Source organism: Elaeis guineensis, chromosome 4, assembly GCF_000442705.2.
Source record: "Elaeis guineensis isolate ETL-2024a chromosome 4, EG11, whole genome shotgun sequence".
NCBI classification, from domain to species: Eukaryota; Viridiplantae; Streptophyta; class Magnoliopsida; order Arecales; family Arecaceae; genus Elaeis; species Elaeis guineensis.
In genome coordinates this window covers 139,428,551-139,500,639 of record NC_025996.2, presented here as the reverse complement: position 1 = coordinate 139,500,639, position 72,089 = coordinate 139,428,551, and the positions used below count along the sequence as shown (strand labels likewise).

At 34.6% G+C, this 72,089-nt stretch overlaps 2 protein-coding genes across 2 annotated transcripts; both read right to left on the bottom strand.

Moving 5' to 3' along the window:
• Positions 1-4,486: 4,486 nt before the first annotated feature.
• Positions 4,487-8,524, bottom strand: LOC105060816 (3-dehydrosphinganine reductase TSC10A). The gene is made up of 3 exons (XM_010944648.4): positions 7,783-8,524; positions 6,701-6,848; positions 4,487-4,932 (listed from the first exon to the last, which is right to left on the bottom strand). The coding sequence occupies exons 1-3, from the start codon at positions 8,317-8,319 to the stop codon at positions 4,634-4,636; spliced, it is 984 nt and encodes a 327-aa protein (XP_010942950.2). The 5' UTR covers positions 8,320-8,524; the 3' UTR covers positions 4,487-4,633.
• Positions 8,525-16,627: 8,103 nt separating this feature from the next.
• Positions 16,628-65,048, bottom strand: LOC105060815 (multiple organellar RNA editing factor 2, chloroplastic). The gene is given in 5 exon segments (XM_010944646.4): positions 16,628-16,962; positions 62,795-62,860; positions 63,502-63,599; positions 64,324-64,742; positions 64,745-65,048. Coding segments are annotated over 5 exon segments (939 nt in total). The 5' UTR covers positions 64,958-65,048; the 3' UTR covers positions 16,628-16,819.
• Positions 65,049-72,089: the final 7,041 nt, after the last annotated feature.

Below are 72,089 nucleotides of genomic sequence, written 5' to 3'. Positions count from 1 at the left end.
GATCAGAGGTCTAATTGGATTAGATCATATTTGCAAAGTAGACATGCTAGCACATGTTGCAAATCCTAGCTCCTTGTTTCAAATCGGATTCAAAATTAATTCCAGATTGGGCTAATTAAAGCCAAATTAATTCAAACCAATTTTGGGTTTGAGTTGGGTTAGCCCTTGGCTGCATATACCAGAAATTTGGAGCCAAGAAACCTAGTGCCCATGCATCAAGAATTTTTCTTGCGCGTGGGATGTAGTCTTTGTGCGCAAAACAGGTTTCACGTCCCATGAGATGGGATGCCCCTTCCTCAAGTTTTTCCAATGTTCCATGATGAGAAAAGATTCTCAGTGATTTCTGACTTAATTTTGAGCACTGAGGATCCTTCTTTGGATTAATCACCTTCTGGTTTAATCATAGAAATTGGTTGAAGTTTGAAATCCTGCTAATCTGATCCATGCGCCTAACCAAGAGTCCAACTTGTGAAGGACTTTAATCTATGTGTCACGCCTCATCTTATTTTCATATTTTTTTCACACCATCAGTAAGTTAGCGCCTCAATTTTGGGCTATTGGATGGACAAAAATCATTGATGGGTGGTGGAGAAAAATTACGCCATTGGAAGCTGCGCGATGCATCGGAGAAACATCAAGAAAAATGTTCCGAAGAGTCCTTCTACGTGAAACATCTCTCGGATTTTTTTTTAGATTCTTGCCATGTGTCATGAGGCTCCTGATGGGCATGGAAAATTGGCTGAGGGTGTGATAATTTTTTTGGGGTGCGAGATGGTGCGTAGAGAGGGTGCGAATTATTTCCGAAGGCAACCTTTCGCTAAGTATTTAAATGGGGTGTGCCGGGGGGATTTGATTCATTCAGATTTTTAATTCTTCTTTTCTTTCTAACATTCTCTCCCTATTGTCCAATTAGTTTCTTCCTTCTTTTGTTAGGATAAGTCCAAAAATAGTAAGAACATGTCTGATTTTAGGACAAGAGCCTAGAAAGAGAATTAAAGAAGATAAGGAGAGAAGAAAGGTAGGGATAGGAAGGCTAGGAGGAGAAGAAGAGGGTCTTGAGGTCCTGGTGCCCAAGAAAATTCTCATAGTGAGAATTTTGAAGGAGAAATCATCTTAAAGAGTTGGTATCCTGATCATAGCCCTATGTGGATCTCCGTTGGAGGGTGAATACTTGGGTGCCTGATGGAAGTTCTGTCGGAATTTGGATTAAGCGCTGCAGGTATTCTTCTATAGCTTGAATTTTATTATGTATATATGTTATATGATTGTTCATCATCAAAGAGATGCTGGTTTAAGGGTTTAAATACTTAAGATTTTTTAATTTAAATTTTTGAAATTCGTTATGTTTTTGCTGTGCATTTCCATCCTGAAACCCTACACTATTTGTATTGACATAGAACTTCAAAAATATTTTGATATGATACTGAAAATATAAGGATTAAATCATAAATATGAAAGATTTTAGGGATTGATATGCTGAAAATTTATTAGAAAATATGTTTTCCTTGCGTGTCATTGGAATATAATCTGTCAAGTTTGTAGTTTCTTCCAAATGCATTTGTTTTGCTTCACATTGCATGAAACAATTAGGAATGGCAAAATCGATCCAACCTGATGGGTATGCACCAAATCTAGTCAAATCTGAAAAATAAGTTTTGACCGGATTTGGATAAAATCCGAAAACTGTAGCATGGATATCGGTAGGGGTATGGGTAGTGCTGTTTTCTATCTGAACCCGAATTCGAACCCGAACTTGATCCAAACCTACGGGTATGGGTAATATCTGAACCCATACCCGAATATATATATTTATACTTCAATTTTGATAATTCTGTTTTGGTTGATAATATATATAAAATTATTTTAATTATTTATATGTTCTATGTTGAATTGTAATTCTATTTTTATGTTTAATTTTTATAAATCTGGACTTATAAATTATGTTCTATATTGAATTGGTAATTTTATTTTGATTGATAATATACATAAAATTATTTTGATTATTTTTTTTTTGAGATATGGGATAGGCATGGAGTTGGTATGTGTTGGGTATGGAAAAATAGATTACCCATAGGTATTTCCAAACTCATTGAGTATGGAAATGGATATCTCTTTTCTTACCCGATCGGATATTGGATAGGATTTGGGGATAATCCGACCCAAATCCTACCCATTGCCATCCCTAGAAACAATCAATCCATTTTCAAAACTCAAGATAGCCCTTGCATCTTCTTTAATTTATTAGAGTGGCTCTCAAATTCAATATGACTTTTTGGTGATATTGTTTTTGTAAGAAGACTTTTGAGTCAGTTTACAAAAACATTTACCAGGATTACTAAATTCACTCTTTATTTTTTTTCCTCTTTTCTAAGTATCATTGAGATTAAGATGTTGGGTTTAGATTTGAAAGGATTAATTATATACTAATATGTGCTCATAGTCAATCTCTATTTTTATTTAGAGATTGGACTTTCATTTCGTCAATTCACAAAGTCATGTTTTCGTTAAGATAGGCAATAATGTGTCATTATGATGATCAAAATGTATCAATGGCTTTTAGCTTAATATCGACAGATTGCTTACCAAACCCACCATGTATTTTGGGCCAAGTTGGTCGATGGGTACATAATGGGATTGGAATTGGGTGGAAAAATGTTTACTAAAGTCCAAGTTGGATTAAAATCAGAAAGTAAATCTTAGGCTACCAACCCAAGTTTTTTCCTTTTTAACCTAACATGGGTTTTATCTCCATCTGAGCACAACTGACTGGCAGTAGGAGTTCCATATAAAACCTAACCTATGTTTTCTCGTAAGCTAATCCAATTCAAATCTTTCTTAAATCAACCTTGCATATCTTTTCCTGACCAAACATTTTTTGACCCTAACTTGAGCTGATCCATTTATCAAACTTGTGTTTGGGTTCAAAGTTTTTGAGTCACATGAGGATCATGTATGTATATTTCTATGAATTCTTGAGATTAGTTAGTCCAATTTATTTAACTTGACTAATTTGCCAATCCATTGACCCAATTTAATAGCCTATATGATCCAACTTCTTTCTCCAAAAGATTCTTAGCCAACTTGAACTAAATCTAATTGCATTCAATGATTCCAACTCAACTCATTTTTACAATGGAACCTCTAACCACACCCAATTGAAACTTGATTAAATCAATGTCAGTTGACTGCCACACCATCATGGTTTGTAGATCAAACATTTCAATGATGCGGAGCACACCATTAGATGGTTAAGCATGCGCCCTATGATTGCACCATCTATAGGAAAATCTGGAAACTTTTCATGTGCTGTTTTCCTCAAAGAGAGCAGGCTTCTCTCTCGTCCATAGTAATGGTGTTCCACACCTTTATTCAAGCCAAAATCTGAAAATTAGGGGTATCTTAAGGTATATTACTTCAGCTGGGAAAGTCTTTGAGATGGCTTTGTACCAAGAAAGGCAGCATTTGCAATGTGTTGCTTCTGCTCAAAAAGCATTGGGTTTATAGTAACCTAGCACTTGGTTTGTCTACTCCCCACACTTGGTTTGTTGGAGACTAATCCAAGTAGAGAGAAGGAAGAAGCTCTTTCAATCTACCCAGCTCAAATCTTTAGAAAAGAAGTAGGAGACATTGGCGAAAGCAAGGTCTAGAAACTCTTTTCTTTCATTGATCAATAAGACAACTAAATTATAAAGCCTCTGTATGTAACAATAAGGTCCACTTTACTCAAATTGGATTGAATTTTTCTTCTAGTTAAAAGAGGATATAGCTTTGAATGTTCATGACAAAGCTAAAACCTTACAAAAGATAGATTTCGATTTTTACATTAACTCTATTTTTAATTATCTTGCTTAGTTCTTTCCAAATTAGGAGATACATTTAATCAAATTTTTCTTTAAAAAAAAATATTTTGACCGGCCTATTTTGAGACCAAAATATAAAATTTGGACCTAATAACTCATGCATTGTACCCTTGTAGGAGGCCATTGAAAAACAACCTGATTTTTTCTTTAAAAACAAACACCACAATCGATGTCGTATGGCAAATTTGGATGTCAGAATTTTAGTACATGATTCAGTTTCTCGATATAGTAGATTTTACTCTTAAACCATATTCAGCTTCCATCATAGTGACCAGAGTAGCCTATATTGAGTCTGATGATCTTCCTCGATTAGACACTCCATATTGTGTTTCTTTATGTTGGACTTTGATGGTGCTCAAGTCATTTGATGTAGTAGTAATAGACTATGTAATTCATTCTAGTTAAAACAAACAACACGATAGCTCCAGGATGCTGAATTTGTGGCTTTAATATCTAAGCAAAATTTTTGTGACAAATTAAAACAAACAGAATTTTATATCCAACTTTGATGGAAATCACAATTGTTCAACCCATAAATGCTATTTTATTCTACTCGCTTCAAGGACACCAAATTTAGATCTTCCAAGTTCTTTTAATTTGGACATTGGTGCTATAAAGAAGCCTGGTTGAATACATAAAATTTTTCATTCATGTTGTCATGAATAAGACAAGAAACTTTGGGAAAGAACCAATTTATTGTCATTATTGAATACATGCAAGAAAACAGCATATAAACAACAGAACGTTGGACACATTTTGAAAATTGTTGTTTTTTACATGCTTTTCTTTTTGGCATGCCAATTTTCTATGGTGCTAAACCAATTCCATTGGAAACAAAGACCCATAAAGCGCATGAAACCGGCACCAAACACCTCGACAAATGCCATCCGATATGACCTTTGTGGGGACAAACCAGCTGTCGCGATTGATAGCATAGTTCCCTCAAAGTTGCATGGAACAATAAATGTTCCAGTTTTGATACCATCCATAGCTTTTTGAGCAACATCATCAGCCTTCATTCCACCAGAAGATCCAGCTATAATATTGGTGAGCTCTGGTCTTCTCTTGTGCTCTGTATTCGGTAAGCTTGTCATTGCAATGCAACATGAAAACCATCTTTCTATTCACAGCTATAAAAATTAATCAGACATAATGCACTACACATTTTGTAAAAAATGGCATTAAGCTTTCATGCAAAATGAAAGTTACTAGCATTAAAGACAGCTTGCAAAAGTACATAAATTTAGCAAGCTGGTTAATGCTGACTCATAGTCTACCAACATCAGAGGACAACTCTTGCTTAAAAATGACATCTGATTGTTGAGCAGAATTTAGAAGGAACAGAGATAAGCAGAACTTAACCATTAGAAACAATTCTTATCCCATCTAATCATAGAATACCTTTATCAGACTTTCATTAATACTATCAATCACCTCCACCAACTGATGCTTTAAACCTCTCTGCAAAGTGGGTTAAGCTTTCAATTCAAGGCTTGGCCTTCTTATACAGCTATTTACAACTAGATATGTATTGTCTCCTTCTTTTTCAAGGTGTAAGATAGTAAATTATGCATTTGCCATTTTGTACAACATACTAATTCTCAAGAAGCACAGAAGATGTTTGTTGACCGCAATTTCTAAACATATAGTCACAAACTCCTAATGTCTCTATAAATGAAGCTAAAAAATTAAAAATTAAAAATGAGAACATAGGCTTAGAATAGCAATCATGACTGAAGTGCATTAGACAGGCAACAAGTTAGCCATACCAAACCGAATCGGACAGCATGATGCTCAGTAAGTGAAATATCTCCTGTATCAGGTGTATCGACAGAGTAACAAGATGGTCCTAGTATGGGGCCTGATATCAAGATAGCTTACCTTGACTAGCAAGGTAAGTCATTAATAGAGCTCCTATCACTTTTTGAACTTTTTATTCCTCCTGATAAATTCCTTTACCATGAATTCCTAAGCCGAACTTAGATATAGAAAACTAAAGAGGCCCTACTTGTATTCCCCTTGGATACCTACCTAAACTTGAAGAATAAACGAAAAAAATTGGAATTTAGGATTTCTAGAGAATGTCTAATGAACATAGCTGGAACAATATTCTAGAGTGAAATATGTAATTATGCCAATGAATTAAAACACAATTGAGTCAGATGACATGCAGAGATGTCTATATAACAAATATAGATAACAGAAGATAAATAATTGGCATTAGTGATTATAAATGATACAACAAAGAAAAATAGCCTGAAGAACTGCATGTGAATATTATAATGAGGCAATGCAGAAAAGTATTGACTAGGAAATTTTCTTTTGGCATTTATAACAATAACTACATGTTTGAGGAGAATAATAGCTACACTGCTATTAAAAAAGCACCAGCAGAAATTATAGTGAGCTCATCTACATTTTTCGGCACATTAAATCTTTAGAAAAATGCAGCAACCTCGTAAGAGAAACATGCTTAGTTTTCAGGTGGGAGGGTTAATAGGAATAATACCTAGGATAAAGTAGTTGCAAGTTATGAGAAGGTATTTCAAACTACACTTTAGGTAGCCCTTAATAGGAATAATTGGCGAAGAGGGATTTATAATTCTAGCAAAAAGAGGGATATATAAATCAGATGGGGAGTTGGGACTTGGGATAAAACCCGATGGTTATAATTATGTTTCTTCATAGTTTACCAAATGAACTCCAAACTCTTATAGCAGATTCAAAGGAATAATTGGAAATGTAGTTCTAGTTCAATTAGCAAAGTAAGTTTCAGTATGCCTTTCTCCAGCAGCAAGGAACCACTGAAGATAGCAACAGACTCGAGGCATATTACATACCTTCAGCAAAACCTGGGGTCTCTGTATCAGGAGGAAATATCAGTGACACATGGATGTTGTCACCTATAACTTCATGCTGCAGAGCTTCACCTAAGCCACGGAGAGCAAATTTGCTTGCAGAGTAAGCTGTGTAACCATAAACCCCCACCTAAAAACAAAAAATTCCAATCAAGTCACAGTTCATTACAAATTTACAACTTTAAGCTATATGTACTAACATTCCTGATGAGTAGTTTTCACAACTAAGTTGATTTAATCCTATGTCAAATTTTGTTGCCCCAATCACCATAATAGTCACACTAAAATTTCAGGAAATTTCAAATTTTGATCAATTTCAAGGAAATAAATATTCCCAAACACTTTATGAATTACCAGAAACAATAGCAAGTATGGGATAAAAAGTCATACTTTTCATGAAATCTTCAATGTCAAGTACTTGGATTCATGCCAAGAAGGGAAAAGTTGATAAAAACATTTGGAAGCCTAGTTCATTTATCAAATACATAACTACACTGGAAGATTGAAGAAAAGAAAACTGACAAACATAATACATGAAAGCATGTACAAAATCATTTTAGAGACCAGATATACCAATCGACGATAGCAATCAATCACTGACAGCATACAAATCACATATAGTCATAATCAAATATTTAGAGACCAGATACCAATCAATGGTAGTAATCAATGACAAAATGCATGCCAATCACATATAGTGACAATCAAATTTATGGGAAGAAAAATGCAAACTTCATGAGAGACTATGTACCAGTGAAATACGTAGTTAGAATCGAACGCTAAACAAAATTTTCAATATGAGAAAACCCAAACAAGAAATTTCAGGGAAAAGAAATCCATTAAAATATCAAGAGATGCATAAAAACGGGGGAAGATTCGAACTTTCTGAGAAACTACAACCAAACCAGTGATAGCAGCCAATGACATGGTAGATACCAATCAAATATGTTCACAACCAAAAATATTGAGAAAAAATGTGAATCTTTCACAAGAATAATCCATGAAGTAAACATGAAAAGCATAAAAAGGGTGAATAAATTCGAACTTTATAAGAGACTCTATACCTGGCCGGCCTGGGAGGACATGATGGAAATGGAGGCAGGAAGCTTGGTGGCCCTTGCCCTCTGCTTCATGGCTGGGAGAGCAGCCTTAATGAGGTGAAAAGTCCCCATGAGGTTAACGTCCACCATGAACCGCACATCCTCGAGGTCCTGGTGCTCCAGCTCCTGGGGCGTGAACACGCCGTGGTTGCACACCAGCAAATCAATAGGCCCCGCGGCCTCCACTGCCCGGGCGACGGCCTCGGCGTCGCGGACATCGGCGCTGAAGACAGCGACGTCGACCCCGGTTGCGAGGCGGATGGCCTCGCGGGCCTCATTGAGGCGGGCGGCGCTGCGGGCGAGGATGGAGACGCGGGCGCCCTCCGCGGCGGCCCGGCGGGCAAGGGCGAGCCCGATGCCACTCGATCCGCCGGTGATGAAGACATGCCGCCCCTTGACGGGGATCCGGACAGGCCGGGGCCGGACGAGGAAGGCCAGGGCGACGGCGATGGCGGATAGAGAGAAGAATGGGACCGATAGGAGGAGGAGAGTGGCGGCCATGGGAAGAATTAGGGTTCCGGCTAGGAGATCTAGGTTTCCCGTGAAAGTGGAATAGGAGAGAGGAAGGGAGCATCTATTTATAGGAGGAGCAGAGCAGGCGTCGGAGTGGACCGCTCCGCCGGTCTCGCTCGATGACCGTTGAACTAACAGGTCAGATACGCTACCAGGAGGAGCAACTCGGCGATGACGACGCAAAGAATGACGCGTGGACTCTAAATCTCGTGTAGATGGAGAGAAAAGGACGTGGCAGGCGTCGAGTGGAGGCTCGATTGATTTTAGTGTTGGCCAAGGGAGAGCGAGAAGTGGTAGGTGCAGATGCCGGCCTGGGAAGTGGGAATCATGGTCCTAACGGTTTAAAGTTAGTCGGGTCAAAAATGGAGGAGGGGGGACTAAGAACCCCACTCACATTAGTTTGAGTATGAATCACGGACAAATGACCGCCGGTTCTTCTGAATATAGACTTTGTTTTTTGTTTTTAATTGGAGTGTGGACTAGGGAGAAGGTCAGGGAGAATGGAATGGGTCATGAAGTAATAGCTACGGCTGCTAACGGGTCGGATCCTTAATGGGTTTATAGCGTGCTGCATGCGCATCCACTTGTGCTTCTTGCATGGACCACAGGATCCACCCTCTGCAAAAGGACCATCACGCAAACCCCACATACAAAAGTCCGCTACATGCAATTTAAAACATACCGTCCCTCCCTCAATACGTGAAATGAATCCACCTGATAATTACACCGTAGGATGAAATGAATTGACCTAGAGTGATTTTACCTTAGGATCAACCTAATAATTTCTCCAAATGTGGAAGCAAGGCCCAAGCAAGTGGCGTTGGTGACTTTGGAAGGTCTGCCGTGCACATTGGCATGGTTAATGTTTAGCACACCATGATTTGTTATATTATTTTCTCAAGCATGTAAAGGGGGATTGGTTACATGCTGAGAAGATTTTGACTATTTATAAAAGATCCATGAATCTAAATAATATCTTATGATAGCTTTTTCTCATCATATTTTTGCTCTTGTTATAATGGGCATGACAGCACACTATAAGTTATTATTGTTGTTCTTATTGTTGGGGTCTCCGCCGCCTAGAATTTTTGTTGAGAATGAAATTTCATTGGTCGGGACTCATTTTTACCAAATGTTGGCATGTAACGTGATCTAGTCACAAAAAATAATAAAAAATTATAAATTTATTTTACTTCTATTATTTACTTTAGCATGGGGCTTCTTTTAATTATTTTCAATTTTTTTCTTTTCTGTTTGCCAACATGAATAAACTAGGCACAGTAGACCAAAAAATTGATCTATTCCTACTGAATATGCAGATGAACATGGGAAGTCATGCTATAGGAATATATGTTGGTGCGAGAATCCATCTTGCACCGGGATGTTGGAGTGGACGGTGAAGTGAGCCTCTCGGAATTGTGACCTATCTAGAAAAGATGGGACTTAGGTGTATGATAAATTGGCTTTAGTGCAAGTGAAAAATTATTAGATATATATCCTAGAAGCCAATCTTGACTGATGCATATCATATTTTTAGGACATGATTTTATGCTTGACAGACAGTTGATTTCCATTCATATTGTATATATATCCATGAGTCGTCCAAGAGATTAATAAGATGATGATACACATTTTCAAAGAGTTAAGAATTTGAGGCATGTATCATTGATGGTTAATTCCTAAATTGCTCCCGATCATAGGATCATCATGGAGATAGTGATTGATTCGGATAGACTGGTGCACAAATCGCTTCTTTCGGGTAGATGAGTCTTGAATCTGCAGTATAAGGATATTAGAGCGAGAGTGCAAGTGGTTGTTAGAGAACAACCAATACTAATTGTGACCAACACGAGAAGACACATGGATGTCTGCTCACTCATTAGTGACTTTCTCGATGCTGCAGCAGTGTAACTGATCCTTTGATCTACGGTGCCATAGCTGCTCACAGTGAGACTGCTGGAGTTTAACTACACAAAAATATGATTTCAATGAGTCCTTATAGTGGATGTTGGTGATAATTGATCTACTGTAGGAGTAGGATGTGTATTTAAATGGGATCTATCGATCTTAGCAGAAGGAAGTAGTCCTATGAGATTTAAGAGGCTGAGCTCTTAAGTCTATGGCCATAGTAGTATGATTGATGAAAAAAAATTTTCATGAGAATCACAGTCGGACTCGAGCTAATTAAATCTATCATATGACCGATGAGGTTTGATGATTTATCCATGATCTGCCATCTGATCGAAACTTGTGATAGAAGGACTGAATCACACGATAACTACACCTAGAGGTTCATCATTTTTATTCTACTGGATTGTCACTACATACTGCTAGATGTCACTGATGGATTGTGAGAGCTCACTAAGATTGTTCTGAATCGATAATCCTTGTTGAGTGAGAGTGAAATCGTTCTGATCTATTGAAAAGAGTTTCAACGATACTATGATAGAGATCATGATATGTCTCACTACCAGACAGAATAGAACCTATGAGATCACATACAATAGAGATTTCTGATTGATCAGATAGTTGAGTTATGATTATAAATTATAATAGGATTTAATTATCAATATGATTGATACTTAATCTAATGTAAAAGTTATAATTGAAAGATTTACTAAGTATTAGTGAATTATAGGAGGATCAATTAGTAATTAGATTATTGTTTGGCTCAATCTGATTGAGCTATGGGATTCAAATCAAATCAAATTGAATTAGATTTAATTTAGATCAGTTTAAGTTTGATTAGATCAAACTTAATTGGTTTATGAGATAACCCAATTGCATAAGGAGAATAATTTCTACTTTGACTAGGATTTGATTGAATAAATTTTTTAATTAGATTAGGATTTAATGCAAATTTAATTGAGTTCCTAATTAGACTAAAAATTAACTTAATTTAGTTACTAACTAATTCTAAATTGATTAAGATTAAATCAAATTTAAATTAGATTTAAATCAACAAACAAATGAATCCTAGTTGGATTATGATTTTTCCTTGGTGCCACCTCTCTTTTTGCACCACCTAAGCCCAACGCCAAATCTAATTTGGTATGTGGTTGGACTGATCCAAGCATCTCCACACCACCTCTCTCATCTGAAAACCTTCTTTTGGGTGTGGGTTCTCTTTGGGGGCATGGAAAAATTCTAGAAAGAAAGAAAGCAAGGTTCTCTTTTCTCCAAGTCTTCTTCCTCCCACGCTTTATGTTCTTCCTTCTTGAGATTGTCTTGAAGATTGAAGAAGATCTTGTTCAACCATCAAAGAAGCATTCTCTGTAAGGGAGCTAGTATCCTAAGAAAAACATAGAGCCTATGATCAGATCAGACCTCGTATAGATCCCCATAGAGGCCGAGCAGTGTGCGACTACATCAGAACCTGAAGGTATCCACAGATCCAGATTTGAGGAGTTCTACGATTTAGGTATGTGATTTGATTATAAATAAATTTTTAATCTGTGAAATCAAATACTTTATATTTTATTTATCATAATATGAACTAGATCAATAGGTATAAGATTTTGATCTATGCATATATAGGATTAAAACTGTTTTAATCTTGACTTCCGCTGCTTAAATTCAAAATTATTTTGAAATTTGCATGCAAAATATCTAAAATCCATCACTGTGATGCCTTGTAACTCTTGATGTATTCAAGATGAATTTGATCAGAGTGAGCGACGACCGTGGGGAATGACGGTCATTGCTCCTTTCGGTGGAATGAAGTATGAAAAAGGGTATCAGGCTTATAGGAGTGCACCATGTGGCGGTATTTCGATCCGTGGAGCACTGTCTGAACTGACTTTCAGGGTTGGGAAAGTGCGGCATTTATTATCCTGGGGGTGGCTGCACCTTCAAGGCTGGCAATTGGCGGTTGGTATAGGTGTTCGTGCCTATAAAAAGGGTTGATGGCTAGTAAAACTTCATCTTCCACCTTTTTCATAACTCTTGTGAAAACTCTCCCTCTCCTTTGTCACCTTGATGCCCTCCAAAAAAGCTGTTAAGGACTTGGTTAAGGAAAGGAGGGCTGCTGAGAAAAAGACGAAGAGTGGAGGGTCTAGCAAGCCTCCTTCACTCAGAATGCCGTTTGCCCCGCTGTCGTCACCGCCTGCCAAGGGCAAGGGGGGTCCCTCCATAGAGCAGATTCCTCATGCGGTCCACGAGCACCATGTCCACGATTACAAGGCCTCAACGGTGTTCGAGGAGGATGTCACCGACATTGCCGCCATCGCCTATGTCTTCGATTTTGAAGACTGTAAGGCAGTTGGACGTCCACTATCTCCTCCCGAGCAATAGTGATAAGGAGGTGGGGGTCCTCTCTTCAGATGAGGAGTGAGCTCGTCATCCTTTCTTCTACTTCTTTCTTCTTCTTCTTCTTCTTTTTTATGGGGCAATGCTTCAAACACCGCTCTTTGTAAATATTTTAATGAAAAATTAGTTTGGCTTTCCCGTGTGTTGTAGTTGTGTGTTTTGCTCTCAATCGATATTGTTCTTCCTTTAGGCCGATTATAGACCGTTTCATTCAAATTTATAGCCGATCAAAGGCTTCTTCTATTGACTGACCGATCAAAGATCATTTTTTATCTTTAAAGTCGATCAAAGGCTCTTTCAACTGACTGACCGATCAAAGATCATTTTTTATCTCTAAAGTCAATCAAAAGCTCTTTTAACTGACTGGCTGATCAAAAATCATCTTTTATCTTTAAAGTCGATCAAAGACTCCTTCAATTACCTAAGCCGATTAAAGGCCGTCTTTCATCTTTAAACTCGATCAAAGGCTTCTTTAACTAACTGATCAATCAAAGGCCATCTTTCATCTTTAAAACTGATTAAACGTTCCTTTAACTGACTGGTCGATAAAAGGCCGTCTTTTATCTTCAAAGCTGATCAAAGGCTTCTTCAATCGACTAAGTCGATCAAAGACTGTCTTTTGTCTTTAAAACTAATCAAAGGCTCCTTCAATTGACAAAGCCGATTAAAGATTGTCTTTCATCTTTAAAGCCGATTAAAGGCTTCTTCAACTAATTGGCCGATCAAAGATCAATTTTCACCTTTAAAGTCAATCAAAGGCTCCTTCAACTGACTGATAGATCAAAGGCCATCTTTTATTTTCAAAACCAATCAAAGGCTCCTTTACTATATTGCTCCCCAGTGATGGTGTTTATTACACTAGCTGGGGGTTGGTCTTCCTACAGCCCTGCCCACTATGATTGCTTTATCGATTGAGGGGACCTCCACCACTCTTCCTGCTGCTCTCGTCTCCATTGGATTAATCGATCAAGATGGCCATGCCTGATAAAGTTTTCAATCTTGTCCTGAAGTTGAATACACTTTCTGATGTCATAGCCATGGTCTCGATGGTACAAATAGTATTTATTTAGATTTCTTCGATTTCAAAATGTCCATAGCCTCCTTGATTTTGGGAGCTATTTCTAATTTCCATCAGCATATGAGTCCTCAGAGAATTCAGCGGGGTGTAGTTATTATATTTCCTCGACAGTGAGGCACGTCGATCCCTTCTCTGAGGACTCCGAGGTCGACGGTTTCGAGGGGTCCTATTTTTTAACTTTCAAGGTGGGGACCTAGAGCACTGTCAGGTTCTCTCCTTCCACCTCAGGGGGTGCTCCTTATTCTGCTTACCCCCCACTGTAGAGCCAGTGGAGGCTTCATCTTCCATGAAGACCTCCGTATGGGCATATTTTTCCACCCGAGCTAACATGTCGAAAAAGTCTCGAGGATAGATTTTTACTAACGACTTCTTAAGGTCATTCTTTAGAAGTTTGCTCACCATCACAGACATTATGACTGATTGATCCAGATAGCAGATTTTCAAGGTGGCCGCATTGAAGCGGCTGATGAAAGCTTGGACCGACTTACTCTCCTTCTATCTAACAGTATTGAGATAGTTGGACTGCTTTTGCTGATGTTGGTTGCTGACAAGGTGACCGACGAAAGACCAGCTCAGCTCTTCAAAGGAGTGGATTGAGGCCAGCTTCAAACTAGAATACTAGTGTCGGGCCGTCCCATTTAGAGTAGTAAGGAAGGCTCGACAAAGAATGACGTCGGTTGCTCCATGGAGAAGCATCGCCGCCCAGAAGGTTTCGAGGTGGTTGATGGAATCGACAGTCCCGTCGTAGATTTCAAATTATGGAGCCTTGAAGTATCGAGGAATTGGCTCCTACATGATCCTCAAATCGAAGGGCGGGTCGCTGTTGAACCCGTCACATGGCATTGAGGATGTATTACAGATCACATCGATCTGCTGATCAAGTTTCCAAAGCCATCGCTCGAGTGGTATAGGCCTCGAAGTGCTAAGAGGATCATGGACCAGAAGTTAAATCATGCCCGATCAGGAACTCAGAGATCGCCGCTTCTTGGTTTTGGAGTTCTGGGGTGGCTCTGGTCGGTCTGCCTCCTCTCCAAGCTTTGCGGAGGAGCCCACAATTGTTTTGGTGGCAGCGACAGCTGTAAAGCTGGATTTGGTGGTGGTGCCACTGAAGGAAGTACAGGGGTAGCCTGATCAGGCTGCGGTGCCACCTGCTGGGGCACGGGAATGGCCTGGATCGTCTGGATGGTGGCTGTCAGAGTCTGGACTTGCTGGAAGAGCAGGTTGTTGGCCTGACTCTCCACCGGCCATGAGGTGGTGGCATTGGTGTGGCAGGATGAAACTCTTTTTGGTGGCATGATTGTTTGCTACTCTCGATCTGCGCTCCTCCAAATGGATCAGGACCCCTCCTTCTAGCGCCAATTTGTTGGTGTGAGAATCCGTCTGATGTCGGGACGCTGGACTGGATGGTGAAGTGGGCCTTCCGGGGGTGTAATCTGCACAAAAGATCCTGACCAGAGGTTGCACCAGCGAGGATCCTCCGACGCTCAAATTAAAACTCTCGTTCAACAAATCGAGAAATGTGAGAGATAGAATAATGACGTACCTTTTTCTGGGATCCTCTTTGAGCCTCCTTTATGGATGGAGGGCTGGAGCTTCAGTTGATAGGTTGATTAGCACGATCCCACTTGATCGGGGCATGATTCACATGTGATGGCGAGACTATCGCTCGAGATTTTTGAAATATGACGATCGTAATTACCTTATTAGTTTCGTGACAGTTGTCGTCTGGTAGACGCTTGAATTTTGAATTGAACTACCAACTGGATACTGTTGAGACAAAAGTTGGTCGGCGACGACCAAGAATCGATCGCTCTATTCTACTTTTGGATGAGGAAGTCATGAGCGCACACTCAAAAGAGAGAGGTTAGTTGGCCCGACATGCTTGGCCAGTGACTGTCTTCTAGTCAGGTCGATCTGACGGTGCAGGCACCTCATCAATTTGTCAACCTAGGTTATAAGAGTCAATTGATGAAGAGATATCGATGATGATGCACGGGAGTCGCCGAGCGATAGTTGACTGATTGCCGTTCACTCGAGATGCAAAGCATCGATCAAGCAGACGACGAGGATTAGCTTGATAAGAGTTATGGCCAACTATGAGTCGACAAAAGCTTCAACTGACGAGCTCGCTATGCTTGAATATCTTGGACCTTTTCATATCATCGCCTAGATAGAATTTACTCCAATGATATATATATTTCATTTATTCTAGTGCATGGGCCATAGAGAGTGTCTTTTGCCTATTTAATTCTAAATCAAACTGTGCTTACAAAAATTAATAGAAGCTAAATTACCTGGTATATTACATACAAGGGTACGTACATACAAATTCTGTGTATATTTTCAGAAAACAATTCGGAAGAGACATGACTTTGTGGATGGAATGTAAAAATTGAGCTTGATTGCTCAGCCAATGCAAGATCAAGCTTTGTTTCTTATTTGATAAAGCTCAACTTACAATTAAACTTGAGTTCAAGCATGAATCAAGCAACTCAAGTTCGATCGAAACTTGAAATTCCGGTCTTTTTTATGCAAATATCTAACCGAAGTTTCCTCATTGCCATATCAAAACATAATCACAACTTCAACTAAAAGCAGTTGCCTTGTGCTTTGATTTTAGCTGCCAGATTGATTTCAACAGCTGATATTTTGAGCTGAAGTTTACCTGGGCTTGGTATGAAATTAATCCAGCCTGAAAACCTGGATCAAGCTACGTTTGTCTACGATCCCAAAGTTCACCATCCCCCTGAGGTAGTGCTCGCAGCTGGTGACCAGCTAAAACTGTTATCTTAGCATGATGATGACCAACTTCCAGCACCACCATTTGCCAAGAAAGTGGCAAGCACAGCTGAAGCATGCTACGAAAATTCCGTCCTATGTAAAACAGAAAACAGAAATGAGCACACAATGGAAGGGAACAAACAAAGGACTGGACATTAGCTCAATGTTTCCTAGTCCAACAAGTCATTACATCAGACACAAGCTCTAACTTGGCTGTGTACACAATGCATCTCCAATTAACATCACACGATGCACCTTGAGTTACATATAACTTAAATTCCAATCTGTATACAGCCAAACCTTCAGCTAGAAAACATGTGCTCATCGTTGATTCTCCCTCCGCCTCATGTACCGTGTCCTGTCATTGAATCTGGGTCTATCTTGAGCTCTCTGTGGCACTGGCTCAACCCTCCGTTGCCTCTCTGGCGATCTTTGCACAATCTCCCCATTCACAAACAACTCGGCTGCAAATATTGTAGCCACAATAGAGAAACCGTAATCAAATAGGAACAAGTTGCTTTCCCTCAGATACATATGCTGGACCTAAAATGGACTGAATAATCTTTGCCAAAACATAGACAGTATATCTAAAAGCCAACAGGAAACCAGACCCCAAAGCACCCTTATAGGCAGGGAAAATGCATACGAACAATAACTAAAAGAGATCTACATGTCTCGTCTTAGCTGAAACTACAACTCCTTTAAACAAAAACGTGCAGGACCAAGGGAGAGAATGTTGATGCTAGTTCGTTAGCATTCAGAAAAGAAATTCCCTCACAAGGCTCCTCTACTTTGCCAAGATGTGAAGATCGACCAGATTTTTTAAATAAAAGATGTCCTGGATGTTTAAAACAACAGTTTGTGGGTACGAACAAACTGTTTTTTATGTGATTAAGTCTATAGTCAAAAGTAAAATGAAACCTTTTTTTTTTGGTTAGGGGAAGGGTGGGGAGGATGACAGTAGATATGCACTTAGAAGCATGGTGGTTGGGATGAGATCATGAGAACAAAAATTGCTCTCTCTCTCCCCCCTTCTAATATATGCTTGTGCGCACGCATGCACATTCTTCCTCTTAGGACATGTTTTGTATTGCCTAGACAAAGTGCTTCTCTGACTTCCAAAGTAAAAGATCACTGTTTAAATAAATAAATGCTTGGTAGCATTATTAGAAAAGTGTTTCCACATGAAGAAAATGTCAAAGAAGCACATTTAGGAGAAGCTAGAAAATCTAGCTTCTGACCAGAAACAACACCAAACACACCCTTAAAGACATGGATCAGAAGCAAATAATGGGTCAAAAGTGGCTGCCTAAGGCTCAGCAGGACAGATGGCAAGGCAAGAATGGTCAAATTTAAGTTGGGATACATAAGTAGCATAAGGGATGAAAGAAAAATAGCCTATCATTACAATAGGCTAATGTGATGATGGACAATATAAATTTTTCTAACAAATTCTTAGAAATAAAGGTTTTCTCAAAAATCTGTGTGTGTGTGCATGCGTGCGCATAGTTTTCCTCAATAAAGATATGGATGAGAATAAAATGATGGATCAAAAAGTCATCTGATTAAGACTCAACTGGACAAACGACAAGGCAAGAACAGTCGAATTTAGGTTGAGACGGATGCGTAACACAAAGAGGAAAAGAAAAATAGCCAGCACAACAATATGCCAATGTGATGATTGAGAGGATAATGTTTTTTTAACAAATGTGCAGAAAAAAGTTTTGCTCAAAAAGCTCATATGTATAGATGTATATATGTATATATGTGTATATATATATGTGTATAGATGCATAGATGTATATGTGTATAGATGCATATATATATGTGTATATTGAGAGGAAAGGATATCTACTACTCTCAAGTTGAAAATCACTAGTCAGACATCTAAATCGAAGATCTATTCCATTTGATTATGATCTATACAACTAAAATACATAGAAATCAAAAATCGTGTATCTTGGAAGTCTATAACATATGTATCAAATGGTTGCAAACATGCACAGTTAAAATGATATGATACCATACCAAGTTATGATTTAAAGCAAAGTTCGCTAAACCGATACTAAAACACATACTGATCGGCGGGTGGTACATAACGGTATAGATCCGCACCATGCCATTTGGATCAGTTAAGTTAGAGTTATTTAGTATACATTTAGATAATAGATAAAGTAATAGTTAGCTGATTCTCTCAATGTATTAAAATGAATGAAGATATTGAAGCATTTGATGTTGAGGACTGGGATCAAGATGAGTTACAAGATGATATAGAATCCATCTACTCCAGAAAAATAAAAGAAGATGAATTCTATCCTGAAGAAATTAATAAAGAAATATTCTCTCCAAAAGTAATTGAAGAATCTGATGAAGAAAATGAAGAACAGTCCTTTGAATATTATCTTCAGGATCTTGAAAGAACAAAACCTAGACTTAAAGATCTTAGGATAAAGAAACTTTTCAAGCCAAAAAAATCCTCACCTTCTAACTTGAAAGATATTAGGCTTTAGAAAAACACTTGCTTTCAAACTAGATCCTCAAATAAACCTTTAGTTACTTTGAGAAAATTAAAAAATAATACAAAAAACTATAGTATAAAACTTATTATAGATATTTCACATTTAGATGGAAAAGTAAAAATAAAAATAAAAAAATTAACTAGGTTAATTTTAAATACTCCATACGACCTTTATATTAACTCTAATGTTATAGAAATAGCTGAATTCCCTATAGACAAAGAACTACTAAGAGAAGATTTCAATTCTGATAAAAACAAAAATAAAAAAGAGTGGTTCTTTGATACTTACAGTAAAAGAGAAAGAGATTTTATAAGAGAAATATGGTTTAGTCAGATGAGGACTGAAGAAAGACATATTTTCTTCTTTGACTCGTTCGATAAATACTATATCCAGGGCCTTAAGGAAGCTAGTCCTAGAATACAAGAAACTGTGATTAAAAGGATGGCGAATCATGGAAAGACTGTAGAAGCTTTAAAGATGAACCTGTTTCTGAGACAACTCAGGTTCAAAATAAGAAGAATACGAGTTTAACTAAGGATTCTACCAATGATCTTGATCAAATCTCTAAAGCAGAAACTTGTTCTGATAAAATTTCTGAACATCTAGATCAGGTTGAGAAACAACAAATTTGTTATCCTCTTAACCTCAAAAAAAATTCAAACTGATAGCCTTCTAGAGGATAAAAAAGAATCCAAACTTGATCTGAATTATTATGACAATTTATTAGTTAAAATTGATAACTTTTCCATAAAGATCGATACTAGGCCCAATCTCTTAGAAATTGAAACTGAAAATAATTCATTTGAAGAATCTGATAAAATCCTAATTGAAGAAAATCCTTCTAATAAAATCATTGAAACTATTCTTAATCCCGATACTGATACTGAAGTTAATATGAACTTTATATCTTTATTAGAATCTTTTGAGTCAAGTCCAGACATTAGTCAGTTAAAGGTATCAATTGAAGACTACAATGAAATTACTGAGGAAGATCATCCAGATCTAACTAAGGAACCTCCCATAGCTGACCACTCTGAAATACAATCAGAAAAAAAATTCTTAAAAGAATTAAATAAAATTATACTGAATCAATTTGGAGTTCTTTCTTATGAAACTTTTGAAGATAATACTTTTACATGTGATTTGTTTGATCCAAAAATCAAACCCGACTCTTTACCCGAATTTATACCTTTGAACCAGCCCATCCTAAACCAGTCGCTCTCATCTAGTAGGTCTAGTTTAATCTCTGTCTGAAAAAATTTATGAAACTTCATGTTTCTCTAAGGATAAAGAAATTAATAATTCTTTAGGAATTAGTAATCCTTTAGGAATTAACAAGCTCTTAGTCTCAAAAAATTCTGAGGATAAGAGAATAGTAGACAGGAAGAATATAGTTAGTAAATTGTTTTCCAAAGATAAATCAATTTCTATCTATAAATTAATAATTCAGGTTCCTAAGATAATAAATTATTATTTTAAACCAACCTTAGTAGATCCACAATTGATAGAAATCTCTGACAACTTATCCACTATATATTCCAAGAGAACTCTTGGTTGGAATCGAGATGGACTTATAGATTATCATACTATTAACAATTGTCATCAGCTGACAATGATACAATTGAAAGCTTGTAAAATTCATGATTATTTACAAATTCCAATTGCTAAGACAATGGTAATTCACTTGATAAGGCAACTGAAAGGTTGGTAAAAAACTCCTTCCACTAACTCAGAAATTGTGAATTTTGTTCAAAAGAACTCTAAAGATCACTCTCCTTTAAATTATCCTCTGCACCCCATAGATAAACTTTATAATCAATTAAGAGTATTCTTAGAAATAATAGTTTAACTAGGTTTAGATGGTACAGAGATACTTTGCTATATTAGAATTTTCTTGAAACTTATTATCCATAGGATTTTTCTTAAAATTGTTATATCTAGGTCTAGAAGATAATTTAAGAATAGCTTTTTTATTCTTAATGAAAGATAAAATTAGATTAAATATGTAGATAACATTAGTAAAACAAATAAAATATTTCTGCTTGATAAATCTGAATTAAATAACAATTTAAGGATAAAAGATCAAATTAGAAATATACCTAGTAAAAAATAGATAAATGATTTCTATAATTTAGAAGATTTCTGTTACCAATTTGAATTCTAATTAGATAAATCATATATAAAGAAACGTAAATGATCTAAGAGGAAGTTTGATAGAAGAGCTAGAAAGATCTTAAAAAAAAAAATAGAATGAAATAACTCATCTGATGTTTTATTTATCTCTAATTTACTATAAAAACAATAAAAAGGGTCATCATTCGATAAATTTTAAGATAAATTATAAAGATCTCTAAGTTTCTCATTTGTTTAAGAAAATATTACTTCACAATATTAGTCAAGATCCCATTACAACAATAAATCTTGGGCAACATATAAGCTTTTCCTCTTATATACTAATATAGTATTCATCTCAGGAGATATACTTCATCAAGACAACATCAAAACGGGAGAAAACCAGATATCTGATGCAAACAATTTAGATCAACATATAAAGAGAAAAGGTAAATCAGTAAGAGTTGTTCTAGATACGTATAAAAGCTATCTTGCTAAAAAAAAAAGAAGAAAGGATGAGAAAATTTTATAAATCACAAAGCCATTCAAAAAGTACTAATAGATCAAGAATTGCAGGAGAATATCAATTACAAAAATTGATAAATCGACTATTCTCTAATTTTGATCCAAGATTTTGCAGAAAAATGGACCCCAAAAAGAAGATACAAAATAGGACTGCTCTTAAGAAAGAATAATTTTCTCAAAATTACAAGCCAGAACTTTCTTAAAAGACTTATGACTTGATCAACAAGATATGGGAAACTCATCTTTTAAACCAAAAAGGAGACTTTAGAAAAGCCATGACAGCTCTTGTTGATCATTTATCTGAAAAAGAATTATCTTTGATGGTGCTAAAAGAAAAAATAAGACTATCAGATGAACACTCAAGCCAAATTATATCTGATTTGACTACTCTCTTCAGAACTGAGACACCTACAACAAATAAGCTAAAAAAATTTGACTGTTGGAAAAAAGCTCAAGAAGTTTTAATCAGTGAACTTCTAAAAGACATTTTTTAGAACTGCTTGAAGAATTGCAAATTTTCTTAATAGACGGACATGAATTATTTGTAAAATTGTAATTTTTCCTAATAGATGGATGGAATTATCCTAAGTTATATCTTCCATTGATCAATGAGTATGTTAAAGAAGAACTCAGAACCCTATATAAAGGATTGGTGCGAGTAATATCAGTAGATCCTTTCGCCAATTTATATATGTTTTCCACCATGGTCAGCGAAGTTTTATATGAAGTAGAAAAAATATATAAAAATTTATTAAAAATTATAATTTTCAACGGCATTGAAACCAGAGATATTGGAGAAGTAAATTATCCTTTTCAAATTTATGAAGTCAGTATTTTTGAAGCAGAAGATTATATTACACTATCTGATACAGATGAAGAAGAGCTTCCAAAAAATTTTAATTTTAGAGAATATCAAGAAAAAAATCTATTAGAAGTCTACTGAAGGGCTCAAGAAAAGAAGACTCAACGATGTTGATCTGATGGAAGAATCTGGATAACCACTTTACTCTTTATTAATATTGAAGTAGCCAGAGCTTGGAGAAAGACATGGAATCCTCTATTAAACGAAAAAAATTATCCAGAAGAGGTTCAATGCAAGATAAGACAAATTAAACAAACCCTTCAGCATTCAGATCCTCAATCAAGCAACACAAATCTGAAAGACTTAGCTACTTTATCACTTAGTCAATCTTATTCAGAAGGATGACCAAGATAATCCTCTAGTACTCAACCAACTCATTCTGAAAGGTTGAGCTTTGTAAAAAAAAAATCTTTTTACTAACTCTTCTACAAATTTTCTGATAGAAATTTTTTTTGCAGGTACTATCTAGTGGCTATTAGCCACTTCTACTACTTTCAAAGTCGGTTCATCTTCAAAACCCGATCTACACCATGATCTAAAGATGACAAGCAAGCTACAGAAAAATTTCTAACATCATTATTGTTCATCTACAGGAAGATTCCTGACACTGTACAGAGACGACAAGAAGCTACAGAAAATCTGACTTAAAATCAGTTAAGCTCCAACGTCAGTTCCGACTTCTACAAGCTCCCGGATTTCAAACCAAGTGAAGTTCGCAGGATTCCAAACTGATTGAAGTCCGTATAGTTCCTTCTCTCACCTATAAATAAAGAGAAGGCCTTCGTTTGGGGAGTCCGAGTGCGGAGTAGGCCGAGAAGGATTGTGGTCCTAGTGACAGAGTTCTTCCTCATCTCCATCTTTCCTTCTCCTCTTATCTTTTCTTATCCTCTTCCATCTAAACCTCTGCTAATCCTCTTCTTCCTTCTTCATCCCTTCGTCCTCTTCCATAAAATCTCTCTTAGTTTTCCTTAATCCTCTTCATCTGCTTCCCTCATCTCGGACATATCCATATGAAGCCGAGTTATCTACAGAGGGATCTTCCTTATCTTGCTATTATTTATTCCATCTTCCACCACACCACGTCTCATCCCATTAAAATATTACATCCACTTCTCATCTTCAGAAGACTTCACCACTTCCATTTGTTTATTCCATCTTCTTCATTTGTTTAATCCACCACAACGTCTCTTTCTCCATTAAAATATTCACCTTCACTCATCATCATCCCGCTTCCTCCATTAAAAAACCCATTTCCACTTCCATTTCCTCCATTTTCACATTATAATATTCTCTTTCTCTCATCTTCTCCACCATTTCCGATTAAAATATTCATACTCTTTTTTCTTCCATAGTACTCTACCGAATACTCTATCATTTAGCCGTTAATCTATGTGAGTTTGTAAATAAGTGTGCTTATTGATGTGTTTACTCATGTATTAGCATTTGTGGTTTGTGGTTTGTATTTAAGTTTGTTTAAGCTTGATTAGTGTACATAAAGCTTGTACGGTGTGTATTTCATTTTCATCAGACCTTATATAAGTGTGCTTTTGTAAATAAAACTCATTTTTCTTTCTTATTACTATTCTTAATTACGTTTAAGCTTTTTTTACGTTTTAAGCTGTCATAGCACTATAGTTGTACTAAGAACAGTAATATGTTGGCATATAATCGCTCCGTTGTTTACTTCGCGATTGCACGATAATTACACTATATTTTTAGTACAACCTTATAACATGTTACAGATGGTATTTGGATTGTTTACTCTGATTAATCCGTTGTTTGCTTCACAATCTCTACCAATCTTAGGGTTGTTTACCTTTAAGAGACTGATCCGTTGTTTACTTCACAGCCTCGGTAGCATTCTAGTTGTTTACCGTCATGCTACAGTGCGCAACAGTACTGCACTGTTTCTGCTACAGTACTGCAGAATGCATATGCTACAGTAATTAGCTATAGTACAGCTACAGTACTATGAACAGCTTAAAACGTAAAAAAAAATTAAAATATAATTAAAAATAGTAATAAGAAAGAAAAATAAACTTTATTTACAAAAGCAAACTTATATGAAGTCTGATGAAAATGAAATACACACCGTACAAACTTTATGTACACTAATCAAACTTAAATAAACTTAAATACAAACTACAAACGCTAATATATACTAAAATATGAGTAAACACACCAATAAGCACACCTATTTACAAACTCACATGAATTAATGGCTAAATGACAGAGTATTCGATGGAGTACTTTGAAAGGAAGAAGAGTATGAATATTTTAATGAAAAATGGTGGAGAAGATGAGAGGAAGAGAATATTATAATGTGAAAATAGAGGAGATGGAAGTAGAAATGGGTTTTTTAATGGAGGAAGTGGGATGATGATGAGTGAAGGTGAATATTTTAATAGAGGAGACGTTGCGATGGATTAAACAAATGGAGAAGATGGAATAAATAAATGAAAGTGGTTGAGAAGTCTTCTGAAGATGAGAAGTGGATGTAATATTTTAATGGGATGAGATGTAGTGTGATGGAAGATGGAATAAACAATACGAAGATAAGGAAGATCCCTCTGCAGATAACTCAGCTTCACATGGACATGTCCGAGATGAGGGAAGCAGATGAAGAAGATTAAGGAAAACTAAGAGAGATTTTGTGGAAGAGGACGAGGCGATGAAGAGGGAAGAAGAGGATTAGCAGAGGTTTAGATGGAAGAGAACAAGAGAAGATAAAAGAAGAGAAGGAAAGATGGAGATGAGGAAGAAAAACTGTCACTCGGACCGCAATCCTTCTCGATCTGCCTCTCCGCGCTTGGTCTCCTCCAGAACGAAGGCCTCCCCTCTCTTTATAGGTGAGGGAAGGAACTATGCGGACTTCAATCGATTTGGAATCCAGAAGCTTGTAGAAGTCGGAACCGAAGTCGGAACTTAATTGATTTTAAGTTCGATTTCCTGTAGCTTTTTATCGTCTCTATACAGTGAAGATGAACCGTTTTTAAGAATTAAACCGCTTCAAGAATAGTAGTGGCTAATAACCACTGGATAGTACCTGCAAAAAAAAATTTTCTACCAAAAAATTGGTAGAAGGGTTAGTAAAAATTATTATTATTTTTTTTACAAGGCTCAACCTTCTAGAGCAAATTGGTTGAGAAGAGGCGATGCCAAAGCTTCAAGAGATGCTAGATTTTCAAAGACAGGAGATGCCAGATCTTCAAAGGTTGTCTGATCATTAGATTGAAAGTCTTAGCCTAGATTTTGCAAAATTTCTTGATACCAAAATTTGTCTTGAAATTCTTTGGGATAATTTTCTATATTCAGCAAAGGTTCCCATGTTCTATCCCAAACTTCTTCTGCTATTTCTTCTGTTTTTATGCAGATTAATGTAGTTACCCAGATTCTTCCATCTGACTAGCATTGTTGAATTTTTTTTCTTATGAGCCTCCCAATAGACTTGTAAATAACTTTTTGTTTGATATTCTTCGAGGTCAAATTTTTTTAAAAATTCTTCCTTTTCTTTGTCAGTTATTACAATATAGTCTTCTTCTTCCTTATAGCGACTTACTTCATAGATTTGAAAAGGATGTACTACAATTTCAATTTCTCTATTTTCGATGCTATTAAAAATTTCAACCTTCAATATATCCTAAAACCTTTTTCCAGCCTCATAAATGACTTCACTAACTACTGCTGGAAAGATGTGTAGGCTTGAAAAGGGCTCTAATAGATACTATTTGAACCAATCCCTTATATAGAGCTCGAATTTCTTCTTTTTTGGCAAAGATATTAAATAGTGATAGATACAGCTTAGGATAATTCCATCCATTTATAAGAAATAAATGTAGTCCTTCAAGTAACCTTTTTAATTCATCGGGCTGAGTTGCTTTATGAAGAATATCATCAAGTAATTCAGGATTTAGGACCTTTTGAGCATTTTTCCAACAGTCAAGTCTCTTTAGCTTAACCATAGTTGGCATTTCTATTAGATCACAAATTTGATAGAGAGTAATCAATTCAGAAGTTATTTGTCTGGACTGTTCTCCGACTAGTTTTATCTGCTATCTCCTCATCATCAGAGATAATTCTTTTTTTGTCATATGATCAGAAAGGGCTGTTAAGACTTTTCGAAAGTCCTTTTGATTTAAGAGATGAATATCCCATACCTGATTTTTTAAATTATATGATTCTGATGATAGCCTCGGATTGTAAAATAAGGAATTTTCTTTCTTGAGAGCAGTTCTTCTAACTCGATTATTTCTTTTGAAATTTCTCTTTCCTGCAAAAAATCACAAGATAAAAAATCAGAAAGAGAGTTTGTTTCTTCTTTAATATATTCAATGTTGAAATCAAATACAAAAAGAATTGCTTGCCATCTAGCAAATATTTGTTTGAATACTAGATTTTCAACGTCTTTTTGTAAAATATCTTTGGCTGCTTTACAATCAATTCTCAAAAGAAATTGCTGATTTAATAAGTCTCTTTGAAATTTTGATATTACCTTAACAATTGCAAGGATTTTCTTTTTTATGATAGAGTAGTTTCTCTGGGTATCATTCCATGCACCAAAAATAAATCTTACCATATTTTCTTTATCATCTATTTTTTATTTCAATATACCACCGTATCCTATATCAGATGCATCGATTTCTATAATTTTGGGGGCATCTTGATGAACAATATTTAAACAAGAAAGACGTCTTACCTTTTCTTTGATCTTTCTTACCGCCATTGTATGATGCTCATTTCATGCTGGTGGATTTTTTCTAAGTCTATCAGTTAGGATTTTCCTGTCTTTAGCAAGAAATTCATAAAAATCAGCGACATAATTTAAACACCCTAAAAATCCTTGTAATTGCCTTTTATCTTTAATTTCATCTGAAAATTTATCAACAAATTGAATAACTCTATTTATAAGAGAGATTTAATCAAATTTTATTTTGAAGCCTAAGAATTGAATCTCAATTTGGAAGAGTTTTATTTTTTTTGCTGAAATTACTAATCCATTTTGAATTATTACTTTATAGAAGATGTTCAAGTGTTTCCAATGTTGATCTATATTTTCTGAAAAGATAAACACATCATCTATGTATACAATTATGAAATTAATGTAAGAAAAAAAAAATTTATTCATGATTTTCTAAAATTCAGAGAGAGCATTTTTTTAGTCCAAAAGGCATTACATTTCATTCATAGTGGCCAAAGGGTGTGGTAAAAGCAGTTTTATATCTATCTTCTTCTTTAATTTGTATCTGCCAAAATCCCGATTTCATATCAAATTTTGAGTATATCCTATAGATCCTTGAATCCTTTTGATTAAGTCTTGCTTATTAGGTATAGGAGATCATATCCATTATAAGACTTTATTTAAAAGTTTGTAGTTAATTACTAATCTAGGTATCCCTCTTTCTTTTTCTACTGCATTTTCAACATAAAAAACTGCACAACTCCATGATGAAAAACTTTTCCTAATTAAGCCTTTCTTTAATAGAGTTTTAATTCTTTCTTTGTAAATTTCTAGAAGTCTTTTATTCATTTGAATGGGTTTAGCTTTTGTCGGGATTTTATCTTCATGGAAATCAGGAGTATAAGGTAGGCTAACCTGATGTTTCTTTCTATACCAAAAAGCTGAGGATAGTTTAGAACAAACATTTTCTTTAAATTGATTTTCTAATGCTAAAATCCTTTTTTGAAATTTTTTACTAGATAAGGTTCTTTGAATCCTCATATTTTTTTATTTCATAAAATATTTCATCTAAAAATTTTTCTTTACCTTTAATTACCATTTTTAGTTGGTTAAGAAAAGCCTCTTATGATCTTGAGCAAAATCTGAATCTAACTCTTTTACCCTTTATAAATGAGATAATTTCCTTTTCAGTGACAATAAAGAATTGTATAAGGGTTAAAAAAAATATTTTCTAGTATTATGCCTTGTGTAAGACTTTTTATGAGTAAAAATGAGATTTGAATGCATGTTTTTCCAATACAAACGTGAACTTTAGGGATCTTATATTCTACTTTAAGTTCTCCTCCGTTAGCTGTTTGGACTCTGTGAGTTGATTTTTCGAAATATCTAGAAGGAACAAGCCCTTCTTTAATACAGTTTATATCAGCTCTTGAATCAAGTAAAGCTATTTGTTTGAACTGAAACCCTTCTTTTAATTTGAATAAAATCTCACAAAACTATTTTTGTTTCACATATTTTCCAATTGATCCTATCAAATCTTCTGACATGATATGTTGAAATTCATTTATCCTTTTGCCAGAAGTTTTTTCAAAGAAATTCAGCTTTTCTTTAAGTATGGCAATTTCTCTTATCATCAAAGCTTTCTCTTTTAATAGATCTTCTAGATGAGATTTTCTATTGGCTTTTTTGGAGTTTTCCTCAACTTCTGTATTATCATATCCTTGCTTATTTTCTTGATTTAAGAGAGATTTTAATCTCATTTCTCTTATAGAAAACTTGATTATATAATCTATAAATTGTTCATCTCTGACTAAAACTAGGATCATATTCTTTCTAGTATGATCATATTCAACTGCAGAGTATAGTTTGATAAGATCCTTTTTATTTTTCTCTTTTTAAGTATTTTTCTAGCTCTTTTGTCATAATTCCTACTAGGTTTATATTGATAACAAAAATTACTGGATTCTTTTCTATTTATGACCTTTTGTTGCTCATACTAATTTCTAAATGTCACTCTAAAATTTAGTAAGAAATTTTGATTTGTAAATTATCATAGCTAATTTCAAAGACCCTTTCCCTTTTTGACTATTCTTCTTGAGTGATTTTCTTAATAATTTCATTTTTAATCGATATCTTTAATTGACAGATGCCTAGACTTGACTCAGCAGATGAATATATAGGATTCAGATTAACTTCAGTATCAGAATCATAAACTGTCTCAATGATTTCATCAGAAGGGTTCTCTTTGATCAAAATTTTATCAGATTCTTCAAATGAATCATTTTCAATATCGATCTTTATGGAAAAGTCACCAATCTTAACTAATGAATTGTCATAATAATTCAGATCAAGTTCAGATTTTCTCTTATCCTCTATAAAGCTATCAATCTGTATCTCTTTACAGTTAAAGAAATGAGTTATACAGTTCTGTTATTCCTTATCCTGATCTAAATGCTCAAAGATTTTATCAGTATAAGTTTCTTTATGATCCTTTGTTATTGCTTTCTTTGGAGTAGTCGTTGGCTTACTCAGTTTTGGGACAACTTTTGAGTTTTCAGTAAAATTTTTTGCAGGCTTTTAGCATCTCATTGGTTGTACCTTATCTTTTCTAGATAGAGATATTATCCAGTTTTGAGAAAGAACTTTAATTCCAGACTCTTGATATTTAAGATTTATATTTTCCAGACCTTTAGGATAATATTTTATAAACCAGTCAAAGAAAGAAATATTTTTTTCTTCGGTCCTCATTTGGGCAAACCGTACTTTTCTTATAAAACTTCATTGTCTTTTATTATATATTCTATAAAACTATTTTTTTCTAATTTTTAATAGAATTAAAGTCTGCATTTAGTAGTTCCCTATCTATCTAAAAATCAGCTACTCTTAAGTACTTATCATCTAAATATGTGTCAAATATGTCTTTAACTACTAATCTGGTATCACAGCCATTTTCGTGCCGGGGAGGGGATTTGTCCATTTTTAACCGTATAGAACGGATCGGACAAGTAGCACGGTAATTCCCATGTTAGCCATGAGGAAAGGCGTTTAGGATAGTAAGTCGCAATTGACTGTTGATGTCGTTCCTATGACTGGTATCTTTAGATTCTTGACGAACCTTTGAAATCTGAAATGGATGAAAAATTTTAACTGATTCTGTTTTGCATCTCGCTTATGCTGAAAATAACTTTGCTATAAAATATTTCTAATAAGTAAAATAACTAAAATTCTAGTACCTATTGAGGAGTTAATTAATAATCTAGATATTTATAAGAATTAATTAGTAGAATAAATAGAATTTAAGATAAAACTTAGTTTAATTCTTTAGATAATATAGATCAGTTAAGTTAGAGTTATTTAGTATATATTTAGATAATAGATAAAATAATAATTAGCTGATTCTCTCAATATATTAAAATGAATGAAGATATTGAAGTCTTTGATGCTGAGGACTGGGATCAAGATAAGTTACAAGATGATATAGAATCCATCTACCCCGAAAAAATAAAAGAATTCTATCCTAAAAAAATTAATAAAGAAATATTCTTCCCAAAAGTAATTGAAGAATCTGATGAAGAAAATGAAGAACAATCCCTTGAATATTATCTTTAGGATCTTGAAAAAACAAAATCTATATTTAAAGATCTTGGGATAAAGAAACTTTTCAAGCCAAGAAAATCTTCACCTTCTAACTTGAAAGATATTAGGCTTCAGAAAAACAATTGCTTTCAAACTAGGTCTTCAAATAAATCTTCAGTTACTTTGAGAGAATTAAAAAATAATACAAAAGATTATAGTATAGAACCTATTATAGATATTTCACATTTAAATGAAAAAATAAAAATTAAAATTAAAAAATTAGCTAGGTTAGTTTTAAATACTCCATACGGCCTTTATATTGACTCTAATGTTATAGAAATAGCTGAATTCTCCGTAGACAAAGAACTACTAAGAGATGATTTCAATTCCGATAAAAACAAAGATAGAAAAGAGTGATTCTTATATGTGAATTTGGATAACTACCAATTTTCCAACAAGAATACCAATTCAAGAAGATCCTCAAGATCTTCTATACAGAGAAAATTCATATCCAGAATGAAGTGCTCTTCTCAACTTAAAAAATTATCCTGAAAAAATTCGAAGCCAAAAATTATTTAAAAGAGTCATATCATGCTTAAAGATTGAAGAAGAATTCAGATATGACTGCAGACAAATAGACATTCACCTATATTATGGCCCGAAAAGTTGAGCAAGACAATTTTTTCTAGTACTCCAATTCATTCTGGAAGGACAAGCTTTGTAAAAAAAAGAAAAAAAAAATCTACTAACCCTTCTACCAATCTCTTGGTAGAAAAAATTTTCTTTGCAGGAACAATTCAGTGGCTCTTCTATTAGCCACTTCTACAACCGCTACTATTTTCGAAGCCGGTTTAATTTTCAAAGATGAATAATCTTCAAAAATCGATCTACACCAGGATCTAAAGATGACAAACAAACTACAAAAAGATTTCTGACAGTACCACTGTTTATCTACAGGAAGACTCCTGACACTGTATGGAGACGACAAGACGCTATAGAAAATCGAACTTAAAATCAATTAAGTACCGACTTCAGTTCCGACTTCTACAAGCTTCCGAATTTTAAACTGATTGAAGTCCGCATAGTTCTTTCCCACGCTTATAAATAAAGAGGAAGCCTTTGTTTTAGGAGGCCGAGCGCGGAGAGGCAGGTCGAGAAGGATTGCGGTCCTAGTGACAGAGTTCTTCTTCCTCATCTCCATCTTTCCTTCTCTTATCTTCTCTTATCCTCTTCCATCTAAACCTCTGCTAATCTTCATCTTCCCTCTTCATCCCTTCGTCCTCTTCCACAATCTTCCTTAGTTTTTCTTAATCCTCTTCATCTGCATTCCTCATCTCGGACATGTCCATGTGAAGCCGAGTTATCTGCAGAGGGATCTTCCTTATCTTCCTATTGTTTATTCCATCTTCCACCACACCACGTCTCATCCCATTAAAATATTACATCCACTTCTCATCTTCAGAAGACTTTTCCACCACTTTCATTTGTTTGTTCCATCTTCTCCATTTGTTTCATTTGTTTAATCCACCACAATATCTCCTCCATTAAAATATTCACCTTCACTCATCATCATCCCACGTCCTCCATTAAAAAACCCATTTCCACTTCCATCTCCTCCATTTTCACATTATAATATTTTCTTCCTCTCATCTTCTCCACCATTTTCTATTAAAATATTCACTCTTTTTCCTTCTACAGTACTCCATCAAATACTCTGTCATTTAGCCGTTAATCCACGTGAGTTTGTAAATAAGTGTGCTTATTGATGTGTTTACTCATATATTAACATATATTAGTATTTGTGATTTGTATATAAATTTGTTTAAGCTTGATCAGTGTACATAAAGCTTGTACGGTGTGTATTTCATTTTCATCAAACCTCATGTAAGTGTGCTTTTATAAATAAAATCTATTTTTTTTATTACTGTTCTTAATTACGTTTTAAGCTTGCTTATATTATTGTTCATAGTACTGTAGCTACAGTAGCATATGCATTATGCAGTACTGTAGCAGAAATACTGTGCAGTACTGTTGCGCACTGTAGTATGTTACTGTAGCATGACGGTAAACAATCGAAATGCTAACGAAACTGTGAAGTAAACAGATCAGTCTCTTAAGGATAAACAACCCTAAGATTGGTAGAGATTTTGAAGTAAACAACGGATCAATCAGGATAAATAACCCAAATACCATCTGTAACATGTTATAAAGTTGTACTAAAAATATAGTGCAATCTATCGTGCAATCGTGAAGTAAACAACGGAGCAATTATATGTCAACAGATTAGTTAAAGTACTCTGTTTTACTTTTAAGCTTTTATTTTTTTTACTTTATATTAAACAATTTTTATTTTATTTTATTTTACTGTACTTATATTAAGCTTTGTTTAAGTACTTTGTTTAGTTCTGCTAGTTTTACTTTTACTTGTCCATTCTGCTTTGTTCCGCTTTGTCCATTCCACTTTGTTCCTATTTTACTTACTGCTCTTACTTAGTTTAGTTTTGTTTACTACCGTTACTTAGTAGTTAGTTTGGTTGTTCTGTTAATCCTATTTATTGCAATTAGTTTATCCTCATAGTTATAGTTTAAAGTTTATAGTAGTTTAATAATTTGCAGTTTACTTTTATCGATAGTCTTTTCCACTTTGGTTTGCTCTTACTTAGTTTTATTTATTACAGCAGCTAGTTTGTTTATCCTTTTAATTTTATTTACTGCAACAGTTAACCTGTTTGTTTTGTTAGTCTTATTTATTGCAATTAGTTTATCTTTTTAAGTCTGTTAATCGGCCATAGGTATAACACAGCAGTAGCTACAATTTATTAGTAGTTTAGTAGTTTATTTATTGTATTTATGTTCTTTGCTCTGCTCTTTACTCTTATATTAGCTTATTTACTTATAATCTGGATAGTTTTAATTATTAAAAATTTAGTTTATCTGAAGCGATTAAAGTTTATAGTTTATTAACTTATATTTTCTAATTATTAGTTGATATTTTAGCTTGTGTTCTCTTTATTAGCTTTCCGTTAGTTTATGTTTCAATAATATTAGCTGAGTTTGTACTTTAGTTCGCCTTAACTTTCCATTGGTCTGTATCTTAGTTTAGGTTTGTATCTTGTCCGTCTCTTATTTGAATGCTTGTAGGTCTGTCCAGTAGATCTGTCTGTCTTTTAGCTCCCTTGCGTATGTCTAATTGTTAGACTTTTACCTTTGTGTCTGACTACTATCTGTTTAAGTAGTATTATCTATAGGCTTCATCTGTAGGCTTGACTTCTTTTACTCCTCAATTATAATCATTTTGCTTTTACTCCTGAGTTCCGGACTGTTAGTTATACGATGCATGCGGACAGTATCGTATACCTTATAGTTCGTCTATCCATTTGCTGCTTCTACGTATACGCACATAGCGTTCTATCCATTTGCTGCTTCTACGTGTATGCACGTAGATTTTACTGTTATGTCACACTGCTGTGACAATATACTGCTGGACAGTGTGATACTTCCACCTTGTGGTTATCGGAGTTCCTGATTTATGTCAGGAGAGTCCGTTAGGACTTACGAATTATCATACATCGGTGGCTCCGACCCACACACACAACACTGCTGCTTCCACACACACGCGCGTTGGTTCGAGTCAATCTAAAAGACTAATAACATAACTAAAAGTAAAAACAAAGATAAGTACTAAAATAAAATAAAGAGCCATTTTATTTAAATCGACTAAAATTTAGATGATAAATATTAAAGAGTAGCTGATTTTCAGATAGATAGGGAACTACCAAGTGCAGACTTTAATTCTATTAAAAATCAAAAAAAAATATGATTTTATAAAATATATAATAAAAGACAACGAAATTTTATAAGAGAAGTATGGTTTGCCCAAATGAGGACTGAAGAAAGAAATATTCCTTTCTTTGATTGGTTTATAAAATATTATCCTAAAAGTCTTGAAAATATAAATCCTAAATATCAAGAGTTTGGAATTAAAGTTTTTTCTCAAAACTGGATAATATCTCCATCTAGAAAAGATAAGATACAGCCAATGAGATGCCAAAAGCCTGCAAAAAACTTTACTGAAAACTCAAAAGTTGCCCCAAAACTGAGTAAGCCAATGACTACTCCAAAGAAAGCAATAACAAAGGATTATAAAGAAACTTGTACTGATAAAATCTCTGAGCATTTAGACCAAGATAAAGAACAACGGAACTGTATAACTCATTCCCTTAACTATAAAGAGATACAGATTGATAGCTTTATAGAGAATAAGAGAGAATCTGAACTTGATCTAAATTATTATGATAATTCATTAGTTAAGATTGGTGGCTTCTCCAAAAAGATCGATACTAAAAATGATTCATCTGAAGAATCTGATAAAATCTTGATCAAAGAGAACTTTTTTGATGAAATCATTGAGACTGTTTATGATCCTGATACTGAAGTTAATCTCAACCCTATATATTCATCTGCTGAGTCAAGTCTAGGCATCTATCAATTAAAAGTACCGATTAAAAATGAAATTATTTAAGGAGATCACTAAAGAAGAACAGTCGAAAAGGAAAAGGATCTTTAAAATTAGCTATGATAATTTACAAATCAAAATTCCTCGACTAAGTTTTAGAGTGACATTTAGAAATCAATATGAGCAACAAAATGTCAAACAGAAAAGAATCAAGTAATTTTTGTTATCAATATAAACCTAACAGAAATTATGACAAAAGAGCTAGAAAAATACTTAAAAAGGAAAATGAAAAGAATTTATCAAACTATACTTTGCAGTTGAATATGATCATACTAGAAAGAATATGATCCTAGTTTTAACCAGAGATGAACAATTTATAAATGATATAACCAAATTTTCTATGAGAGAAAAAAGATTAAAATCTCTCTTAAATCAAAAAAATAAGCAAAGATATGATAATACAGAAGTTGAGGAAAACTCCAAAAAAACCAATAAAAAATCTCATCTAAAAAATCTATTAAAAGAGAGTTTTGATGAAAAGAGAAATTGCCATACTTAAAGAAAAGCTGAATTTCTTTGAAAACCCTTTTGATAAAAGGATAAATGAATCTTAACATATCATGTCAGAAGATTTGGTAGGATCAATTGAAAGATATGTAAAACAAAAATGGTTTTGTGAGATTTTATTCAAATTAAAAGAAGGATTTCAGTTCCAACAAATAGCTTTACTTGATTCGAAAGTTGATGTAAACTGTATCAAAGAAGGACTTGTTCCCTTCAGATATTTTGAAAAATCAAACAACCAACGGAGGAAAATTTAAAGTAGAATATAAGATCCTGGAAGTCCACGTTTGTATTGAAAAAACATGCATTCAAACCCCATTTTTACTCGTAAAAAATCTTACACAAGGCATAATACTAAGAAATCCTTTTTTAACCCTTATACAACCCTTTACTGTCACTGAAAAGAGAATTATCTCATCCATAAAGGGTAAAAGAGTTAGACTCAGATTTTGCTCAAGACTAGAAGAGGCTTTTTTTAACCAACTAAAAACGGTCATTAAAGGTAAAGAAAAATTTCTAGATGAAATATCTTATGAAATAAAAAATATGAGGATTCAAAGAACCCTATCCAGTAAAAAATTTCAAGAAAGAATTTTAGCATTAAAAAATTAATTTAAAGAAAATGTTTGTTCTGAACTATCCTCAGCTTTTTGGTAGAGAAAGAAATATCAGGTTGGCCTACCTAATACTCCTGATTTCCATAAAGATAAAATCCCTACAAAAACTAGACCTATTCAAATGAATAAAAAACTTCTAAAAATTTGCAAAAAAGAAATTAAAACCCTATTAAAGAAAGGCTTAATTAGGAAAAGTTCTTCACCATGGAGTTGTGCAGCCTTTTATGTTGAAAATACAACAGAAAAAGAAAGAAGGGTACCTAGATTAGTAATTAACTACAAATCTTTAAATAAAGTCTTAAAATGGATAAGATCTCCTATACCTAATAAGCAAGACTTAATCAAAAAGATTCAAGGATCTAGGATATACTCAAAATTTGATATGAAATCGAGATTTTGGTAGATACAAATTAAAAAAGAAGATAAATATAAAATTGCTTTTACCACACCCTTTGGCCACTATGAATAAAATGTAATGCCTTTTGGACTAAAAAAATGTTTCCTCTGAATTCCAAAAAATCATGAATGAAATCTTTCTTCCTTACACTAATTTCATAATTATATACATAGATGATGTGCTTATCTTTTTAGAAAATATAGATCAACATTGAAAACACTCGAACATCTTCCATAAAGTAATAATTCAAAATGAACTAATAATTTCAGCAAAAAAAATAAAACTCTTCCAAATTGAGATCCAATTCTTAGGCTTCAAAATAAAATTTGATCAAATCTCTCCTATAAATAGATTTATTCAATTTGCTGATAAATTTTCAGATGAAATTAAAGATAAAAGGCAATTACAAAGATTTTTAAGGTGTTTAAATTATGTCGCTGATTTTTATGAATCTCTTGCTAAAGACAGAAAAATCCTAACCGATAGACTCAGAAAAATCCACCAGCATAGAATGAGCATCATACAATGACGGTAAGAAAGATCAAAGAAAAAGTAAGACGTCTTTTCTGTTTAAATATTGTTCATCAAGATACCTCCAAAATTGTAGAAACCGATGCATCTCATATAGGATATGGTGGTATATTAAAACAAAAAATAGATGATAAAGAAAATCTGGTAAGATTTACTTCTGGTACATGGAATGATACCCACAGAAACAACTCTACCATAAAAAAGAAAATCTTTGCAATTGTTAAGGTAATATCAAAATTCCAAGGAGACTTATTAAATTAGCAATTTCTTTTAAGAATTGATTGTAAGGCAACGAAAGATATTTTACAAAAAGACGTTGAAAATCTAGTATCCAAACAAATATTTGCTAGATAGCAAGTAATTATTTCTATGTTTGATTTCAACATTGAATATATTAAAGGAAAAACAAACTCTCTTCCTGACTTTTTATCTCATAAATTTTTGCAGGGAGAGGAATTCCGAAAGAAATAATCAAGTTAGAAGGACTGCTCTTAAGAAAGAAAATTCCATATTTTACAACCCGAGGCTATCACCAAAATCATATAATTTAATAAATCAAGCATGAAAAACTCATCTCTTAAACCAAAAGGACTCTCGAAAAGCCTTAACAGCCCTTTCTGATCATCTGACAAAAAAGAAATTATCTCTGATGATGATGAGAGAGCAAATAAAACTAGTGTGGAGAACAGTCAAGACAAATAACTCTTGAATTGATTACTCTCTATCAAATTTGTGATCTAGTAGAAACGCCAACTATGGTTAAGCTAAAGAGACTTGACTGTTGGAAAAAAGCTCAAGAGGCCCTAAATTCTGAATTACTTGATGATATTCTTCATAGAGCAACTCAGTCCAATGAATTAAAAAGATTACTTGAAGAACTACATATGTTTCTTATAAATGGATAGAATTATCCTAAGCTGTATCTACCACTATTTAATACTTGTTAAGATTTGATGCCTCGAGATTCAGCCCACATTGAGCCCACAGCGAGGTTCGCGGCGAAAAACGGAGTCCAACGAGATCAAGATCACCCGAAACGAAGCTCGGATGGAGGAGATACGAGCTTTTGAAGTCGACACGAGACTCGAGGCGACGGAGGACCGCCGCCGGCGGGCAGCGGCGGCGGCGCGCGGGACGCGCGACTTAGGCGGGCGGGCTGCCCAGCCGGGCGCGCGGCCCAGCCCGTGCGCGGGCCCGCGCGCAGGCGCAGCCCAGGCCCGCATGCGCGGGCCGGCCCAGGCCCAGGCGGCCTGCCTGGCCCTTTACACCGGTCCATCGTGGACCAGGCGGTCCACGGCTGGGCCAGTGGATCGCGTGGGCGTTTCCCACGTGTTTCACGCGGTCCACGGCACTATTCCGTAGACCGATCGCGATCGAACGGCCCAGTGAGTTCCCGACGACGATCCGATGGTTCAGGAGCGTGATTTGGCTTGTTTAGGAGACCTAAACCTAATCTAATTAGGTTTAAACCCAGTTTAAGCCTTTAAAAAAAGGCCTGTGACGAACAGAGAGATGTGTGGTTCGTTTTCTCAGCTGCGCAGAACCCAAGAAGAGAGAAGAGAGAAGAGAGAGGCAGAAGCGCTGAGAGAGGAGCAGGAGGCTCCTGGACAGTAGTCGCCAGGCACTTCAGGGGTTCAAGGAGTCTTCCAAGAGAGCTTTTATGAAGGGAACTTCTAGTGAGAGAGAATTGGGTGCACAAGGATTGAAGGGTTGAAGGTGAGGTCTCCTCTTGTAAAATTTTTTTTTCATAGTGAAGTTTGCATGCCCCATGGAGGCGAACCCTTTTGTGGCTGATCCACGTATTTTGATTATTTTCTTTTTGTTTTGTTTCTTCTTTCTTCCTGCTGCATCGCGTGGTACTGAAAAGATCTTGGAAGATGGTATCCAGGCCAGACTTCCACCCAACAAGTGGTATCAGAGCAAGACGGTACAAGGACGCAGATTGCAGCGGTGGTGAGCAAGACTGAAGATGGAGAAGACAGAAACAATCAAGATGGAGATCAACAAGTTTAATGGTAAGAGCAATTTCTCCTTGTGGCAGGCAAGGGTGAAAGACGTGCTCATCCAACAGGAATTGATCGATGTTCTCTTGTGCGATGAGAAGCCGACTACCATGAAGGTGCGGGATTGAAAATGGCTATAAATGCAGGCGGTGAGTACCATCCGCATGTACCTGACGGATGAGGTGGTGATCTATGTGCTGAGCGAGACTTCTCCGACGGTGCTGTGGTCGAAGCTCGAGAAGTTGTACATGGCGAAGTCTCTCACCAACACTCTTCCTCTGGAGGCAGTTCTACCAACTGCGGATGACTGAGGGACAGAGTGTGCAGGAGCATCTCAGCCACTTCCAGAAGATCCTCACCGACCTTCTCAGCGTTGGTGAGAATGTTGAGGAGAAGATCAGAGCACTGGTTTTGCTGGCGTCGCTTTCTCCTTCGTACGAGTCCTTGATGACTGCTCTTCTAGTGAGGAAGAGCACTATCAAGATGGATGAGGTCACTGCGGCGATACTCCAGAACGAGATTCTCAAGAGAAAGAACCCAACTTCGAGCTCAGGTGGCGGTAGCTCAGCTTTGGTAGCTTGTGGAGGAGCAGGAGATGGTAGACGGAGCGACAGGAGATCGCAACGAGGGCGATCCAAATCCAGGAGGAACTTGAGCAAAATCAGATGTTATCGGTGTGAGGAGTTGGGACATCTAGCCAGAGATTGCTCTCAACTCAAAAATCGGACGGTGGCTGCTGTAGCGATGGCCGGCAGCAATTCAGATGGAGATGTCCTGAAGATATCTGACGAGATATCTACTTCTTCCCAGCAGTGGATATTAGATTCTGCATGCCCCTATCATGTATGTTGCAGAGAGAAACAGTTTGACTCTTTGGAGAACAGTGAGCACTGTATATCTGCCGGATGGATCAAGCTGTGCGATCAGAGGCATTGGGACGGTCAGCTGGAGGACACATGACGGTGCAGTGAGGAGATTGGGGGAGGTCCGATACATATCCGATTTCAGACGGAATCTTATCTCACTTAGCAGACTAGATTCGAGAGGCTACAGGACGGTAGCTGGTGGAGGAATCCTGAAGGTGTTACGCGGTGATAAGATTGTACTGGAGGGTTAGAAGGGGAGCAGAGGATATTATTATCTGACGGAGAGCCCAGTGCGAGGTAGAGCTTCGGGAGCCAGGCGGAGCCCAGAGCAAGGTGGAGCTCCAGGAGGCGGATCGGACACGAGACAGGAGACTCGGGAGCATGAGAGGCGACGTCGCAAGGTAAGATTCCTATTGTCGCAGGATGATGCCCCGAGCAAGTCTCAGGTCAGGAGCACAGCATACGACGGAGATGGGATCGAGCAGCCTGGCTCAACTCCCATGTTTGTCCATCCATAATCAGCAGGCGATTGCCCCAGAGCATGGGGGCGAGGAAATCCAGAAGCTCTCGGAGTTTGGAGGAGGTCGAATATCGAGTCGAGGTAGAGATTGTTAGAATTTGACGCTTCGAGATTCAGCCCACATTGAGCCCACAGCGAGGTTCGCGACGAAAAACGAAGTCCAACGAGACTAAGATCATCCAAAACGGAGCTCGGATGGAGAAACGAGCTTTTGAAGTCAGCACGAGACTCGAGGCGGTGGACAGCCGGCGGCGGGCAGCAGCGGCACGGCCGCAGGCGGCGGCACGGGGGACGCGCGACCCAAGCGGGTGCGCGGCCCAGCCTGCGCGCAGGCGCGGGCCGGCCCAAGCCCAGGCGGCCTGCCTGGCCCTTTACACCGGTCCACGGTTGGGCCTGTGGACCGCGTGGGCATTTCCCATGCGTTTCACACAGTCCACGGCACTATTCCGTAGACCGATCGCAATCGAACGGCCCAGTGAGTTCCCGATGACGATTCGATGGTTCAGGAGCATGATTTGGCTTGTTTAGGAGACCTAAACCTAATCTAATTAGGTTTAAACCCAGTTTAAGCCTTAAAAAAAGGCCTGTGACGAACAGAGAGATGTGTGGTTCGTTTTCTCAGCCGCGCAGAACCCAAGAAGAGAGAGAGGTGGAAGCGCTGAGAGAGGAGCAGGAGGCTCTTGGACAGCGGTCGCCAGGCACTTCAGGGGTTCAGGGGGTCTTCCAAGAGAGAGCTTTTGTGAGGAAAACTTCTAGTGAGAGAGAATTGGGTGTACAAGGGTTGAGGGTGAGATCTCTTCTTGTAAAATTTCTTTTTCATAGTGAAGTTTGCATGCCCCGTGGAGGTGAGTCCTTTTGTGGCTGATCCACGTATTTTGATTGTTTTTTCTTTTTGTTTTGTTTCTTCTTTCTTCCTGCTGCATCGCGTGGTACTGAAAAGGTCTTGGAAGGTGGTGTCCAGACCAGACTTCCATCCAACAATACTTTTGCCAAAAAAGAAGAAGTTCGAGCTTTATATAAGAGATTGGTTCATATAGTATCTGTAGATTTCTTTTCAAGCCTACACATGTTTCCAGCAGCAGTCAGTGAAGTCATTTATGAGGCAAAAAAAAGATTTCAGGATATATTGAAGGTTGAAATTTTTAGTGGTATTGAAAATAGAGAAATTGAAACTGTAGTACACCCTTTTCAAATCTATGAAGTAAATCGCTATAAGGAAGAAGAAGACTATATTGTAATAACTGACAAAAAAAAGAACTCCCAAAAAATTTTGACCTCGAAGAATATCAAACAAAAAGTTATTTACAAGTCTATTGGGAGGCTCACAAAAAAAAAATTCAACAATGCTGATCAGTTGGAAGGATTTGGGTAACTACATTAATCTGCATAAAAAAAGTAGCAGAAGTTTAGAGTAGAACATGAGAACCTTTGCTGAATATAAAAAATTATCCCAAAAAAAATCAAGACAAATTTTGATATCAAGAAGATATTTTGCAAAATCTAGACCAAGAGTTTCAATCTAATGATCAGACAACCTTTGAAAATCTGACATCTCCTGTCTTTGAAAATCTGGTATCTCCTGAAGCTTTGGCATCGCCTCTTCTCAACCAATTTGCTCCAGAAGATTGAGCTCTGTAAAAAAAAAAATCTTTTTACTAACCCTTCTACCAATTTCTTGGTAGAATTTTTTTTTTTTGCAGATACTATCCAGTGGCTATTAGTCACTTCTACAACCATTACTATTCTCGAAGCCGATTTAATTCTTAGAAATGATTCATCTTCAAAACCCGATCTATACCAGGATCTAAAGACGACAAGCAAGCTACAGGAAGATTTTTTTCACTACTGTTCATCTACAGGAAGATTCCTGACACTGTATATAGACGATTAAAAGCTACATGAAATCGAACTTAAAATCAGTTAAATTCTGACTTCGGTTCCGACTTCTACAAGCTTCCGGATTCCAAACTGATTGAAGTCCGCATAGTTTCTTCCCTCACCTATAAAGAGAAGGGAGGCCTTCATTCTGGAGGAGGCCGAGTGCGGAGAGACAGACCGAGAAGGATTGCAGTCCTGGTGACAGAGTTCTTCATCTCCATCTTTCCTTCTCTCTTATCTTCCTTTGTCCTCTTCCACAAAATCTCTTAGTTTTTCTTAATCCTCTTCATCTGCTTCTCTCATCTCGGACATGTCCACGTAAAGCCATCTACAGAGGGATCTTTCTTATCTTTCTATTGTTTATTCCATCTTCCACCACACTACGTCTCATCCCATTAAAATATTACATCCACTTCTCATCTTCAGAAGACTTCTCCACCACTTTCATTTGTTTATTCCATCTTCTTCATTTGTTTCATTTGTTTAATCCACCATGTCTCTCTCCATTAAAATATTCACCTTCACTCATCATCATCCCACTTTCTCCATTAAAACACCCATTTCTACTTCCATCTCCTCCATTTTCACATTATAATATTCTCTTCCTCTCATCTTCTCCACCATTTCTCATTAAAATATTCACTCTTCTTCCTTCCACAGTACATCGAATACTGTGTCATTTAGCCGTTAATCCATGTGAGTTTATAAATAAGTGTGCTTATTGGTGTGTTTACTCATTTATTAGCATATATTAGCATTTGTGGTTTGTATTTAAGTTTGTTTAAACTTGATTAGTGTACATAATGTACGATGCGTATTTCATTTTCATCAGACCTCGTCTAAGTGTGCTTTTGTAAATAAAGCTCATTTTCCTTTCATATTACTATTTTTAATTACGTTTTAAGCTTTCTTTACGCTTTAAGCTTATTTATATTACTGTTCATAGTACTGTAGCTAATTACTGTAGCATATGCACTATGTAGTACTGTAGCAAAAATACTATGCAGTACTGTTGCACACTGTAGCATTTACTGTAGCACGATGGTAAACAACTGAAATGCTACCGAAGCTATGAAGTAAACAGATCAGTCTCTTAAGGGTAAACAATCCTAAGGTTGGTAGAGATTGTGAAGTAAACAACAAATCAATCAGAGTAAACAATCTAAATACCACCTATAACATGTTATAAGATTGTACTAAAAATAAAGTGCAATCTATCATGCAATCGCGAAATAAACAACGGAGCGATTATATGCTATTAAATTTGTTAAAATACTCTGTTTTACTTTAAACTTTTGTTTATTTCTTTGTTCCGTTGTTTAAGTACTGTACTTTGTTTCGTTCTATCTTTTAATTTATATTAAGCAGTTTTATTTTATTCTGTTAAACTTAGTTCTGTCCATTCCACTTTCAATTTTATTTCACCGCACTTATATTAAACTTTATTTAAGTACTTTATTTTGTTTTAGTACTTATCTTTGTTTTTATTTTTAGTTAAGTTTTATTTCTTTCTGTTAGTAGTCTTTTCCACTTTGGTTTGCTCTTATTTAGTTTTATTTATTACAGCAGCTAGTTTGTTCATCCTTTTAATTTTATTTACTGCAACAGTTAGCCTGTTTGTTTTGTTAGTCTTATTTACTGCAATTAGTTTACTTTTTTAAGTCTGTTAACTGTTAATCAGCTATAGTTATAACTCAGTAGTAGTTGCAATTTATTAGTAGTTTAGTAGTTTACTCTGTAGTTTATTTATAGTATTTATGTTCTTCGCTCTGCTCTTTACTCTTATATTAGCTTATTTACTTATAATCTAGATAGTTTTAGTCATTAGAAGTTTAGTTTATCTTAATCGATTAAAGTTTATAGTTTATTAACTTATATTTTCTGGTTATTAGTTGATATTTTAGCTTGTGTTCTCTTTATTAGCTTTTTGTTAGTTTATGTTTATAATTTCTTATAATAGCTTAGTTTGTGCTTTAGTTCGCCTTAACCTTTCATTAGCCTGTACCTTAGTTTAGGTTTGTATCTTGTCCATCTCTTATTTGAATGATTGTCGATCTATCTGCCCATCTGTTGTCCTTTAAATCCCTTTCGTACGTCTAATTGTTAGACTTTTACCTTTGTCTTCTGTAGTCTGTCTACCATCTGTTTAGGTATTGTTTGTAGGTTTAATCTCTTTTACTCAATCATAATCATTTTGCTTTTGTACTCCTGAATTTCGGACTGTTAGTTATACAGTGCATGCGGACAGTATCGTATATCTTATAGTTTGTCTGTCTATTTCCTGTTTCTACGTATACGCACGTAGCTTATCCATTTACTGCTTCTACGCGTACGCACGTAGCTTTTATTGTTGTGTCACACTACTGTGACAATATACTGCTGGACACTGTGATACTTCCACCTCATGGTTATCGAGGTTCCTAATTTGCATTAGAAGAGTCCGTTAGGACTTGCGAATTATCACACATCTGTGGCTCCGACCCACTCACACACAACACTGCTGCTTCCACGCATACGCGCGTTGGCCCGGGTCAATCTGGTATCAGACTGCAATCCTTCTCGGCCTGCCTCTCCGCGCTCGGCCTCCTCCCAAAACGAAGACTTCCCCTTTATTTATAGACGAGGGAAAGAACTATGTGGACTTCAATCAATTTCGAATCCGAAAGCTTGTAGAAGTCGGAACTTAATTGATTTTAAGTCCGATTTTCTGTAGCATCTTGTCGTCTCCATACAATGTCAGGAATCTTCCTGTAGATAAACAGTGGTGCTGTCAGGAATCTTCCTGTAGTTTGCTTGTCATCTTTAGATCCTAGTGTAGATCAATTTTTGAAGATTATTCGTCTCTGAGAATTAAACCGGTTTCGAGAATAGTAGTAGTGGTCGTAGAAATAGCTAATAGAAGAGCCACTGGATTGTTCCTACAAAGAAAATTTTTTCTACCAAGAGATTGGGAGAAGAGTTAGTAGAAATTTTTTTTTTTTACAAAGCTCGTCCTTTTAGAATGAATTGGAGTACTAGAAAAAATTGTCTTGTTGGTATCAGAGCCATTGAAAAGCTGACATAAGATTCAGATCTTTATTCGAAAAAGAATAGAGCCAATTTGGTAACTTCAGATTTGATAACTTACTTTGCTATATTAGAATTTTCTTTAAACTTATTATCCTTAGGATTTTTCTTAAAATTGTTATATCTAGGTCAATCTGGTATCAGCACGAAAAGGCGTTTAATGGCTCTGACCCACTCACACACACACAACACTGCTTCTTCCACGCGTATGTGCGTTGGCCCAAGTCAATCTGGTATCAGAGCCATTTTCGTACCAGAAAGAGGATCTGTCGACTTTTAGCCATATAGAGCGAACCGGACAGGTAGCGCGATAAATCTCGTGTTAGCCGTGAGGAAAGATGTTTAGGGTGGTAAGTCGCAATTGACTGTTGGTGTCATTCCTGTGGCCGGTATCCTTAGATCTTTTACCGTTCTTCCTAAATCTGAAATGGGTGAAAAATCTAACTGATTCTGATCCAATGGTTATCCACATCAAAAATATCTCTTTTCACTCAAAAATGTCTCTAAAAGGTAAAATGAATAGAAAAACTGTAACCATTGAGGAATTAGAAGATAGATTAGATGATTATAGTATAGAACTTAAAATAAAAACTTCATTTGATTCTTTAGATAATGTAAAAATAGATGTAAAACGAATAGCTAGATTAGTAGTTAAAGATATATTTGACACATATTTAGATGATAAATACTTAAGAGTAGTTGATTTTCAGATAGATAGAGAACTACTAAGTGCAGACTTTAATTTTACAAAAAATCAAAAAAAGAATATGATTTTATAGAATATATAATAAAAGACAACAAAGTTTTATAAGAGAAGTATGGTCTGTCCAAATGGGGACAGAAAAAAGAAATATTCCCTTCTTTGACTGGTTTATAAAATATTATCCTAAAGATCTTGAAAATATAAATCCTAAATATCAAGAGTTTAGAATTAAACCGGGTAATATCTCCATTTAGAAAAGATAAGGTACATATTCAGCCAATGAGATGCCAAAAGCCTGCAAAAAATTTTATTGAAAACTCAAAAGTTGCCCCAAAACTGAGTAAGCCAACAACTAGTCCAAAGAAAGCAATAACAAAGGACCATAAAGAAACTTGTACTGATAAAATCTCTGAGCATTTAGACCAGGATAAGAGAGAATATGAACTTGATCTAAATCAGTATGACAAGTCATTAGTTAAGATTGGTGACTTTTCCATAAAGATCGATACTGAAAATAATTCATTCGAAGAATCTAATGAAATCTTGATCAAAAAGAACCCTTCTAATGAAATCATTGAGACTGTTTATGATCCTGATATTGAAGTTAATCTAAACCCTATATATTTATCTACTGAGTTAAGTCCAGGCATCTATCAATGGAAAGTACCAATTAAGAATTACAATGAAAATATTAAGGAAGAACAGTTAGACCTAACTAAGGAACCTCCAACACCTGACCTTTCAAAAGCACAAAAGTTTTTGAAAGAATCAAATGAAATTATATTGAATCAAGCTGATAAAACTCTTTCTGACGAAACACCTGAAGAAAATACTTCTACATGTGATCTGTTCGATTTAAAGATCAAGCCAAACTCTTTACCTGATTTAAAATCTTTGAATCAGTCTACCTTAAACCAGTCACTCTCATCTAGTAAATCTATTTTTCATAAAATTTTATATTTCTCTAAGGATGTAGAAACTAGTAGTCTCTTAGGAGTTAGTACTTCTGTAGGAATCAACAATCTCTTACTCTCAGAAAACCCTAAGGATAAGAGAATAGTTAGTACATTGAATATCCTAGAAAACACCAAAGATAAACCAATAGTCCCTAGGATAATAAATCATTATCCTAGATCAGAATTAGTGGATTCATAGTTGACAGAGACATCTGATAATTTATCTACTATTTGTTTTCCAAGAACTCTTGATTGAAACTCTGATGGACTTATAAATTATTATATCATTAATAATTATTGTCGACTGACAAAAATACACTTGAAAGCACGTAAGATCCAAATTTATTCACAAATTTCAGTTGTCGAGACAATAATAAATTACTTAAAGCAATTGAAAGATTGGTGGAAAACCTTTTCTACTAACTTAAATGTTGTTCAAAAGAAGTCTAAAGGTAACAATCCTTTAGATTATTCCTTGAACATTATAGATAATCTATATGTAAGTATTAATAATAAATTAAGTAATCTTAGGAGTAATAGTTTAATTAAGTATAGAGATATTTATTTTGCTATATTATGCTTGAAAAAATTCTATTTAGAACTATCTCCTTTATGTTTAAAAGTTAATATAGGTACTATCAGTAATGCAGATAGAGTAATTATTTTTAGTAAACTTGAATCGACCAGAGATCAATTTATAAAGCTACGCAAAAGAAAAGGAATAAATGATCTCTATAAATTAAAAGATTTTGGCCATAAATTTGGATCTCAAATAGATAAATTATATAAAAATAAAATAAAATCCAAAAGAAAGTTTGATAAAAGGATTAGAAAGATTCCTAAGAAACTGAATAAAAAATAGATTTGTGATGTTTCATTTAAACTAAAAGATGGATATCACTTTAAACATGAAGCTTTGATAGATTCTGGAGCTGAGGTAAATTGTATTAGACAAGACTTAATTCCTTCAAGATACTTTGAAAAATTTAATCAAAATCTCCAAATTACCGAAGGAAAAAATCTAAGAGTGAACCATAAGATCTCTGAAGTCCATGTATGCATAGGAAAACTTTGTATTAAAATGTCATTCTTATTAGTTAAAACTCTAAAACAAGGAGTCATATTGGAAAACCCCTTCTTAGCTCATCTTAAACCTTTTACTGTTATTAAGAAAAAAATAATTATACAAAATAACAGTAAAAGAATATTGCTTAAATCCTACCCTAGTTCTGAAAACCCTCCAAAATATGTACAAAAATTATCCTATACGAAAATACAAAACCAAAACCTAAATATCAGAAAGAGATAAAGAAAAAGTTAAAATTAGCAAAGAATCACGAACATCTATACAAAATATTACAACGGATAAAAGATAGCATCCCAATTCCAAGAAATATATTGAAAAGAATTAGTGGAGCCAAAAGTTACTTTAAATTTGATTTAACACCAGATGTCGATCAGACACATTCTTTTTCCTTTTGCTCATTTTATAATTATATATGTCTATGATAAGCAACAATGGAAGCACCTACAAATATTCTTTAGGACTATAATAAGAAATGGACTCTTATTACCAAAAAGGGAAATAGAACCCTTTCAAATTAAAATCCAACTAGATTATTATATCATACTCCCATTAGATCCAGTCCTAGAATTAGCTGATAAACTTTTAAACAAGAAACAATTAAAACTCTTCTGGAAATATTTTAGTTTTGCTGCTGATTTCTACATAGCACTTACCAAAACTCATCGTCCTTACTTGATTATTATGTTTAAAATTGAAAAATCTTTCTGGAATGATAATAAAATCTTAAAACTAAAGTACTATAACAGGATAACAAAAAGAGACTGGCAAGGAAAAGATCTGGATTATAAATCCTCAATTCAACTAAAACACTCGTACCCATATTTTTTTGACAAAAATATAAAATTTAACAAAAACTAGGTAAAGAGCAAAATTATCCATCCTGTCTTATTCCACAATTTTTTTTAGAAAAATATCTAATATTTAATGAAATATGGCGAACTCATATATTCAATAAAAAAAAGACTTTGAAAAGGCTATGAATTCTCTAATTAATCACTTATATCTGCAAGAGAATACTCTCCTGATTGCAACTGAGTATTATGAGCTAATTCTCACAAATTTTTATAGGGAAGCATATTTTGGAATCCAATCTCCAAAAAATCAATTCTCTAAAGAGAAGGATCAGATAAGTCCATCCTGAAACTTTAGAACATCTTTTTTCTTTGGAAGAAAATCTTTTTCCTTTGGAAGCACATGTTCTAAACTCCAATATCCTAGACCTAATAAAATCCCTTCCAAAAAAAAACTTTCATATTCCTAAGACAGGAGAAAAGAATCGAGTTTATCATGAAGAAATCCTGACTCAAACTAAGAGCCTACATGTTCATCACAACTATCAACAGAATGGTGAGATTGCTTTCTCTAAACTTCCCATACTAAAAGTCTTCTCTCTTTTTAGAGTGGGATCCAAAGCAAAACCCTAATTCTACAAAAATCTTGAGGATAAAAAATTATGAAGATAAAGAATTCAGTTATTGAGACTATCAGAAAGCCTGGATCAATCTTTTTTATATTCAAAACCTAGAATACAGGCATTCATGGTTCATAAAATTCAAATATCGAGAAATCATGCCCATTTGATTCTACTATTATTGGTAGCTCAAACTTGGAATTATCCCAGACATACTTTCTGAAGATATGAGATCTGAAGTCCTCAAAAGATATCACAGCATCAATGACATCAATCTGATGAGATTCTGCACTGAGGCAAATCATCTTTGGATATTAAAATGGGAGTTCAATATAAAAACTGATCAGTTCCCAATATTTTTTAGCAGAAAGATATATATCAAAAGATGGATTTTATTTGATGAAGATCTAATAATCTAAGGATTTACATTAGAAAGAGCTTCAAGTGGAACTCCAAACTTCTATCCAATTCGACTATTAATGGACTCATCCCGACTACATACAGAAACGGCTGAAGAAGCCTTTGAAAGAGCTCCATCTCCCTGTAAAAAGATCTATGAAAAAATTTTGAAAAAAATTATGAACTACAAAGATCAGAAGCCTCTATTTCCAGAGCATCATCCAAAAATCAAAACATGAAAGAAGAAATGGAAGAAGTATATATGATTGACGACGATTTCACCACCTATCATCCGGAAACAAGAACTAGAACGTTCTTTTGAAAAGAAAAATGAATGATGTTTTCTTACTAACCCTTCTACCAAAATTTTGATAGAAAAGTTTTTCTTGTAGGTACAATCCAATGGCTCTTCTACTAGCCAAATGACTACCATCATCTTCTGAAAACAACATGAATCACTACTTCTATTCTCGAAGCCGATTTAATTCTCAGAGATGGCTCAACTTCAAAAGCCGATCTACCACGGGATCTAAAGAAGACAAGCGAGCTATAGAAAGATTGCTGATATTATCACTGTTCATTTACAGAAAGATTCCTAACACTGTACAGAGATGACAAGATGCTACAAGAAATCAGACTCAATCAATTAAGTTCCGACTTCGGTTTCGACTTCTAGAAGCTTTTGGATTCCAAAACAAATGAAGTCCGTCAGATTTCAAACTGATTGAAATCCGCATAGTTCCTTCCCTCACCTATAAAGAGAAGAGAGGCCTTCGTTCTGGAGGAGGCCAAGCACAGAGAGCAGGCCGAGAAGGATTGCAATCCTAGTGACAGAGTTCTTCTTCTTCATCTCCATCTTTCCTTCTCTTATCTTCCCTTGTCCTCTTCCATTTAAACCTCTGCTAATCCCCTTCTTCCCTCTTCATCCCTTCGTCCTCTTTCACAAAATCTCCTTTAGTTTTTCTTAATCCTCTTCATCTGCTTCCCTCATCTCGGACATGTCCATGTGAAGCTGAGTTATCTGTAGAGGGATCTTCCTTATCTTTCTATTGTTTATTCCATCTTCCACCGCACCACGTCTCATCCCATTAAAATATTACATCCACTTCTCATCTTCGGAAGACTTGTCCACCACTTTCATTTGTTTATTCCATCTTCTCTATTTGTTTCATTTGTTTAATCCACCACAACGTCTCCTTTATTAAAATATTCACCTTCACTCATCATCATCCCACTTCCTCCATTAAAAATCCATTTCCACTTCCATCACCTCCATTTTCAAATTATAAGATTCTCTTCCTCTCATCTCCTCCATTTTCCATTAAAATATTCATACTTTTTTCCTTCCACAGTACTCCGTCGAATACTCTGTCATTTAGCCATTAATCCATGTGAGTTTGTAAATAAGTGTACTTATTGATGTGTTTACTCATGTATTAGCATATATTAGCGTTTGTGGTTTGTATTTAAGTTTGTTTAAGCTTGATTAGTATACATAAAGCTTGTACGATGTGTATTTCATTTTCGTCAGACCTCTTGTAAGTGCTTTTGTAAATAAAGTCCATTTTTTTTTTATTACTGTTCTTAATTACGTTTTAAGCTTGTTTATATTACTGTTCATAGTACTGTAATTGTACTGTAGCTAATTACTGTAGCATATGCATTGTGCAGTACTGTAGCAGAAATACTGTACAGTACTATTATGCACTGTAGCATGTTACTGTAGCACGACGGTAAACAATCAGAATGCTACCAAGGCTGTGAAGTAAACAACGGATCAATCAGGGTAAACAACCCAAATACCATCTGTAACATATTATAAGATTGTACTAAAAATATAGTGCAATCTATCAAGCGATCGTGAAGTAAACAACAGAGCGATTATATGTCAACAAATTAGTTAAAATATTATGTTTTACTTTTAAGCTTTTATTTTTTTACTTTATATTAAACAGTTTTTATTTTATTTTATTTTACTGTACTAATATTAAGTTTTGTTTAAATACTTTATTTAGTTCTGTTAGTTTTACTTTTACTTGTCCATTCCGCTTTGTTCTGCTTTGTCCATTCCACTTTGTTCCTATTTTACTTACTGCTCTTACTTAGTTTAGTTTTGTTTGCTGCAGCTAGTTAGCAGTTAATTTGGTTGTTCTGTTAATCCTATTTACTGCAGTTAGTTTATCCTCATAGTTATAGTTGAAAGTTTATAGTAGTTTAATAATTTGCAGTTTACTTTTATGGATAGTCTTTTCCACTTTAGTTTGCTCTTACTTAGTTTTATTTATTACAGCAGCTAGTTTGTTTGTCTTTTTAATTTTATTTACTGCAACAGTTAGCCTGTTTGTTTTGTTAGTTTTATTTACTGTAATTAGTTTATCCTTTTAAGTCTGTTAATCAGCCATAGTTATAACTCAGTAGTAGTTGCAATTTATCAGTAGTTTAGTAGTTTACGCTGTAGTTTATTTATTGTATTTATGTTCTTTGCTCTTGTATTAGCGTATTTACTTATAATCTGGATAGTTTTAGTCATTAGAAGTTTAGTTTATCTTAATCAATTAAAATTTATAGTTTATTAACTTATATTTTCTAGTTATTAATTGATATTTTTGCTTGTGTTCTCTTTATTAGCTTTCCGTTAATTTATGTTTCAGTATATTAGCTTAGTTTGTGCTTTAGTTCGCCTTAACCTTCGTTCGCCTTAACCTTCTATTAGCCTGTACCTTAGTTTAGGTTTATATTTTATCCATCTCTTATTTGAATGATTGTAGGTCTGTCCAGTAGATCTGTCTGTCCTTTAGCTCCCTTTCGTACGTCTAATTGTTAGACTTTTACCTTTGTGTCTGACTACTATCCGTTTAAGTAGTATTATCTGTAGGCTGGACTTCCTTTACTCTTCAATTATAATCATTTTGCTTTTACTTCTAGGTTCCGAACTGTTAGTTATACGATGCATGCGGGTAGTATCGTATATCTTATAATTCGTCTATCCATTTGCTGCTTCTACGTGTACGCACGTATTCGTCTATCCCTTTGCTGCTTCTACATGTACGCACGTAGCTTTTACTACTGTAACAATATACTGCTGGGCACTGATACTTTCGTCTCGTGATTATCGGAGTTCCTGATCTGCGTCAGAAAAGTCCGTTAGAACTTGCGAATTATCATACACCTGTAGCTCCGATCTACTCACACACACAATACTACTGCTTCCACGCGTACGCGCATTGGCCCGAGTCAATCTAAAAAACTACTAACAGAAAGAAATAAAATATTATCCTAAAAGTCTTGAAAATATAAATCTTAAATATCAAAAGTTTGGAATTAAAGTTCTTTCTCAAATCTGGATAATATCTTCATCTAGAAAAGATAACGTACAGCCAATGAGATGCCAAAAGCCTGCAAAAAATTTTACTGAAAACTCAAAAGTTGCCCCAAAACTGAGTAAGCCAACGACTACTCCAAAGAAAACAATAACAAAAGATCATAAAGAAACTTGTACTGATAAAATTTCTGAGCATTTAGACCAGGATAAGGAACAACAGAACTGTATAACTCATTCCCTTGACTGTAAAGAGATACAAATTGATAGCTTTATAGAGGATAAGAGAGAATCGGAACTTGATCTGAATTATTATGATAATTCATTAATTAAGATTGATGACTTCTCCATAAAGATCGATACTGAAAATGATTCATCTGAAGAATCTGATAAAATCTTGATCAAAGAGAACCCTTCCGATGAAATCATTGAGACTGTTTATGATCCTGATACTGAAGTTAATCTCAATCCTATATATTCATCTGCTGAGTCAAGTCTAGGTATCTGTCAATTAAAAGTACCAATTAAAAATGAAATTATTAAGGAGATCACTAAAGAAGAACAGTCGAAAAGAAAAAAGGTCTTTGAAATTAACTATGATAATTTACCAATCAAAATTCCTCGACTAAGTTTTAGAGTGACATTTGAAAGTCAATATGAGCAACAAAAGGTCATAAACAGAAAAGAATCAAGTAATTTTTGTTATCAATATAAACCTAGCAAGAATTATGACAAAAGAGCTAGAAAAATACTTAAAAAGAAAAATGAAAAGGATCTTATCAAACTATGATTGGATTGTTTACTCTGATTGATCCATTGTTTACTTCACAATCTCTAACAATCTTAAGGTTGTTTACCCTTAAGAGACTGATCCGTTATTTACTTGACAGCCTCGATAGCATTCCAGTTGTTTACCATCGTGCTACAGTAACATAATACAGTGCGCAACAGTACTGCATAGTATTTCTGTTACAGTACTGCACAGTATATATGCTACAGTAATTAGCTATAGTACTATGAACAGTAATATAAACAAGCTTAAAGTGTAAAGAAAGCTTAAAACGTAATTAAAAACAGTAATATGAAAGAAAAATAAGCTTTATTTACAAAAGCACACTTAAATGAGGTCCGATGAAAATAAAATACATACCATACCAGCTTTATGTATACTAATCAAGCTTAAACAAACTTAAACACAAATCACAAACGCTAATATATGCTAATACATGAGTAAACACATTAATAAGCACACTTATTTACAAACTCACATGGATTAACGGCTAAATGATAGAGTATTCGATGGAGTATTGTGGAAGGGAGAAGAGTATGAATATTTTAATGAGAAATGATGGAGAAGATGAGAGGAAGAGAATATTATAATGTAAAAATAGAGGAGATGGAAGTGAAAATGAATTTTTTAATGGAGGAAGTGGGATGATGATGAGTGAAGGTGAATATTTTAATGGAGAAGGAGATGCTGTGGTGGATTAAGCAAATGAAACAAATGGAGAAGATGAAATAAACAAATGGAAGTGGTGGAGAAATCTTCTGAAGATGAGAAGTGGATGTAATATTTTAGTGGGATGAGACGTTGTGTGGTGGAAGATGAAATAAACAATAGGAAGATAAGGAAGATCCTTTTGCAGGTAACTCGACTTCACATGGACATGTCCAAGATGAGGGAAGCAGATGAAGATGATTAAGAAAAACTAAAGAAGATTTTGTGGAAGAAGAAGGGATGAAGAGGGAAGAAGAAGATTAGTAGAGATTTAGATAGAAGAAGACAAGGAACGATAGAAGAGAAAAAGAAAAGATGGAGATGAGGAAGAAGAACTCTGTCACTAGGACTACAATCCTTCTCGGCCTGCCTCTCCGCACTCGGCCTCCTCCCAAAACGAAGACTTCCCCTTTATTCATAGGCGAGAGAAAAAACTATGTGGACTTCAATCAATTTAGAATTCGAAAGCTTGTAGAAATCGAAACTGAAGTCGGAACTTAATTGATTTTAAGTCCGATTTTCTGTAGCATCTTATCGTCTCCATAGTGTCAGGAATCTTCCTGTAGACAAACAGTGGTGCTGTCAGGAATCTTCCTGTAGTTTACTTGTCATCTTTAGATCCTGATGTAGATCGATTTTTGAAGATTATTCGTCTCTGAGAATTAAACCGGCTTCGAGAATAGTAGTAATGGTTGTAGAAGTGGCTAATAGAAGAGCCACTGGATTGTTCCTACAAAGAAAAATTTTTCTACCAAAAGATTGGTAGAAGGGTTAGTAGAAAATTTTTTTGATACAAAGCTCGTCCTTTCATAATGAATTGGAGTACTAGAAAAAATTATCTTGCTCAACTTCCTGGACCATAATATAGGTGAATGTCTATTTGTCTGCAGTCGTACATGAATTCTTCTTCAATCTTTAAGCATGATATGGCTCTTTCTTTAAATAATTTTTAGCTTCGAATTTTCTCAGGATAATTTTCTAAGTTGAGAAGAGTACTTCATTCTGAATATGAATTTTCTCTGTATAGAAGATCTTGAGGATCCTTTTGAATTGGTATTCTTGTTGAAAGATTGGTAGTTACCCAAATTCGTCCATCAATCCAGCATTTTTGTTGTTATAGTTTTTGAGCTGCCCAATAGACTTCTAAATATGATATTACTTCATAAATTTTGAGATTAAAATCTTCGACAGATGGATCAAAGTCTTTAGTAGATTTTTCTTCTCCTTTTGTTATTCTTGGCCAAAATCGTACTTGATTATCCACATCCTCAAGAGTAGTGATGTTATAGATTTGAAAAGGATACTCAATGCTTCCTATCCTCTTATCTTCTATACCACTATATATTTTTGCTTCAAGATATTCTCGATTTTTTCCCACATCTCTTAGTATGGTGGCAACAATAAAAGAAAATATATCATATGACATGGCACAATCTATTGAGATCAACTTCACCAGTCCTTTATATAAAGCTCTCACTTCTTCTGGTCTAGTTAGTATATTGATTAAGGATAGAAAGAGCTTAGGATAAGTCCAATTGTCTAAAAACAACTGTACACCTTCAAGGAGCTTCTTTGATTCATCATGCTAAGTTGCTTTTTGATAGATATCTTCTTGGAGTTCTGAATTTAGAACTTCTTGTGCCTTTTTCCAGTAATCAAGTCTTTTGAACTTAATCATTGTTGGCGTCTCTGGTATTTCACAGAGATTATAGAGAGAAATGAATTCAAAAGTAGGTTGTGTTACTTATCTTCCAACTTTACAAATATGTTCTTTGATAGCTTTTAAAGAACGTTCCTTTTCTGCCAAGTGGTTGATTAGACTGATTATTTGGTGGAGAAACTTCTTTTCAGGTCGGAATAAATGAGCATCCCATGCTTTATAAATTATAGAGTATATTTCTTGGGGAAGATCAGAATGGAAGGATTCCACAGCTTTTAGATCTTTACTCAGTTCTTCATATAAAGGGATTTTTCCCTTTTTTTCCCTTTTCGAATCCTTGGAAAAATAAAATGTGAGTATCTTAGAAGAATTAAGGATTAACTCTAGAGCTCTTTTAAGAGAAGTTCCTTATCTTGATGGTATCCTTATTTCTGTAATTTAGAAAATAGTTTAAAAGATTCTTTCGATTCTGAGCAAAATTATAATAAAATTCTACTTCTAGGATTTAAAGATTATAATGTCAGCTTTAGAAGTAATTTGTTTATCAATTCAAGTTTTTTTTAAGAAGTTATCTAAAATAATCATTTTTCGAATAGAGATCTGAATCTTATGGCTTAAAGACTTTATCTTGTTCTAAGAAAGTTTTAGGATTTTAAGGTTACAGATAAAATCCCTCAATCTAATTTTGTTGATCTTCTAAAATTTTCAGAGAAGCGATTAAATCAGTCATTATTGGATTTTTTTCTAAATCTATCTATATTATTAGCAATGTAACAGTCTAGTGATAGTTATTAGTCTCGAAGGATTTTTGCTTTTCTTTTTAGGGATCTTTTGAGCTCTTCTATCAAACTTCCTCTTAGATCTTTTACGTTCCTTTATATATGATTTATCTAGTTGAAATCCAAATTGATAACAGAAATCTTCTAAATTATAGAGATCATTTATCTTTTTTTTACTAGGTATATTTCTAATTTGATCTCTTATCCTTAAGTTGTTATTTAATTCAGATTTATCAAGCAAAAATATTTTATTTATTTTACTAATGTTATCTATATATTTTAATCTAATTTTATCTTTCATTAAGAATAAAAAAGCTATTCTTAAATTATCTTCTAGACCTAGAGATAACAATTTTAAAAAAAATCCTAAGGATAATAAGTTTAAAGAAAATTCTAATATAGCAAAGTAAGTATCTCTATACCATCTAAACTTAGTTAAACTATTATTCCTAAGACTACTCTTAATTGATTATAAAGTTTATCTATGGGATAATCTAAAGGATAGTAATCTTTAGAGTTCTTTTGAATAAAATTCATAATTTCTAAGTTAGTGGAAGGAGTTTTCCACCAACCTTTCAATTGCCTTATCAAGTGAATTACCATTGTCTTAGCAATTGAAATTTATGAATAATCATAGATTTTACAAACTTTCAATTGTATCATTATCAGCTGATGACAATTGTTAATAGTATGATAATCTGTAAGTCCATCTCGATTCCAACCAAGAGTTCTTCTCTTGGAATAGATAGTGGATAAGTTGTCAGAGATTTCTGTCAATTGTGAATCTACTAAGGTTGATTTAAGATAATTTATTATCTTAGGGACCTGAATTACTAATTTATTGTTAAAAATTGGTTTATCTTTGGTAAACAATTTACTAACTATATTCTTCCTGTCTACTATTCTCTCATCCTCAAAATTTTCTGAGACTAAGAGCTTGCTAATTCCTAAAGGACTACTAATTCTTAAAAAATTATTAATTTCTTTATTCTTAGAGAAACATGAAGTTTCATGAATTTTTTCAGACAAAGAGATTAAACTAGACCTACTAGATGAGAGCGACTGGTTTAGGATGGACTGGTTCAAAGGTATAAATTTGGATAAAGAGTCAGGCCTGATTTTTGGATCAAACAAATCACATGTAGAAGCATTATCTTCAAAAGTTTCATAAGAAGGAACTGTATCAAATTGATTCAGTATAATTTTATTTAATTCTTCTAAGAATTTTTTTTTCTGATTGTATTTCAGAGTGGTCAGCTATAGGAGGTTCCTTAGTTAGATCCGGATGATCTTCCTCCATAATTTCATTGTAGTCTTCAATTGATACCTTTAACTGACTAATGTCTAGACTTGACTCAAAGGATTCTAATAAAGATATAAAGTTCATGTTAACTTCAATATCAATATTGGGATTAAGAATAATTTCAACGATTTTATCAGAAGGATTTTCTTCAATTATCAAATTCTTCAAATGAATTATTTTCAGTTTCAATTTCTAAGAGATTGGATCTAGTATCGATTTTTATGGAAAAGTCACCAATCTTAACTAATAAATTATCATAATAATTCAAATCAAGTTCAGATTCTTTTTTATCCTCTAAAAGGCTATCAGTCTGAATTCTTTAGAGGTTGAGAGGATAACAATTTTGTTGTTCCTCAACCTGATCTAAATGTTCAGAAATTTTATCAGAACAAATTTCTGCTTTAAAGATTTGATCAAGATCATTGGTAGAATCCTTAATTAAACTTATATTCTTCTTATTTTGAATCCGAGTTATGTCAGAAATAAGTTCATCCTTAAAGCTTCTACAATCTTTCCATGATTCAGCCATCCTTTTAATCACAGTTTTTTGTATTTTAGGACTAGCTTCCTCAAGGTCCTGGATATAGTATTTGTCGAACCAGTCAAAGAAGAAAATATATCTCTTCAGTCCTCATCTGACTAAACCATATTTCTCTTATAAAATCTCTTTCTCTTTTATTGTAAGAGTAACAAAGAATCACTCTTTTCTATCTTATTTTTATCAGAATTGAAATTTTCTCTTAATAGTTCTTTGTCTATAGAGAATTCATCTATTTCTATAAAATTAGAGCCAATATAAAGGCTGTATGGAGTATTTAAAACTAATCTAGCTAATTTTTTTATTTTTATTTTTATTTTTCTATCTAAATATGAAATATCTATAATAGGTTCTATACTATAATCTTTTGTATTATTTTTTAATTCTCTCAAAGTAACTGAAGGTTTATTTGAAGATCTAGTTTAAAAGCAAGTATTTTTCTGAAGCCTAATATCTTTCAAGTTAGAAGGTGAGCATTTTCTTGGCTTGAAAAGTTTCTTTATCCGAAGATCTTTAAATATAGATTTTGTTCTTTCAAGATCCTGAAAATAATATTCAAAGAACTGTTTTTCATTTTCTTCATCAGATTCTTCAATTACTTCTGAGGAGAATATTTCTTTATTAATTTCTTCAAGATAGAATTCATCTTCTTTTATTTTTTCAGAGTAGATGGATTCTATATCATCTTGTAACTCATCTTGATCCCAGTCCTCAACATCAAAAGCTTTAATATCTTCATTCATTTTAATATATTGAGAGAATCAACTAATTATTACTTTACCTATTATCTAAATGTATACTAAATGACTCTAACTTATCTGATCTATATTATCTAAAGAATTAAACTAAGTTTTATCTTAAATTCTATCTATACTATTAATTAATTCTTATAAATATCTAGACTATTAATTAACTCCTCAATAATTACTAGAATTTTAGTCATTTTGCTTATTAGAAATATTTTATAGCAAAATTATTTTCAGCATAAGTGAGACACAAAACAGAATCAGTTAAAATTTTTCACCCATTTCAGATTTCAAAGGTTCGACAAGAGATTTAAGGATACTAGCCATAAAAACGACACCAACAGTCAATTGCGACTTACCACCTTAAATGCCTTTCCTCACGGCTAATATGGAAATTACCGTGCTACCTGTCCGGTCCGCTCTATACAGCTAAAAATTGACAGATCTCCTTCCGGTACGAAAATGACTTTGATACTCAGATTGATCGGACCAACGCGCGTACACATGAAAGCAGCAGTGTTATGTGTGTGTGAGTGGGTCAGAACCACAGATGTATGATAATTCACTTAAGAAGTTGGCAAATCATTTGCCGATTCATTTTTTTTTGTCAATTTAAGTGAAGTCGGCAAAACAATTGCCTACTTCAGTTGGAACATGGCAAAATAATTTACAAGATATCCCCCATTTCAAAATGAAACAGCAGAACCTCCTACTAACGAGATGAGGGCTTTTGAACCTCCCTCTCCCTCCCTCTCCCTCTCTTTTCCTCTCTCTCCTTCTAACTCTCCCTCCATATCAAACCCATGGACTGAACCACATTGGTAATTGACCAATCTAGTTCGGTACAACCAGAACTAGTTTGGCACGGTTCAACCTTTTATTGTCTAAAGCATTAAACTTATGGAATTTCAATCTATGCATGTTTTAACATGGATCGATTATGATCAATAAGATGCATTCTGAATATAAACACTTTATCATGCATTTTAGCATCCTGGCACAATTAAAACAGTCCATATTTGTGTCTATTTGATGCATAGGCTAGGGATCACAAAAATACATGATCAATAGTTTGTATGCATTTTTACATTGACATGTTCCATAAACATTTGGAATTTTTGATGCAAAAACAATATTAAATTATTATACACACTGATTGTGCCGGAAAACATAGTTTGTACTGATTATTACTCATTGTGCGATGTTTAAACAACTAGCAAAGGCTGTTGCAATAAGTAATAAAATAACCTAAATAACCATTTAGTTGATTGACATGAAAAATCACTCACATAGATATTATCGATGGTGATCTAAATGTCTCATCTCAGCCGAAACTGCAACTTCACTCAACTCAAGAAGTGCAGGACTAAGAGAGAGAGTTGATATTAGTCCATTAGCATTCAAAGCAAGAAACTGCCAAGCAAGGCTCTTCTGCTTTGCCAAGATGGACTGGATATTTGAGACAACAATTCCATAAACAACATATGTTTTACCTTTCATGCAACATAGGTCATATGCGATGTAAATTTGTGGAGAGTGGATATGCTTTAGATGGGTGGTAGTTAGGAAGACAAGACGGAACCTCCTAGAGCACCCCTCCCCCCGTTTCTCCTAAGATAGGATATTGTTATCCCGCCACGAATTCTCATGTGGGTGAAGAGGTTTAAGGGCAAATTTTCAAAAGAAAAAAAAAAGATGCTCAAAAATAAATGCCTGAACCAACCGAGTGCAGGGGCCAATAAAAAGCAGCCAAACTGATAGAATGTCCTCAAAGAAATGCAAAGTCATATGGGTTTCTCTCAAAATTTCCCTTGTCAAAACAACCAAATTAACTCTTCTGGCACCTCTATTGTAGTATAGTATATATCAACAATGGCATACCATTATATTCATATTATAAGCTTATAAAAGCATTATATAATAATAACAAATGAAATAAATGTTGATCAGTGTGACAAAAAAGCTCACATAGACAAAGAAGATGCATGTGAATAATAAGTGATGGGGATATGAATGCCCAACTCAGCTAAAACTGCAAGTTCACTCAACACAGGAAGTGCAGGACCAAGGGAAAGAAGGTTAATATTAGTCCATTGGCACTGAAAGTAAGGCATTGCCTCACAAGGCTCTTCTGCTTTGCCAAGATGGAGATATCTGAAAACAGTTAATGTTTAATAGCAATCTGCTTTTTTTTTTTGCAACATAATTCATGTGACTCTCTCCAAAGAAGAATAGAGAGACAGAGGAAGTCGATGATATACAGCAAAATACATGTGAATAATATATAGTGCACTAACAAAGAAGATGCTGAAACTGCAACTTCCCTCAACACCAGTGCAAGACCATGGAAGAGAAGGTTAATATTAGTCCATGAACATTCAAAGCAAGACTTCCCCTAGCAAGGCTCTTTTGCTTTGCCAATATGGACTGAATATTTGAAAACAGTTAGTGCTTACCAGCAATCAGCTTTTTCAGCAAGATAATTCATGCAACTTTCTCCAAAGAAAGAATAGGGACATTGAGGAAAGCAATGACATGTAGCAAAATACTGATTGATAAATCAGCTATAGACTACAAGACAAGAAAAAATCAACCAAGACAGAGGGGAACACAGAGATGAACTTTATGCTACCAAATCAAAATGTAACACAATGCTCATGAATTCAGCGCAATTGATGATTCATGAAATAATTAAGAATTAGTTATGGAGAAGCTAAAAAAGATTACCTCCATAGTCCTTATTTTCAGGATCAACATAAGAATCTGGAAGCACAAAGAGAACACCAGGAAGACCTGTAGTCAAATCAAAACATTCAGCAGGACATGACTTACGTTTTGTGATGCCAATGCAGTACAAGAACTCTGAAAAATTTATACCTTCATGACAATTCTAATTAACAGAGAAAAAAAAATCATACTAAATATTGGATAATATTCAAGCCACAACAACAAGTACAATGTCACAACTAAATGAAATCTTCCGAACTAATGATAATCTATAGCAATCATTTCTATAAATGATAACAAAAATGATTTCATACTGCAAATTTGGAGAGGTAACTGTAAAACGATAGCATTGCCTACTTCTATCTTTGAATTAAGCATTGCTATCATATAAATGCTGGTATAGCAAGTTCTGTGCAAATATGCTCAATCTACCATCTACTACTGAATTCTTTAAAAATCATCCGGTCAAAGCTTATCTATAACATCTTGCTGAAGGAAATGTGACACAATAGTGCAACTCCATCCATTAAAGGAATATGTTTGGAAGGCAACACAAATGGAGGATCCATCCAAAGAGAAATTCCATAAGGGCTTCCAGTAGATAGCATTGTCACATGATTTACCCAGATGTGGCTTGTACATTTTCTAGAACAAGAACTGCTGATCCCTGGTTGCTAAATCTATTTTGATGAAACAATAACACTGACCTTCCAGCTTGTTCGATGTCTCCTCGTCAATCTTGCACCCAAATCCAAAGTACCGCTCACAAGACACATTATAGATTCTCTTCTTAGCTTCCTCCTCACTAGTATGGCACCCAAAAAAAAAGGGGGGGTGGGGGGGGGCGTTAGAAATACAGATAAATCAATAATTTATTATCCACTAATCAACCATAAGAATAAGTGAAATTAAGAAGAAATGCAAATCAGTGAACAAAATACAGAAAACTGGATCTAATAAAATAAACAATCCCATCTAATATCAAGATATGTTAGATTGGATATGCACAGAAAATGCTAAAAGAATTAAGACTTGTTCAAGAAAACACAGAGCTTTTTTCATCACTCACCTTTTGTTTTCATAAATGCATTCCAACCCCTAAATTTAAGCTACAGGCCCTTATGTCTCAGAAAGCCAAGACTACTAAACATTCAGTAAAGCTCAGAATGTAACAGTTTTAAGGCGATGAAGCAAAAGGAATTACATTTTAAAGAAGAAAACCATATGAAAACACCACCACAGTTCCCATATCAAAATAAGTGAACGAAACTATCGCTTTTTCCACGAATTCCTATGGAAGGCCCCCATGTCAGAGAAATCCAAAAGACTCATAACGCTTCAATAAAGCTCCAACTGTGACACTTTAAGACAATGGAGGAAAAAAGAATTAAACCTTAAGAGGAAACCATTATAAAAACACCACCACAATTCCCATATCAAATAAATGAAAGAAACTATCCCTTTTACCACAATTTCCCACGGAAATCAACACGATTAAAAGATACAAAATGCTTTGTAGCGATCAATACCTGCCGACGACCTTGGCCAGTGTTTGGATGTAGCAGTCGATCATCTGTTGCTTGGTGGCTCCCTCCCCGCCGGGCTTGTCCATGACGATGAGCCAGTGTTCGTAGTCGCACCCAGGGAACAGCGGTGCCATCTCCGTCGGTGGCCTGTCGCTGAACCCTCCGCCCGGACCGGAGTTCAACGGCGAGTACGCAGAGTCGCCGGCCCGGCGGGCCATGCACCGGACCGAGTTTAGCCGTGCCGCCCCAAACCGGACTGCCGCATGGGAGAGGCCGGGCGGCGTTGGGCGGAGGCGGAGGAGGCCAGCGAACGGGGAAGAGGAGCGGAAGCGCTTGCAGAGGAAGAGCGTAAGGGGGAAGCCGGAGGCGGTGAGTGGGGAGGAGACGAGAGTGCGGACCGCGGGGGCGGCGGCCATCGGAGCGGCGGAAACCAAATCTCAGGTGAGGGTTTTGGTGGGGGTTGGGGGAGATCTTTATCTCGGAGGATATATATCTTCCCTTCAGGGGGTGATATCGTGTGAGGACTCGCATAACCTGTATGTGGTGTATCACATGATGTGACGCTGTCATTATCCGTTCTGCGCGGCTCTTGAAGTGGTGGTTTGGGATGGCGAATGATTGTTACTTTGGAGGACATAAACGAATGTGATGCAGGTTGGCGGGTAGGGGGTGCACTCGGGTTTCGTTGAGACAGCCCGACAACTGAACCTGAGATTGGCTGAATAAACTTGTTCTAGGGTATTAAAACCCAGTTTCTATTTGGATCTGATCAATGTTAATAGCATGAGAAACAGCTTAATCACTTAAAAAATCCGATACTTTTTTTTTTCAATTTTAACATATTATTTAATTTTTTTCAATTAGATATGTATATTTGATAAGTTATTGTAATATTGGCTTATCAACATTCGGCATCTAATTTAATGAAATTTTGTCATTAAATTGCAGGTGTAAAAATCATGAATGGTTTTTCCATTCTCGAAATATCCGTCTCTAACATTTAAATCAGGAATGACTAATAGAGTGATAAAAAATTAATAATATATACCATCAAATAGTTTAATAATTATATACATAATATATTAACTTTTAGAGATACATTAAGATGATTGTTCTCGTACTAATAACACTCGTATATTATTATTATTGTTGGTGATGGTGTTATAAGAAAATAATTATCTATAATAATATATTATAATACTACATAAAATATATATGATATTAGAATGATCATAGTATTTTACCAATATGCTATGGTAATAATATATTATATTCTACCAGAATTATAATCTTTAATATACTATAATACATAATATACGTTGTTATTGTGGATCGGTTTAATTTAGATTGATGAGCTGGTAGATGTGTCGAAGAGCTAGATGAGATCCAAATAGCTGATTGAAGATTTTGAAGTGGTTAATGATCGCCGGATCTTTCACTCCAATGCCAAGACAAATCCTAAAACACAATAAATAGAAAAAGTTCACTTACTGGATATTTTCTGATGGGGGGATCCACTAATACCTAAGTCAAATTGCCTCAGAATAATAATGGAGCTTTTAAGTAGAAGGCAGAAAGAGAGAGAAAGCTCGGGTGAGGGAGGGGGACAAAGAGGATTTTGAGATTGCAGAAGTGTTCCATCATAGAATGATCTCACCCAACTTGATATTGCTACAGACTTAGGTTGGATTCCACTGATATTCGAACTGTAAGCTAGAGACCTGAGAATTACCTGAAGGATCCTAGGAGTGGTTTATATAGATGAGGGTCAGAGCTCATCATAATTAGATTCTTGGGATGTGCAAAGCATGCTATGCTAGATAACTACCCACACGTCCGAAGGATATTGCAAGATGCATATATCACGATTATGGAGGCCATTCTGCAGTTGTAGCTAGTTGTAATTGAGTGGTAGGGGATTTAAGCATCTTTATGGACTTTTCAACAAGACCATGTGATAGGTACCAGTTGGTTGAGGTGGGGACTTCATGGTTGGCTTATGGTGGGCTCTACTTAGTCAGTTATACCATATTAGCTATGGTCGGTTTCGAGATGTCTCAATTATAATATAAATTGAACAACATGATGTCTAAATTTTTAAATTATATTTTCATGGAACACATAATATCTTATATAATATATATACTTCATATAACACATTATAATTATTAATTCATACTAAATGTATTCATTATAAGATGTTATAATATATTATTTTTATCAATTTATGATGCAATAATGTATCATTTTATATAAATAGATAAAATACATTAGTACACATATATAATTAATATAATAAGAGAAAAATTATCTAAGCCCTCTTAAATATGATCTTACCATTTGTTTTTTTGGGAATAATGTCATTGGAATTGATAATATTATACAGGAAAATGGTCACTAGCCATCCTTATCTTTCCCTAATTAATTTTCTTATTGCTAGATAAGTATGAATGTTTGTTTTGTTGGATTTTTTATCTACTGCAAAAATTTTCCCTTCCTTCTCATGAAGCATCTTTAGGCCAGTCTTCTATTACTTCCTTCCTCATTGATTAAACTCATCTCATCAAGTGAAAAAAATTTTGGTAGGTTAGTAAGATTGCTAGTCTTTACCATTGGATCATTTTGCAGACAAATATACAACCGAAATATAGACACAAATCAACCAGTTCACAATTTAAAAGTTATATGAATAAAAATCCATTGATCCTGCTAACAAAGGGAAACATAGCTCAGACTAGAGTTGGACCAAGTTGAGTCACCTGTTTGATAGAACCTTGCTTAATATATTTTTTCGGGCTTCAAACCAAACTTATAACTAAAGAGAAAGCCTTTGTGCACTATATGCAGTGTCTTAAGAAGCACACCATCCAATCATATTGGAGCATGTAGTACTGTTAATGATGGAACAAATATTTAATACCGCTAAGCTTTTTTATCAAATTTTTACTGACAAAAATGTCATTTCCTCTGTAGGATAAAGAAGTAATAATATTATTACTTCTTCTGTCTTGTATGACTTTCTGTGAATATATATGACATCTTGAACAATATATATAACTTCTTATCTCTTAATAATATCTTGAATAATATATATGACTTTCTGATATCATGTATGATTTACTATGAATATATATAACATCCTAAATAATATATGACTTTCTATAAATATATATGATATTATGAATAATATATATAGCTTTCTAATATCTTATATGACATCCTACGAGTATATATGATATCTTAAATAATAAATATGATTTTTTGTAAATGTATATGACATCTTTAACAATATATATAACTTTCTAATATCTTATATAACTTTTTATCAATATATATGACATCTTGAATAATATATATAATTTTTTATGAATATATATGATATCTTAAATAATATATATGACTTTTTGATATCTTATATGATTTTTTATTGGTTATTAAGGCATTAGAAAGTCATATATATATCATTCAGGATGGCATATATATTCACGAAAAGTCATATAAGGTGTTAGAAAGCTATATATATTATTCACAATGTCATATATATTTATAGTAATATTATATATATTTATAAAAAAATATATATATTATTCAGGATATCATATATATTCACAAAAAGTCATATAATACTACAAAAAAAAATATTATCACTAATAATGAAAATATTATCAATAATATTATTAGCGACACAAGGCTATCGCTAAAAAATGATCAAAAAAAATCTCGATGCTAAAGCTGCATATTAGTGATTGCACTACTGCCGTCGTTAATAACAAATATTAGTGACAGCAATTACTAATGATAATCCATCACTTATAATATTATCTATAATTTAAATTAAAAAAATTAACAAAATATTAGCAACAATTTTTACATCTCTAATATGCTGTTGCAATAGCCATCGCTAATAATTATTTTTAAAAAAAAATTAGTAATTATATTTATTAAAACCTATTATAATTTAATTAATAAGTCATTATATTTATTAAAATATATTATAATTAAATTAACAAACAACATATATTTATAAAAATTATAACAACTAATAATTAACTATCACCATCATAAATAAAAAATTAATATTATATATTATATCAAAATTAAATTATATAAATAATACTATTCAAATATTAAATATAGTATATCAAAAATAAAAAAAAATCAATGGAGATCCTCTTCCTCCTCCTGCTCATGTATGTCCTCTATAGTAACAGACGGATGAGAGCCGAATATCCCAGCATTTTGTAATGAAAGAAAATAAAATATTATTAATAACTTTAGAACTAAATTAATTGAAACTGTAAAACTATTGTAATTAATGTGCCTCAAGCCTTAACCTTTATGGAGGGATATATTTTAATATACTACTTCGATTCTCGAATGGATTATGTTCCTACATATTTCATTCGATAATATGAAGCTATAGACACTCCCAGCCAATACTCTAATAGATGGTTAAGTTGAATTTTGATCTCTGGATACTTCCTTTCTTCCACTTGAAGCCTAAACTGACATGAAGGAATATATTTCGATATACTCCTCTAATTCTCAAACGAATTATTCCTACAGATTTTATTTGACGATACGAAGCATAGACACCCTCGATTCATCCATCGAATGGTTAGATTGAATTTTGACCCTCTGAATATCCCTCCTTTCCGCCTCAAGTCTAAACTGGTATGGAGGGGTATATTTAAATATACTTCTTCGATTCTCGAATGAATTATTTCTACACATTCTATTCACCGATATAGATATATCTAGTCTTCTATCCCATCCATCGGATAGATAGATTGATTTTTGACCCCTAGATCTCCTTTCTCTGACTCAAATCCAACTATGTAAAGCTTCTAAATATAAAAATTTAAAATAAATAAAGAAATTTATAGATACTACTTGATTTATCTACTATGATGGTTGTAGCAATGAGCTCAGCTGATCGTGTAGATATGGGTCTTGAAGAATCTCAACAACTGTATCACGGATGGCGTCTCGAAAGCTCTGAGGTCGCTGGCAAAAAAAGCCTCTGTACGACCATCTTGATATATGCATCACCCCACATTTGAAACATCGAGGTCTAATAAGACGACATCGAAGACCAGCGAGCTATTGGAGGGTCGAAGCTATGTTCAAACCCCATGACTGAGCTCCTACTTACCCCTCTGGTGGTCTTGAGCCATCCTTCGAGGTCAAGGAGGGGCTGAGAGGATGGATTCTCACCATGCCGTGCTACGACGTATTCCACATAATCTATCTACATAGTTTAAAAATTTATTAGTACTATTATACATATCAGTAAATATAAAAATTTAATAAATAATCTTTTAAGTTATCACGATCCATCTGGACCTAGAATCTAAATAAGCACTAGTCCTCCTAGACTGGTATGTGGCCTCTCACAACTACAGCTGCCGTAGTACATAATCCAACTGTCGTATCTATAATAAATAACAAAATTAAGTTAATAAAAAATAAATATATGATCAACTAAATATGAGATTAATATATGTTTAAAATTTTATCAATCTATCTGCGATAACATATATGCCAATGAAGCCATCGGTGTGCTCGATCGGATCTTGCTTGACGGTCCGATTCTATCGGACCCTCTACCGTCTACCAGAGTACTCTTCACTATTCCACTGGTCACAGAGGATCTCCTATATATCCGTCTGCATCCAGTGATCCATGAACTGCTTCCAATCTGATGGTGACTCAGAACTAGAGAACTCAATGGCGGCCTATCTGAGTTGGTACAGTCTATCCCAGAGCCTACGTGTGGCAACCTCTTCGAAGGTCTAATGACCGGCCTCCTCATTCTCAAGAGTCTCGAATTGGTAGTCTAACTGCAAGAAAAGATGGCATGTATTAATAAATAGAATACAAACATACCAATGTATTGAGAATTTAAAAATTAAATATCTTTAACCATGAACATCTGTCACGCCCCCGATCTGAGATTGTGAGTCGAAGATCATGGTAACCGCCGCATACTCATAGGAAGCTTTTCTTATAAGCATGCAAGGCATCTCATCATGACATCATATACATAAAATTAAATAAATTTCAATCTTAATGATCAAATCTTAGTTCAAATAATAAATCAAAACTCAGTGTCAAAAACGAAGATAATTGTCTGACAAAGTCAATACTTAAAATGAAAATCTTGCATCAATTCTAAAAAAAAAATTCTAAATCAAATAAGCCAACTCCGTCTCTAATCGCTCTCCCAACCGAATTTTGTATCACGCTAATTTTCTAGATCTGTAAAGAAAATATAAACTCATCATGAGCTAAATAGTCCGGTAAGCAGTGTATACCTTTAACTGAATAAATCAGACAATAATACTGTACATATCGATTTACTGATAATAACATAAATAATATATAAATTTATGAATTCATAATTTAATTCATCACTCTATCAATCATATATAAAATTATCAATTCATCTTAATTTCAAATTATGCTTATCATTTTAAATTCATCAAATTTCTTAAGTTTCTCTTATCAACCATGAACTATGACAATATTTTCTTTATGGCAGGATCATAATACCGCGTATCTTCTTGCGGTAGGTTGCGAATTATCTAACAGCAAAGTCCTTCAGAACCACTGGTCTCGCTGGTGGTTTGTCGCTGATCTCTCTGGTGACATGTCGCTGGTCTCGTTGGCGACATAAATTCTTAGGATAAATTATTTGCCAACGTATATGCCCCATTGACAGGGTCCTTTACATAGCCAGATTGTCAATTCAAATCATCTTTCAATTCATATATTATTTTGAAAATAATATAAATAAGTGATATTCGAGTCAATCAATCATATCGTTCTTTTATGATCAAACATCATCATAATAATTTTCAATAAATATCTTCAATCATAATTAATTTCAACAATTATTTTCAATCACAATTAATTTTAACAAATATTTTCAATCATAAGCATATCATGAATTAATATAATTTAAATTATAATTTATCAGATAAATTCAATAAAAGTAATACACTACTTACCTCAAAAGAAAATCCAAATTAGGAATCCTAGAAATCTTGAAAATCCTTCTTCAAACCTGGTATGTTAAATATCATATTTTTGATCAAAATTTTATCAAATAAAAATAATAAAAATTTTTAAAATCTAATATCCTTACATGGATCGACTAGATGACAGTGTTCGAGATTTATTATTATTATTATTATTATTATTATTATTATTATTTTTAATTCATAAATCCTAAAAAATCCAAGAGAGAGAGCAGAGAGAGAAAGTCTCTCTCTCTTTCTCTTTCTCTCTCTCTCTCTCTCTTTTTCTTTTTCCTTCCTTTTTCTTTTCTTTTCTTTTTTTCTTTTCTTTTTCTTTTTTTTTCTTTTTCTCTTTTTCTTCTTTCTTCTCGAGCTCTTTCCTGGTCGAAACAGGGGACCGGCAAGTCCCCTCCCTTTGACCAACCGTTCGAGCTGCGGCCGTCACGACGAAGGCCGACAGCACGGGGCAACCCTCATGAGTTCGGAGAGGCCAAAACCGACGGTCGGCAGGGATCGCCGGCATCGGAGAATCAAAAAGAAGAAAAGACCAAACAGGATCCCTTCTTCGATGAAATCCGATGACACCCGTCACCGGTAGTCATGCACAGAGGCACGGGAAGAAGGAGAGAGAAGAGAGGAAGAGGAGGAAGGCTTACCTCAGCCTCCGGTGGCCTCTTCGACCTTTAATTTCTGACGAACACAAGAAGAGGGTGCCGCAGCTTCCAAGAGAAAAAGAGAGGAATTTGA

Coding starts and splice junctions, on each gene's coding strand:
- LOC105060816 (XM_010944648.4), bottom strand. CDS start 8,319: ATGGCCGCCACTCTCCTCCTCCTATCGGTCCCATTCTTCTCTCTATCC. Junction 6,849..7,782: donor TGTCCTCCCAGGCCGGCCAG/GTATAGAGTCTC, acceptor TTTTGTTTTTAG/GTGGGGGTTTATGGTTACAC. Junction 4,933..6,700: donor GACCCCAGGTTTTGCTGAAG/GTATGTAATATG, acceptor TACCGAATACAG/AGCACAAGAGAAGACCAGAG.